Source organism: Schistocerca americana, chromosome 4 (genome assembly GCF_021461395.2).
Source record: "Schistocerca americana isolate TAMUIC-IGC-003095 chromosome 4, iqSchAmer2.1, whole genome shotgun sequence".
In the NCBI taxonomy this organism is placed as follows: Eukaryota; Metazoa; Arthropoda; class Insecta; order Orthoptera; family Acrididae; genus Schistocerca; species Schistocerca americana.
Window position 1 is genome coordinate 103510717 of NC_060122.1, and position 72089 is coordinate 103582805.

Consider the following 72089-nt stretch of genomic DNA (forward strand, 5'->3'; position numbering starts at 1 on the left):
TCTCATTGGTGAGGATATAAGCGCAGTCATGATTGGTGAGGATATAGGCACAGTCATGGCATACATTATGTATTACATCTCTATTTAAAAACAAAAAAAATGCTACCTACTACATTAGCAAAAAAATAAAATAAATAAATAAAATAAAATAAAAACGATGTAACTCTTACAGATTTAATGGATTCTCACATTTGTGAATCTGGATTGACGATTGGCATCAGCTGTTTGTGACAAATGAAAATTTGTGCCAGATTAGGACTTGTACCCAGATTTCCTGCTTATCACAAATGATCACTTTAACCACATCAATTATCAAAGCATGCCTCCATGATGGACCCTAACTTGTATATGTCATTGAGTCCACAACCCTTCTGCTCACACATTCCGTGATCCCTGCACAGGGAGAGAGAAATATTTTATCGTCATTTAAGTCCCTCAAGGTATGGATACTTCATTGGTGGTTACAATGTCTGTGTTTATACAGTGTCTATATGTTCATATTACGATGTCCTTCAGACATCCATGTAGACACTGTTCTGATGGTTAAAACTGTGGTAAATATTACAAAATGAATCAGCAATTTGCAAATCTGGACTGACATCAACTGTTTGAGACAACTGAAAATTTGTGCTGGACCAAGACTGTAACCCAGATTTCCTGCTTATCTAATCTTAAATCTTAAAAATGTAGTCTATTTAGCATTTTAATAACACTGCTGTATTTAGATTGTGAAACTTGTTATGGAATCCTCACTCATTTCCTTATTATTATCACCTGACTCACTCATGTCTGGCATAACTGTTGGGCCATCCTTTTGAAGTCAGTGATCTGATCATCTGATGGCTTACATCTCAGTTTTGAATTACTTGTTCTCCTTTGGACCTCTTCAGGGATTACAACAAGTTCTGGTTTGATGAACATTTGTGTTGGCCCACACATGCTGAGTATTATGTCTGTATGGCTTTCCAAGTGTTTTGACCACTACTGATCTTAAAGCATTTGCTGGTCTTAGAACTTATCTTCTTTTCCAGTTTCCATGACCAACTGTCACCTACTGTGGACTATTTGCAGATTTTGTATCCCTATCTAGTTATACATAGCTTTTTTGCTGCTATCACTTTTTTTCACCTCGTGGCTAACTTGTTGTGGTTTTATAGTCTGTGGACAGAGAATTTTTGTGAATTGTGTTGTGAATTTTGTTTTATTCATCTCATGACATACATCTCGAATCCATATGGTTTGCGTACAGGAGACACGTCAAAAATTTATAATACAGTTACAATGATTTTTACATTAATAAATAATAGCACTACAATAAATAATAACACTACACAGATACTTCTTGGAATATGTAACACATTGTATCCAGATCAAATTTCCAGTTTGTCCTGCATGAATTCATCCACTAAGTAATAACACTTCAGTGTCAGTACCTCACATAGCTTTCTTTTAAGTGGACCTAAATTCATCTGCATCAACTTGTTATCTTTTAATATATTACAAATTTTCATTCCCATGTATTGAGATCCCTGGGCAAATGGTCTGAGGCGGTGGATGGGGAGCATAAAATTTTCTTTGTTTCTAGTATCATGTAAATAGACAAAATGGTTTCCTTCAAGTTATTCATGTCTAGTGTACAAAAATATAATAATCTCATACATGTATACGGATGGCAGAGTTAATACTAAGTTTTCTAAATAATGGTCAACATGTTCATATGATTTGCAGTGCACATGTTTCAAATGATTTTTTTCTGAATTTGTAGTATCCACACTATGTTTATCAAGTTACCCCAAAAACAATACCACACCTAATAATGGATTCAAAGTAGCTTGTATATGCTTTTTTTCGTGAGTCCACGTCAGTTGCAGTTGATAATATTTGCATTGCCAATGCAAAGCTGCTCAGTTTGTTTGCTAGGTATTTAATATGTGCCTGCCAACTCAAATTTTTATCTACATTTAAACCTAAGAATTTGACAGAGTCATCTTCTTTTATATCTTGTGTGTCCATGCCAGTTGCAGTTGATGATATTTGCATTGCAAATGTAAAGCTGCTCAGTTTGTTTGCTAGGTATTTAATGTGTGCCTGCCAGCTCAATTTTTTTTATTTTTTATTTATTTATTTATTTATTCTTTGCCCATGGACTCCAGCTGAAAATCCAGCTGAGAGTATTGGGTGTGTCATACAATAGCCTATTAACATCAAACTTGATTTCAATATATATATAAATGAAACAAATGATTAAACAGAAATAGTCCATAATCATACAAAGGTTTTACATGTTTCACATTATACGTACACACAAATCAAAAAACATACAGAAATTATAATTTTTACAGGTACAGTTCAGTAATGATATATTTAAACACCATCTTAGTATTCACTCAAACTGTATATACATTTCTCTGTGAGATATAGTTTCAAATGATTTTTAAAACATTTTAGATCTGTTTCTTTTTTAATGATTTTGGGGAGTTTATTAAAAAACCTTTTGCCTGCTTCTTCTGGGGCAGTCATAGACAGTTTTAGATTTCTGTTTATCATGTAGTAATTTTCATTTCCTCTTGTACCGTGTTTGTGTACATCTTTATTTAGGAGGTGTTTATCACTTGACCTTACCACCATTATGCTTTGGTATATATACAGTGAATATACTGTCATAATATTATAGTGTACAAAAGCTTGCCTACAGGTCTGTCTTGGTGGTATTTTTGCAATGCATCTCACTGCCCTTTTCTGAATTGTGAATATTCTTTTTAGGTAGCCAGCTTGTGCATTTCCCCATATATGAACTGAATAAGACAAATGTGGGAAGACAAGTCCATAATACATTGATCTGAGGACTTTATCATCCACAGTCTTAGCTGTTTTATGCATGATGAAGATCTGTTTGTTTATCTTTTTACACAGTGCATCTATGTGCTCCCCCCATGCCAAATGTTTGTCTATTATAGTTCCTAGAAAATTTGTACTGGTTACTTCTTTAACAGTCTTTCCATTTATATTAACATTTATATTATAATTTTCACTATTTTTGGTCTGAAATACTACATTCATTGTTTTAGACTGATTCATAAACAGGTTGTTTTGTGGTAAATATTTATTTGCATTTTCAATAGTCAGGAGTGCTTCCTTCTCAAGCTCCTCCTTTGTGTCAGCTGTGCAAATGATTGTTGTGTCATCAGCATACATTATAAGTTTCTGATTTATATAGCTAGGGAAGTCATTTACGTAGAGTATAAATAGTATTGGCCCAAGCACAGATCCTTGCGGCACACCGTGTTTAACTGTTTGTAATTCTGATATGTAGTTTGTTATATTTCTCCCACTAGTATGTCTGATTTCTGTGCATTGTTTCCTATTTGTAATGTATGATTTAAGTATGTCATAGCATTTTCCTGTAATTCCATACTGATATAATTTCATCATTAATTTTGAGTGGTTCACACAATCAAATGCCTTCGATAGGTCCATAAAAATCCCACAAGTCTTTTGCTGCCTGTCAAGTAAATTAAGAATGTGCTCAATTATATCTGTTGATGCTGTTTTTGTTGACTTCCCTTCTCTGAAACCATGTTGTGATGAATGCAGTATACTGTACAATTCTGTTCTTTATTATCATTTCATAGATTTTAGCAAATGTTGAGATCAATGATATTGGCCTGTAATTTCCTAATTCATCCCTGTTCCCTTTCTTAAATATTGGCTTCACTTTACTTACTTTCAGTGAATCTGGAAATATACCTTCTTCTATCGCAGCATTCAGCATGTGTGTCAATGGTTTTAATATACATTGTCCGCCCCCGGTAGCTGAGTGGTCAGCGTGACAGACTGTCAATCCTAAGGGCCCGGGTTCGATTCCCGGCTGGGTCGGAGATTTTCTCCGCTCAGGGGCTGGGTGTTGTGTTGTCCTAATCATCATCATTTCATCCCCATCGACGCGCAGGTCGCCGAAGTGGCGTCAACTCAAAAGACCTGCACCAGGCGAACGGTCTACCCGACAGGAGGCCCTAGCCACACGACATTTCATTTCAATATACATTCTCTGCATTCCTTTATGAGATGTGATGTAGCACCATCCAAGCCAGAAGAGTGTTTAATTTTAAGTTGTTTTATTAGGTTTGACACTTCTGCACCTGTTGTAGGTATGAAAACCATAGCATGATTTGTATGTGGGGGGTTTAACAATTTACTTACTGCATTTGTTTTATTTTGACTTATTAATTCGTCTGCTACAGTAATATAATATCTGTTAAAAGTATTGGCTACTTCTAGAGGGTTTGCGTTGCTTTTCCCACTCATCAGTGGGCAGATGTCCTCTGCCCGGTTTGTTACTTTTCCTCTCTCTATCTACATTTAAACCTAAGAATTTGATTGAGTCAAATTCTTTTATATCTTGGTTTTTGTGTAACAATATTAATCTGCTCACATTTTGACTGTTTGGTTTTGAACTGCATCATATGAGTCTTAGTATGTTTAGATTCAACCCATTTATTTGAAACCAAGTTTTTAAGGTACCGAGAGTACTGATCACAGATTTTGGGATTTCTTCTGAATCCTGATCTTCAGCTAAGATAGAAGTATCATCTTCTAGTGCAGTGGGTAGCAGGGTCCTCGTTTTCCTTGAAAATGCTCACCAACTGGGTGACCCCAACTCTTTATTCCGTGGCATGTTTCAGTAAATGAAGAGTATTAAATATATATGTTGGAGTTGCTATATATTTTGAGGTGTTTGGAGTTCATTAATGGCACTTTATCAGGATCAGGATTAAGTCTTTGCTAAAATGTGCCCCAATAATTTTGTTCCCTCCACACCAGATTCATATTTGTTATTATGCAGTTTAATGCTATTTTTACCAATTTCTGTATAACTCACTTCATTGTTTCATTAAGTTCTTTTGTTGTTTTTGCACAAATCAAAATATAATCCATAAAACACTCTACAACCTTGATTCAATTTAAGTCTTTAGATATCACTTGCTGAAAAACTTCTTGAGCAGAAGCTAAGACAAATGGTAATCTTGTGCAGCTGAATCTTCCCCGTGGTAAACAAAACATTAAATATATAGAAGTTCTTTTTGAATCTCTCATTTGCCAAAATTCTTTTGCATATCTAAACGTCTGTAATATTTTGCTCCTCTTGTCAATGTATGCATTTCTTCCAGTGTTTTCATAAGCTAGTGGCACTGAATAACACTTTTATTAATTTCACTTCGATCTAAGAAAATACAAAGTTTCTCTTTCTTGTATACAATTATCACAAGTGAAACTGCAGGTATAGCTTCTTGTATAGTCTTGCTTACTCCCATTTCAATGATTTTCTCAAGTTCATCTTGTACTCTTTTTATGGGACTAAGTTTCAAACACATTTGTCATCCTAAGTTTACCTGAAAATCAGACTCCACCATAAATACTCCACATTTGGTAGACCATTTACAAATCTGGAGAAGACTATGGTTTCTAAAATGGTTCAAATGGCTCTGAGCACTATGGGACTTAACATGTGAGGTCATCAGTCCCCGAGAACTTAGAAATACGTAAACCTAACTAACCTAAGGACATCACCCACATCCATGCCCAAAGCAGGATTCGAACCTGTGATCATAGAGGTCGCGTGGTTCCAGATTGAAGCACCTAGAACTGCTTGGCCACAGCGGCTGGCAGTGTGGTTTCGCCCAGAACTTCTATTTCACTTGTAGTGCAGGTAAGTAGTCACTGAATCTTATATTGTGGCACCTGCTTTGTTTGCTGTTTTTCTGGTCTTGATACTAGACTGTCCACTTGCATCAAGTTTAGCTATTACATTATTTTTAAAAATTATCGTTTCTCACCAGTGCTTGTCAAAATTACAGTCATTTCACAAAGCATTTATAAAAATTTCAGACTCTTCATTGGAAGACTAAATTTCATCTATGTAACAACAGAAAAAAAACACCACTTGAGACATCCTCGTTGACACTGTAAAAAGTTGTAGCATCTCCAGATTTGCTGCTGGAGGAGGTAGAGCAAATACTACAACACACACACACATACACACACACACACACACACACACACACACACACACACACACACACACACACACACACACACACAATATTAAATCAATTTATTATTTTTTTAACAATACAAAATATTTAACCTGGAAACAATCCATACCTACAGGATTGACAGTCTGCATTTGTTCCTGTCGCTGAACTCTACAGTTATTATCACTTGATACAATCCAGAATGGATATCTCATCTTAGTGCACAGTTGACTAAACTATGATACACAGTTCTGACTAATAGTTCTCTTAGTTTTTCAGTCAGGTCTGATTAACTAAGATGATGATGCCATTGTAGTCAATGGTTACAGAATGGGATGAGGAGCTGTGCACTCCGACATAAGTAATCTTCTGGCAGCAGCAGTGTACGGAGTTTCTTGAGGTGTGTCTATACCAACATCTCTCTTGCATTCCACTGTGAGTCTGTGACTATCCTTGCTCGTGGATACATGGTGATGTACCAACTTTGACACTGGAGCTCATTGTTCAGAAAATACCCATTCCTCCTCCCTAAACCTCCACCTCATTGTCTTGTAGTGCTGTGTCACATAACAGAGGGAGAGGCCTGAATGCAGATGTAGGTGAGGAGACAGGGAGTGTAATGAGATGGCTCATGGCTGCTCCCTGTCCACACCTTGGTATCCACCTTGTGAGTGACTGGGAGCACCAACCAAAAAACTGGCCATAAGGTGCAAGCCCGCATCCAGTGATGCAGACGCTGTGCCTGAGTTCATTGCAAGCAGAACTCAAGGGGTGTCAAGACAGCTGTCTGGGGATGTTCTCTCCACAGAAACCAGCTCAGGCTGCAGGAAAGACGGTGTCAATAGCAGCATGACAGTAATCTCAATTGGAGCCACTCTGGATGAAACCAACCATGATGGGCAGGTAGAGATGACTGCTGTTGTTTACCCCAGTGGCATGCTGTGTCTGTGGGCAAAAAAGCTATGGCAGAATCACTGCCATAAGTGCACCACAGCTGGTTCTGGTGACGCCAATACAGCCCAGGAGAACCTTGAAAGAAGTAAGATGAACAACCCAATACTTGTTTGATGACACCATGCTCCCAGCACTGTTTCTTACCAAATTTTTAAGAAAACTTTGTCATGCAGCTGAAACTGTGGCTGACACAGCAGAAAGAATTGTTTCTGTGATGGTTGCAGCAAATGCAACAGGGTGTGGTGATGGTGAGCATGAAAAAAACTTGTAATGCCTGCACTGATGTGTGGGAGGTACAGAGTTTGTCCATGTAACTTTTAAATTTTTAAATGAACTGTTCAGCTTCACTGTTAGACTGAGTGTGAAATGGAGCAGTAATTACGTGGTGTATGCCACTATCAACAAAAAACTATTGAAAATTGTCTTATATGAATGCGGGTTCATTGTCTAAGTCGAGGACCTCAGGGCTCCAAAAATAGAAGACAAAGCCTAAACAGTACTAGCAGCAGGGGTGGATGTCGTGGGCACTACAAAAAGAAATATACTGTATGCATCTACCACCAATAATCATCACATGTTACAGAACAAACTGACGAAATCAATGTGTATATGTTGCCACAGCCCAGACAGATGTGGCCTCTGATAAAATTGTTATAGCAAAGAGGCTTGATGCCCTGCACACAAATTACAATAAGATATCATTTGCTGAATCTGGGCGTCCAAGCTCTGTCAAGTCGAATGACACTGGGCAGGTTGCTTGGTGCAAACTACACTCTAATGACCTTGATGCAGCAACTCTTCAAACCATCAATGGCAAATGTATTGCAAAACTACTCAACGAGCTGGGTCAGAAGCAGCTGCTCCATCAATACACCAAAAATTGAGGGCAAAATTTTGAAGAAGTTCAAACTTGTAAGTATTGTTCTGACAAGATGATTTCTCATACAAATCAAACACTATGTCAGTACTGACTGGTCAGTGTTCAAATGTTGTGCAGTGCAGCTGTACAAGAACTTGTATTGATAATTAGACAACAACAGAACCCAATGTTCCAATTTTTGTGCCGTCCGCAATGGCATAGGCTTGGAAGAAGTGAACAAAGCTAGTAAAAGCTAATGCTCTGACTATAACTACACTGCACACAGTTGAGAGCTTTCAAGATAAAAACATGTGGAAGCACACAGATCCAATCCTGTAAGAAAATATATCCACAGCTAACACAACAGGTTCAGCTGGAGGAGCAAAATGAGTCACACGCTGATGACTTAACAGTATGCCCTTTAACTGGTGAGATATATTCTGGCATTCTTGGGACCTCAAGATGGGAACACCTTTCTGGCACAACCAGTTCAGTGGAGTAGCAGTTTGTGTTTGCAGTAAACTAGATGAAATGTGAGAGTGTCCCATGATGGCTTTTATCCCCTTGATGTTAAGGGTCACTGGCAAATATTTAATCGTAGGCAAGCAGGAGGATACCCTGTGCATTTACAACGTCCTAAATACTAAAGTGCTTCATGGAAGAAGGAGCACTTTGGCTTGTTACACTTTAAGCCAGCCACAGAAAGCACATTAAACAAACATTCTAAATTTGCCAAATGTTCAGTAGGCATATGATAATGATATCATCCACGTAGTTTGTACGTGAAGGGACTTTAGCCCGTAACTGTTCCATGCAATGCTGAAAAATAGCAGAAGCAGAAGCACTTCCAAATGTTAGTCTATGAAAGTGGAACAGCTTCAGGTGAATGTTGATCACAAAATATTGCTTGCAGTGTTCATCCAGCAGTAACTGTAAATATGCCTGACATAAATCAGTCTTGGAAAAAAATCTACCCTGCCCCCAATCTGTCCATCAATTCCTCCAGTTGTAGGAGAGGAAATGAATCCACAACAGTTTGCCTTCAGTTGTGAGAGAGGAAATGAATCCACGACAGTTTATGGGTTTACTGTGGCTCTGAAATCAACATGCAGACATAAATCTCCTGATAGCTTTTTCAGAATGACTAAGGGGGATCCCCACTGATTTGCAGTAATGGGATGTATCACACCATTGTCTTTTGATTGTTGCAGTTCCTGAGCAACTTACTCAGGCATAGCATGGGAGCACAGTTAAATTGTGGTTGTGTGTTGTCTTTAACGATAATGTGTCCTTAAATATGTTTAATCCTTCCTAATCCTGCTTCAAAAGTTTGCTCTACTTATTACACATGTCAGAAACATTAATATGGTGCACTCCAGCACTGATTTGTAAGGCATTGTCTTGTATGCACAGGTTGAGCAAACCAAACGAGTCTAAACCAAAAATGTTTGCACTGTTACTAGAACATAGTACACAAAATAAATCATAAACAGAAGTAGGCACCTGTAGCTGTGGGCTGCCCATCATTCCATAGGTTTCTTGATTGGTTAGGGAAACAGACACATCTGTGTTTAACTAAAATTTAATTCTCTTTTGAGTCACTCTTAACTGGACAAGAAGTTTATTCTTCTCTGTGAAAAATAGCAGAAGGTTTCCACACAGTGGAAAAATGGTTCAAATGGCTCCGAGCACTATGGGACTTAACTTCTGAGGTCATCAGTCCCCTAGAACTTAGAACTACTTAAACCTAACTAACCTAAGGACATCACACACAGCCATGCCCGAGGCAGGATTTGCAGTGGAAAAGTGAGCCTTCGTTGTGCCAGATAGAGTGATTGTGCTGATACGACACTCGCTTTCTGAAGGCTACACCTTAGCCATGTGCAAGGTCAGTGCCCACCCTCGCTGCTTTGTAAACAAACAATCTGTATATGACCTTGTTTACCACACTTGAAACATTGTGCAGTCATTACAAGGACAAGCATGTCTGTCACGATTTGAAAAACTTTGAAAATACAACTTCCTCATTTTATTCTGCAGTACATCTTATGTACAACATGACTGAAACAGGTTTTGCCTTTACTTTTACTGTTAATCTGAGCCCTATTTTTATTCACTTTAACAGCAAGCTGAGCTGAAGACTGCATGCCTTGCGCACTCTGAACAAGTGAAATAGACAGAGCCTCAAAATCAAATGCAGTTGTGTTTACAGTACTTTGAGACTCTACAATTGGCAAAACTCTTCTCAGATCTGGACCTGGAAATTTTAGGATAGCAGCAGGAATGTGTGTATCTGACACATTTTGTGTGATCATATCACACAACATAACATCACTGTACCTTAGTCAAAGAAGAACCAAGTGGGAAATTGTGCATTCCAGTAAGATTGCTAATAAAGAATATTGCAGAATCAGAACTACCTCGAGGAGCTGTAGTTGCAACAGTGTCAAACCTAGACTGACAATATGTTTTTAGAAGTACCTACCAAGGAGTTAGATAGCTGACAAAGCACCAAACCATTTGAACAAGGGCTCATTTAACACTGGAGGACCAGAAACTAATTTCAGCAGGGCTACTTAGCTACTCTGATGTTTTTGAGAACAGGTTAACCTACCCGCAACCCCTAGTTCAACACTGGATACATACAGGAGGAGCAGCACCCATTGCTCACTGACTGAATGGAATTCTGTATATTCAACAAGCCTTAGTCAAAGAGATGATTAAAGAACAGCTGGAAGCAGGGTTCCTGTAGTAGGGGAACATCACCTACAGGAGAATGGAAGTACAGGTTTTGAGTTGATCACATGAAGCAGAGTGCTGTAACATCACCATACACTCATCCATTGCCAAATCTTGTACATTCCTTGATTATTTTGGTCTATGCAAAATATTCTCTGTTTGTGACGTAACCAGTGGGTACAATCAGCTGATTGCAGATCCAGACAGCAGGGCTAAAACATCAATATTTTGCCTTCAGCTGCATACAAATACAACCCTCTTCCTTTTGGTCTTTGGAATGCACCAGCAGCATTCCAGTGACTGATAGATACTGTCTTCAGAGGATTAACACCCACTCAGTGGCTGGTTTAGCTTGATGATCTTATCATTTTCGGCCAAAAAATGCAAAAAATACTAAAAGACTAAGAGCCATATTTGAGAGACTCTGCTGTGCAAATCTGTTCCTAACCACATCAAAATGTCATTTTTCTGTACCAGAAGTAGAATACTTAGGACACAGGATAACCACAGACAGAGATTAACATTAGTAAAACTCAGAGAAGCTGTGAAGAACTATGTAGATTGTATGAGAAGGAATTGCAGGCATTCTTAGGCAATGTGAATCTCTACTGATGACTCAACTACTGAAAAAAGAAGCAGTTTCCAACAAGAATTGCTGGATTGAGACATAGATATGAATATTAGCTGGATGTCTATCCTCAGAAAACTTATTGTTATGCTTCCTATGGCATGCCCTGGACCAGGCAGTAGACTGTTACTAAGATCAGTAAAATGCTATTTTGAGAAATTTTCAAATATCCTTATCAAGATGTGCAGATATTTCATGCTTGAAAAATAGGCATTGAGATGTGCTGCAATATCTCATTTATGCAAAATCAAGTTGTGCACATTTTATGCATGTTGGAGGATTGTTGTTCCCACCATTTCCTTTTGTTTACATATAGAGTTGCCTACTTTGATTTTAAATTTGTGAATCTTTATACCCTTCTATAATATTTCAGTTGGGCATAAGTTGCACCTTAAACACATTATAATTTAGTGTCTATTCCTTAAGATATGATTTATTGTTAAGTTACACTACAGATTATTCATTTCATTTTCTTGAGTTTTTCTGGATGGCTGATTAATTCTTGCACTCATGCATCTCAGTCTACAACATCTAAGCAGATTACTGTTGAAATCATGTATCTAAGCATTACCCACCCTGTCTTGATGTGGCAATTGAATAACCTTATTTCCTCTTTGTAGTTGCACCTGTAGATCTGTGAAAAATGTTGTGACTCTTGCAGACTCCGTAGCATGACTGGTTTGAGGAAGGGCATTCTGTGCCTATTTAATTCAGGTGTCAAATAGTTACTAGCATTACGTCACATAGTCTCAAGTGTAGATATGTTGGACAGAGGTAGGGAGCACATTCAGTTGTCTGTTAGTATAATTAATATCACTTAATTTCTTGACTTGATAGACTGTAAGCTATTGCAAAATGCCGCCCTTGAGATATTTGATTAGTATCCTTTTTAAAATTTTTAATAAGGCAATATTTTTGTGAATAATGAACCAAATGCTATGCAGATTGTGTATGTTTGTGTGAAAACTAGTGTGCTGGAACTGTTATCAACAATGAACACTTCAGAGGCTCTTATGTAGAGTGAGTTATGAAAAGTAAATGATGTTACCAGTAAACCATTATACAGATAACAATATTGATGCATGAAGAAACAGTCTATACTGAATGAACAAAATGTGGACATATCCCACACTGAACATGTGAAATTCTTACATTTAAGTGCAAATAGACACTACTAATTGGGAACCAAGTTCTGTGAGTATACTGTTGACTGAGAGTTTGTTGATGCCACAAGAGGGCTCTGGAACATGTAAACACGATGTGAGTGCCTGAGTAGGTGTTACCTGAAGTACCTGGTGGACATGTCATTCTGTTGCCGTCATGTGGGGACAGTGGCCATGTTGTGACATCTCGTGTGAGCCGTACAGACTTCACATTGCTGCCAAACTTTGTCTCCATTGTTTCCTCATTCTCATCAGCCTTCTGAAGGAGACAAATGAACATTTTTATCATTTCACGGGGGATACTGCATCTCAAACACACTCCGAATAGTGGAGCATGTGCACCACAGAGGAATTTACAGTGTTATGAACTTGTGGGCACATGAACTTAATAATGATATGATTTCAAAACATTGTGCACACAATGACTGCAAGATACTGGACTCAGCTTCTGGCTGTGTGAATTCTAGTGATTAAATTATGAACTTGAAATGAAGAACTTTAACAAATATGATTGAATATCGCAAGGACACAATTGTGCTGGCTTGAGTTCTATTAATTCTTCTCACACACTTTGTTCCTCTCAATAACTCTGCCCAAAGCAGGTTCTCAATTAGAATTTTGTGCTAATTCCACAAAGAGAAATGTGTTTTCTTTACTCATACCTGTCGTACGATCTGTTTTTGAAACATTTGACGTTCATCTTCTCAAGTCCACCTAGTTTTGGACACTCCTCTCACCCTTGTCCCGCTGTGTGTGGACTGCATCTTCAAAACTGAATATTTGACTGGCTTGACAATCCATCCTGTGTTCTACTGTATCATCCTATGGAACGTAACCAGTGATGTGGGAATGAAAAACATCTCACTCAGAATTTAAGTGGGTTTTCTTTGAGACCATGGGAGAATGCTGAGATATACCTACCCCACTCCTAATCTGAAAGGCAAATCATTCTATAGTGCATATGCTGGAAGAAAATGAAGCTGCATGAACTCTAATGAACATAAATATTGGTTGAGCAAACTGTCACCATCTACTTTGTAAAGCTCAAAGCATTTCACAGTGCAAAATTACTTTTGTAGTACTTTACAAAAAGTCTTGAAACAATTCTGTAAAGAATATATTTATTTTAAATGTTTAACCTACTGCCAGGGCCAATAAAGAATTTTGTAAACTATTGTCACAGATCTTTACTGTCTATGCTTCTAGATTATTAATTATTTATATTGTGTTTGAATATTTCCCTTTAAAAAACACAGTTATCTTCAAGATTCAATAGAGTAGTTGCTCATGGGCTATTTCTGCTTTTCTTTTTACAATACACTAGTGGTAAACATATAATTGAGAGAACTTCTTAACTCAGTGGCAGCATTGTGTTGTCATGAACTAACTGACTGAGAAACACATAGCTATACAGAATAGCTGGCGAGCAGTGAAGTTTGTGCAGCCAGCATTTGAGTAATGTTTCTACAATAAAATAAAAAAAAATAAAAAATGGAACACTATAGTGTCCACTCCTCCATAAACAGATACATGAATTAACTGCATCTAGTAACAAATGGTTCAAATGGCTCTGAGCACCATGGGACTCAACATCTGAGGTCATCAGTCCCCTAGAACTTAGAACTTCTTAAACCTAACTAACCTAAGGACATCATACACATCCATGCCCGAGGCAGGATTCGAACCTGCGACCGTAGCAGTCACACGGTTCCGGACTAAATCGCCTAGAACCGCATGGCCACTGTGGCCAGCTATCTAGTATCAGTCACAGACAATAATCAGTAGGCCAAAAGTAGGGAGATACAGACTCAGTTTTTATTGCTGCCCAATTTCAACTATTTTCAGCACTGATCTAATTTTTCTTGGCAGTGCACAATGAATTCATGTAATGTCTATCTCCTTTTTTAGCTGCTATAAAGTACAGATGTGCCTATATGGTCATCCATGGTTACATGTATTAAATTTGGGCCTGGACAGTGGCTTCTGCATAAAGATTAACATTTTCACTGTGGGAGAGCAATTTTCTGATAAAAAATTAAAAGGCAAATTTCAAAATATGATTCTTTTCATTACAGCCATTATCGAACAACCTTTACTAAACACATTCATATCCAAAGCTCCACTCAAACTAATGATCTAAGATGCCATCAGAAAGGTGAACATAAGTTTCCAAATCAATAGGAACTTCCTCATCCCTAATAAAAGGTGAAACAGAATGACGCATCAGCTTACCACCTTTGGAGGTGAGTAAACATGGTTTGATAACATACAGTTACCAGTCCATTACTTTAGAAGGCCAAGTAACTGTCAATGTTATCTATAAACATGTGTGCAGACTTACAATGTTTTTTTTGTCTTTACTAGCCACAGCTAACATTTTTGGTCTACATGCTGTTATCAACTTCAGTTTACAAAGACAAGATTCAGTAAACATTATACCTAATAGCATTCTGTTCTGTAATTTGCACACTTTATGTAAGGAATACTCTGATTTATATGAATCTAATGTCTGTTGTGAACAAAACACTGAGACACATTTTTAATTAAAGCTAATGCCACCCCTCAACATGACCCATGTCTTTTCTTTAATGACACAGTTGGTGATGAGCATGAGAATCATGAATGAATGTAAGAAGATAGAGAACCAGGAAAGGAGAATTAGAGTATGGAAACTGAAGTACGAAAAGTGAAAGAATACCAGGAGATTACAAGGGAAAAGTTACCAAAAGATGAACTAAAAGTGGAAGAAGAGGAATGAAGACAATTTAAAAGAGCTATGGTAGAAGCTGCAATAGTTGTATGCGGAAGAAGAAGTGGAAGAAAATGGTGGAAGGAGACATCATGATGGAAACATCATGGTGGAATGAAAGAGTGAAGGAGGTAGTGGGAAGAAAGAACAAGGCCTTCAGGCTGTGGTTCTGAGAAAGGACTGAATTTGCAAGAGAGGAGTACAAGGAAAAGGAGAAAGAAGCAAATAAGACAGTAGCTGAGGAGAGAAGAAAGTGAGTGGAATAATGAACAAACATGATGAAGGAAGACAGCAGAAGAACAAAGAAAGACCTGTGTGGAATGGTCAAAGGTAAGAGGAGAGGTTTGAGAGAGGATGCGAAAATGATGGCTAGAAATTGGAATGAGATTAATAACAAAGAAACACTGAAGATAGTGTGGACGGAGCACTTTGAGCATTTCCTAAATTTGGATGACATTAAAGACAGAGAAATATGGTGGAAAACAGCACCAGATAGTGAGGCTTAACTTCCAAACAGACCCAGACTGGGGCTGGAAACTGTTCATGATGATTATGTTGTTGTTGTTGTTGTTGTTGATGATGATGATGATGATCATGATGATGATACACTTGAAGAGGAACTTGATCATTTAGGGGCATCAGGTTTTGTGACAACCATTGAATCTAGACAATGGGTAATGACTATAGTTGTAATTAAAAAATCATAATGGCTCCATGTGTCATCTTGCTGATTTGATACCATCTGAAACATCTCACTGTAACATAGATGATTATCTGATTCCATCATGGCAGTCAGTACACCTTTCTAACAATATCAACACAATAGATTATTGTTGCAAGTGCTCTTCCAATATTTCAAAAATACTTAGAGCAGGTTAAACAGCGGTACCTAAAGCTATGAACTATCTAGATGACATTATATTTGCTGGGTCTAACGAGGTGCAGTTGATTAACATCAGAGTTCATGGACTCAAATGTAAATTAAGTAAGAGAAGTTTTTTCCTAACTGAGGATTCAGTACCTTGTCCATGTACTAAGAAATGATGGTATCAGACCCACATTAAAGTGATTAATGATATCCACGCACCCAAATATTTGAAGGAGCTGCTTTCATTTTCAAGCAAGATAAATTACTACGGCAAATTTACACCAAATGCTGCACCGGTACCATACCCTGTCAATCAGCTTAAAAAGAAAAAAGAAATCAAGTTACAGCAGTCCTCCATTAGTCAGACGGCATTCTTGAAGCTGCCTGGCCACATTTACAGTAAAAAACCTTTAGTCTGGCCAATGGATGCTTTATAATTCAGGATGGATACTGTTCTGTCACTTAAGTCCCCTGGTGGTACTACACAACAACCAATTGCACATGTATCCAAAACACTAACAGCAGCACAAGTAAATTATATCCAAATAGAAAAGGAGGCACAAGATGGGCTAGAAGTTCATGATCATTTCACTTACTAAGGAGGACACTGGTATCATGTGCAAATAGTGTACTGGTAGTGGCACTGATGCTCAACAATGAGTTGTTTATTTTACAGAAGGAACAGGACTGGCCCAAGTACTGCACTACAGGGCACATATCATGTGATATCTTCATAATCAGAGTAGAAAGTTCCAGTATGCCCATAATCGTTTTTTATTGCTACTTTCTGCTTCCTGTTTGTAAGATATTAGCTGAACCAGCTCAAAGGAATGCCTCTGATACCACAGGACTGCAGTTAACAAAATTATGTAGTTTTTGAATTAAAATGCTTTTGGCAAATGAAGGAAGACCTCAACCAGTTTTTGGGTTTTACACCTAGGCACCTAAGATGGAGAATATGTGCTCATACAAAGCACTATTTATGGATTTATTCTTCCTTAAGTCATGCTAAGCATCAGAGAGAATTTGGATCCTTCCCTGAAAATATATTAATCTTTTATAAATTGATCTTTACAGAAACTCCCTGGTGGATCAAATCTGTGTACCATACTGAGACTTTGCCTTTTGTGGGCAAGTGCTCTACCAGTAGAGCCACCCAAGCATGACTCACAACCAACCCTAACAGCTTTACTTCTGTCAGTGCCTCAATGAAGCTATGAGGATGGGTCATGAGTCGCGCCTGTGTAGCTCAGTTGGTAGAGCACTTGCCCATGAAAGGCAACACTCCCGAGTCCAAGTCCTGGTCCAGCACCCAGTCTTAACCCACCATGAAGTTTCATATCAGTGCACACTCTGCTGAATATTTTGTTTGCAAGAATTCTTTATGCCAGTTGTTGCACATGACATCATTTTAGAATCGTTTGATTTAATATGTTTTAGTTTGAGAGGAAAATTATTATGAAACTAGTAAAAAATATATTTAAAAAAGATTTCTTTTTGACTGTACCATCTGCTTCAAAACACTTCACCACAAATTTTCTGCTGCTACAAAATTGTTGCAGTTTGAAGGGAGGGAAGCTGGCAACGATCTCGCGGTCTGTTCATGGTGCTGATACGTGATAGGATAAAACCCTGAGTAATGTCCACTGATATCTGGTGAAGGATCTAAGGTCTCTAATTGTAATATATCACCTCTCCCCTGACTGTGAGATAATTCTTTTCGTTTAGTTTTATAGGAAAAGATAAATTGCTACTTATCATAAAGATGGCACATTAAATTGCAGACAGGCACAATTAAAAGACACTTACACAAAGCTTTTGGCCACAACATTTATCAGCAAAAGAGAAACACACACCATTCATACACACAAGTAAGCATCCCCACCCCCACCCCTCCCTCCCTCTCTCTCTCTCTCTCTCTCTCTCTCTCTCTCTCTCTCTCTCTCTCTCTCTCACACACACACACACACACACACACACACACACACACACACGACTGCCAATTCTGGACCAGAATGCAACTATCATGTGGGATGGCAGCAGAAATCTGGAGGAGTTGGGAAGGGTGGAGGGTTAGTGATGTATATAGATATATGTTAATAACACATATATTTTATGATACAGTACTTCTTTACTAACCAACCAAGGTATACTGTTTAGAACCAACTAATATAGTAAACAATATTTTTCTCCATCATACTTTTTAAAACATACATACAACGGCACAGAAAAGTGTAACAACAATACAGTATACTTCAACATTCATAAATATATCACAGCAGTAGATCTCCATCTGTGATGCTCTGTGGTGCACACTAAAATAGAACTAAAAAGTACAGCTGTCTTACACAATTCTGTTAGAATTTACATCATACATCTAGGAACATCAAAAATAATTTCAGTATTTTAATGCAATTTGAAATACTGAAAAAAATCTATGAAATGGTTTTTTGTGAAACAATAAATACTGCATGTGAACCTCTTACAAGTAATTCTCCTGTTTTTTTCTTTATAAGATCAACCTCTAAGAATGCCATTTTCTTTCCTGCACGAATTGTTCTTGCATCTATTATGACTTCGTCACCTGTTGTTGCTGGCTTGAAGTAACTGAAAATACAGAAATATTGAAAGTGTTGTTCTTTAGTTCAGTAACATTTAATATCTTAGAACAATTTCACCACATTTTTAATCAATAAGTTTATCAAATTTCTTCAGGCAGTTTACATGGGCAAATTTACAAAAAAAAAGTATACAAATAACAATTTTCTTCATAGTACATGTAAGAGAGAAATGAAAGACAGAAGAAGTGAATTAAGATATATTTCATACACATTGTTGAAAATACAATCAGCGTTCATCCAAAAACAGCTTAAAACAAGCATGCATACACTATTCCAAATGAAGATGTGATCATGCAGCATCATCACAGCCACATTAGTGAAAAGATTACACAACTTTATATACAAAATTACTCACACAAATCCGTTGTTGAATGTTGCATGGAACAGTATGCTATCTATAAGTGATTTCAGAGAGACAGATATTTGTAACACCCATAAGACATTGTCCCATGTCCCGTCACAGTCTGTGTGATGCCAAGTTTGGCACATGAGGAGGTGTGACATAAAGTGTCAATCTGATAGAATGTGCCAGTTTGACTCATCAGTATTCAGGAGTTTTATAAGCAGCATGTGAAAGAGTTCAAACAAGGCAGCATGACCAGGAATACAGGCAACAATGAAATGAAGGAACCAGTGGATAGCATAATACACAGCAAAGAATGTGTACTGAAGAACACAATGAGACCAAGGTGTGGGGTGACTGCCTCATTTGCACTGAGAAATAGACCAGATGCCTTTATCGGCAGTGCTCACTCAACACTATAGCTCAGGAATGGATGAAGACTAGTTTGCATTCAAGGTTCAAAGCCAACTGCAACAAGCTGGACTCATGACATTCCTGCCATTACAATGGTTTCCATTGCACAGAAGCTATAAATACTTCAGGCTACATGGAACACATGAATGCTATTGCTGGTTTAATTTTCAGGATGATTTTTCTTCAAATGGATCAAGCGTGGAATAATATGCTGCAGAACAGGCAGAGATGAGAGTGATCCAAGTAACATTTTTTCATTCAGAATATTTATAATGGCAGTCACATACTCAACTTTGTCTGAATTGTTAGTAGTATTTTGACTATGGAAGTCAACAGAATAGTATGCACATCACCAACCAGGCCCAGACAAAAATCACTCCCCAGAGACAGGTCATTCTGCATTATTGGAAACTGACTCATCTGCTGATATTGTGCTCTCAGATGTCAACAAGTAAATCTGGAACTTCCTAACATGTTTTCACTTTGTCTGACAGGCCACTCTTTAGTCATTGAACTTCTCAGTTACTTAAGAAAACACACATTCTCTGAGTTTGGATTCATTTGGACCATTCTTACTGAGTGTTTCAGTTTTCAAAAAGTTAGCACACAAGTACCAAACCTAGTATTCTTTGCAATATTACTGTCACCAAAGACCATTCAGCTTGAAGGACATCAGCTTTGTTCACACTGTACAATGTCACAACTATGTCCAAGTGTTCTGGCAGGTACCAAGTGTCAATCAAAGAAATTCACAGACTTAACTGAAGAAATCTGAACTGCTCCAGTTACAACTATATGTAGATAGTGTCGGAAGTCCCATGCGGCTTTTCGCGGATGATGCTGTAGTGTACAGAGAAGTTGCAGCATTAGAAAATTGCAGCGAAATGCAGGAAGATCTACAGTGGATAGGCACTTGGTGCAGGGAGTGGCAACTGACCCTTAACATAGACAAATGTAATGTATTGTGAATACATAGAAAGAAGGATCCTTTATTGTATGATTATATGATAGCGGAACATACACTGGTAGCAGTTACTTCTGTAAAATATCTTGGAGTATGCGTGCGGAACGATTTGAAGTGGAATGATCATATAAAATTAATTGTTGGTAAGGCAGGTGCCAGGTTGAGATTCATTGGGAGAGTCCTTAGAAAATGTAGTCCATCAACAAAGGAGGTGGCTTACAAAACACTCGTTCGACCTATACTTGAGTATTGCTCATCAGTGTGGGATCTGTACCAGATCGGGTTGGCAGAGGAGATAGAGAAGATCCAAAGAAAAGCGGCGCGTTTCGTCACAGGGTTATTTGGTAACCGTGATAGCGTTACGGAGATGTTTAATGAACTCAAGTGGCAGACTCTGCAAGAGAGGCGCTCTGCATCGCGGTGTAGCTTGCTCGCCAGGTTTCGAGAGGGTGCGTTTCTGGATGAGGTATCGAATATATTGCTTCCCCCTACTTATACCTCCCGAGGAGATCACAAATGTAAAATTAGAGAGATTAGAGCGCACACGGAGGCTTTCAGACAGTCGTTCTTCCCGCGAACCATACGCGACTGGAACAGGAAAGGGAGGTAATGACAGTGGCACGTAAAGTGCCCTCCACCACACACCGTTGGGTGGCTTGCGGAGTTTAAATGTAGATGTAGATGTATACTCTGCAAACCACCATGAGGTACATGGATGAAGTTACATCCCATTGTACCAATTATTAGGGTTTCTTCCCATCCCATTCACATATGGAGCACTGATGAAGGATTGTTTGAATGCCTCTGTGTGTGCTGTAATTATTCTAATCGTATCCTCATGATCCCTCTGTGAGCAATATGCAGGGGATTGTAGTACATTCCTAGAGTCATTATTTAAAGCTTATTCTTGAAACTCTGTTAACAGACTTTCTCGGAATAGTTCACGTCTATCTTCAAGAGTCTTCCAGTTCAGTTCCTCCAATATCTCTGGGACACTCTCCCATGTGTCCAACAAACCTGTGACCATTTGTGTTGCCATTCTCTGCATACATTCAATATCCCCTCTTAGTCCTATTTGCTATGAGTCCCGCACACTTGAGCAATATTCTAGAACTGATTGTGTGAATGATTTGTAAACAGTCTCATTTGTAGACTTATTGCACTTCTCCAGTATTCTACCAGTAACCAAAGTCTGCCAGCTGCTTTACCCACGACTGAGCATATGTGGTAATTCCACTTCATATCTCACTGAGTGTTCCACCCAGGTATTTGTATGAGTTGGATGATTACAATAGTGACTCATTGATATTATAGTCATATGATACATTTTTTCATTTTGTGAATGCACAATTTCACATTTATGAAAATTTAAAGCAAGTTTCCAATTTTTGCCCCACTTTGAAATCTTCTCAAGATCTGACTGAATATTTATGCACCTTCTTTCAGGTAGTACTTTGTTATAGATAACTGCATCACCTGCAAAAAGTCTGAGTTTGCTATTAATATTGCCTGTACAACATGAATGCAAAGAACGCAACACATTTCCCTGAGGCACACCTGAAGTTACTTCTGCATCTTACGATGAATCTCCATCGAAGATAACATGCTGCATCCTCCTACCAAAACGTCCTCAATCCAGTCACAAATTTCTCTTGACACCCATATGATCATATTTTTGACAAGTGTAGGTGTGGTACTGAGTCAAATGCTTTTTGGAAATCAAGAAATACTATAGCTCCCTGATTGCCTTGATCCAAAGCTTTCAGTATGTCATGTGAGAAAAGTGTGAGTTGGGTTTCACATGGTCGATGTTTTTGGAATCAATGTTGATTGACATTGAGGAGGTAATTCTGTTCAAGATGCCTCATTATGTTTGCACTCAGAATATGTTCCAAGATTCTACAAAAATGGATGTCAAGGACATTGGACAACAGTTTTGTGGACCACTTCTACTACCCTTCTTGTAGACAGGTGCAACCTGTGCTTTTTTCCAAGAACTGGGCACAGTTTTTTGTTTGAGGGATCTACAACAGATTATAGTTAGAAGAGAGGCTAACTGAGCCACAAATTCAGTATAGAATCTGACATGGATTCCATCAGGCCCTTTGTTCAATTTTGATGATTTCAGCTGTTTCTCCATGTCACTGACACTAATACTTATTTCATTCACATTTCAAGTGCTCTGAGAATTAAATTGTGGCAATTCTCGTGGATTTTCCTTTGTAAAGGAATATTTGAAAATGGAGTTAAGCATTTCTGCTTTTGCTTTGCTACCCTCAATTTCAGTTCCTGTCTAATTCATCAGGGATGGGATACTAACTCTGGTGGCACTAACAGCCTTTACATACAACAAGAATTTCTTCGGGATTTTGTGAAATGTATTTGACAATATTCTGCTATGGTAATCATCGAAGGCATCACGTATTGCTCTCTTGACAGCCAAACGTGTTTCACTTAGCATCTCTTTATCTATAGCCCTATGTTTTCTTTTACACCTGTTATGCAGTAATCTCTGTTTCTTTAGAAGTTTCTTTACAGTGACTGTATACTATGGAGGGTCCCTCCCATTATGAACTGTTCCACTGAGTACATCTCTATCCAGCGTATGGTCAACTATTCTTTCAAACTTGAGCCAAAGTTTCTCTACATGCTCCTGCCCTGTGATAAAAGTTTCAAGTTCCTTATTGAGATATGACACTACTGATTTTTTATCTAGTTTACTGAACATGTATATTTTTGTGTTTGGTTTAGCTGTCCTTTTTACATGGTAATCTTGTTGCCACAACCATTTCATGGTCACTGATACCAGTTTTGATGTGGACATCCTCAGAGATGTGAGGTCTATTTGTTGCCATTAGATCCAATCTATTTCTGTCATAAGTTTGGTTCCTAACTATCTATTGTAGATAGTTTTCAGAGAAGGTATTTAGTACTATTTCACAGCATGTCTTATCATGCCCCCCACTAAGAAAACTGCAAATTTTGCCAATTAATTGTTGGATGATTAAAGTCTTCACTGACAATTACAGTATAATTGAGGAACTTACATACAAGTGAACTGAGGCTTGCTCTAAGTTTTCAGTTATATCAGGAGATGATTTTGGCAGGCAATAGAAAGATGCTATTATCATTTTACGCCCACCCTTGATACTGAGTCCTTGTCAAATAATCTCACATGCAGCTTCAATTCCTATCTCAGTGGATTTGAGTTCCTTGTCTAGTGCAACAAATACACCACCTCCATTTCCCATTTGCCTATCTTTTCAATATACATGCAAAATTTGCCCAAAAGTCTCACTGCTATCAATTTCAGGTTTCAATCAGCTTTCTGTACCTAATATTATGTGAGCTTCACTACTTTTCATGAGTGCTTCAAACTCTGGCACTTTGCTGCAAATGCTTCAGCAGTTAACCATCAGGATTTTAATACTCTCACCTCTGGGAGGCATTTCTTTTGATACTTCAGTGTTTTCTTGCGAGGGGGGACCCAACAGTTCTCAACCCTATGGTGCAACTCCATGAGGTCGCAGTCAAGTTTGTCACAGAACCTTTGAGGTCTCTCTCTGGTTCAGTCCTTCCACTCAACTCAACTCAAAACCAAAGAGCCATAATCAGTCTTGCAGAGAATGCTGAAAATTGTGAGCTTCATTAAAACTCTTTGCACAAGGCTGGTCGTCTCAACATTCTCTGCCAATCACTGGAATGAACCAAGTATGACTCGGAGTCCTGATGACAGACATCATTTCTTCCAATGTCCATCACAATCTGAAATTTGGCCATGGCTGCCAAAATAGCATCTTCAACATGTTGAGAATGAGGTCCCCAGGCATACACACTGAGTGCACCTGGTATACTTTCCTGTCCCTTGCTGCCATTTCCATAAGGGGGACCATCATTCGCCATACATTTGAACTGCCAATGATTAATAGACTCTTACCCTTTTGCACTTCCCCCCTCTTGACACTGGATAAAGCAGGTTTCCCCCATCACAGGTGAAGTGAGGCCCACTGCCTCAGTTTCAGTTTCACTTAAAGATAGCAGCTCAAACTTGTTGGTTAGGGGGATTGATACAACACCTTGAGTCCTCCCTGGTCCCCATCTACCCTGTACAGGATGCCTAGATCTACCATTGACATGCCACTCATAGTCAAATGGATGAGTAATGACAGATCCTGTACTCTCTGCAGGGGAGACAGGATCCACAGGAGAGAGTAGTGCTTGAAGTACCTTTGGTACAGGTATCACTGGTACACCACTCTCAGGAGCTCTTCTAACACACTGATTTGCAGCAGCTGCCAGTTGTTTGAGAGTGAAGATGATGAGGTCCCATACTCCGAGCAGCGTAGTGAACAATGCGGGAGACCTGCACTGCAGACTAGGCAAGGTCCTAGCGGAGGTGGTTTGCCATTGCCTTCCTCTGACCATAATAGGGATGAATGATGATGATGAAGACGACACAACAACACCCAGTCATCTCGAGGCAGGGAAAATTCCTGACCCCGCCGGGAATTGAACCCGGGACCCCGTATACGGGAAACGAGAACACAAGACCATGAGCTGCCGACTGTTTGACAGCAGTCAGGGTGATTTGCAGCTACTTACAAATGTCAACCAACTCATCCCATGTCTGATAACACTATTCCTCGTGGAGCTGCATTTTGGATGGTTCATTGTATTACAGGGCAGTGAACAAATGACTATACGTTAAGGCTGCTGATTATCTTTCAATCTGTTGAGATAAAAATTTGCTAATTCCCTATAAGAATTGAGACAAATACACAAAATGAGATTCCTATTGAGGTGACATAAAAGCTTATGGTAAAAATTACTAGTTTCCTAAAATGTTTTGAGATTAATGACAGTTGTTAGCAAACTCGGAAATGGAGTTAATTTGTGATAAACGTGGATAATATATAGAGCTACTCCTCTTTAAGGGAAAATTAGAAGTAACACAGTATGTTTGTTAGAATATTTGCTACAGTAAATAAAGCACACCTCTCCGGGGGAACACCACTTGTCCCTGCGGGTGGAGAGGCTTGCATATCTGCGTGAAGCTGAGGGCTATGCCGAAGGTAGAGGACCTACTGCCGGGAAGGCCTCAGCTGATGGATCAGGCTAAGAGTGTCCCACAACATCCCATCTTCCCTATCCACTCCTAGTCCTTAACCAATTTCCTTTCCCAACCCAGGGTGTGATGCGATCCGTGCCGAGGGGTGTGTTGTACATGGCAAGATGTGTCACAAACGGAACTTCAGGGATACCGGGCAACACCCCTGAGAGATTAGCCTTACACCGTGTGGGGTATTCGTGGCGTGGACCGTGTGGATCCCCAAATCTCGTGGGACCAATACGGACACAACTAAAGAAAATAAATTGAAACAAACTGAGGGGCAAACTGAGACCTCAGACACCCAAACATTGGGGTCAGGACCGACGGAAGGCATTCCCACTACCAAATCAGGGTCTAGACCTGAGCCAGAAGTGGGTACTGTAACCAAGAAGTTGAACCAGATCAATATGAAAGTCTTGTCTGGGGTGCAGAGGAGGAAACTAGCTCCTTTGGAGGTGAGGAGAATGGTAGAAGCTAGCCATCAGCAAGGCACCTAGAGTGTGGCAGCAAGGACACCAACAGTAGAGGTGAGCACCTTCTTGACTTTCTTTTAGCTAAGAACTTGGAGGTCCTGAATAGGGGCCATGAGCCTACATTCAGGAATAGCAGAAGGGAAGAAGTAATTGACATAACCTTTGGTTCCATGATGATGATGATGATGGGTAGCTATGTCAAACAATGGCACATGATGTTACAGCCATCCTCATCGGATCACATGTATGTTAAAGTCAAGCTTGAAATGGGAATCAGACAGACCATGACCTTCATGAATCCCAGGAGAACACATGGGAAACATATAGGAGGGACCTTGCTTAGGCTTATCGGAAATTAAAACCTCGATAATGAATCCAGTAGAGTTTGAGGAAGTAGCAGAGGCTGTTACCTCTGCCATAGTGACCTCATGTCAGGACGACTGTAAAAATCATCAAGAAGTGCACAAGTAGGAGTGTGCCTTGTTGGAATAATAACTTGGAAATGCAAAGGAAATAGATACAAAGACTGTTTAACCTTGCAAGACATAAAGGACAATAGGCTAAACACCGTGAGGTCCTTGTCAACTACAACCTTGCAATTAGGCAAGCAATGGAGGCACTCTGGAAGGCACTCTGTGAAGAAGTGGAGAGTATAGCTGCTCATGCCAGACTCCACAGAATCCTGACCAGAATACCAACCAATCCAGAAGGTACACTGAGAAAGAAGGATGGGGAATATACAAACACAGCACATGCTCCTCAAAACTCACTTTCCTCAATATGCTCTGTCAGACAACACAGACCAGAATGTGATCCCGGAGAGACAATGGTTCTCAGGCACTCAGAGAGAGGACTGGAAATCAGTCAAGGAGTGTGTGAACTTCAATAAAATCCAATGGGCAGTGGGAACATTCCAACCGTTCAAGTCATCTGGCCCAGATGGAATGTTTCCAGCTCTCCTGCAACAGGCAGGAGAGAGTCTCATAAGAGTCCTATGCAGGTTATTCAGGGTTAGCCTAACAGTAGGAATCATTCTCAATGCTTGGAGGACAGTGAAGGTTGTCTTCATTCCAAGCCAGGGAGAACTGATCATACCAAGGCCAAGAATATGAGACCAATCAGTCTGTCCTCCTTCATTCTCACAACATTGGAAAAACTGGTTAATGTATATGTTGGGGAGACGAGACTAATTAGAGCCCCTCTACATTCAAACCAATATGCATATCAACCAGGCAAATCATGTGAGACAGCTCTCCATCAACTCGTTGGGAGGGTGGAGAAAGCACTTTTCCAAGAAATAAGCCTCTGCATCTTCCTGGATATCAAGGGGGCCTTCAGTAACATCACCTACGATTCCATGGTACGGGCAGCGGAGGTGCATGACCTAGGGACCACTATATGTAGGTGGACCGGGGCCATGCTTAATGGAAGGAAGGTAGAGGCTAACATGATGAATGAAAAGATGGTAATTAACACCACTAGAGGTTGCCCACAAGGAGGAGTTCTGCCCCTTTTATTGTGGAATCTAGTGATGAATGAATTCATTGAGGAACTAAATTCCAGACAATGCTTCTGCCAAGGATATTCAGATGACCTTTTCATAGTAATACTTGGTAAATTTACTGACACAGTTGGAAATATGGCACAAGGAGGATTGGACATTGGGCAAGACTGCAGCACTAAACAGGATCTAAGGGTTAATCCCAAGAAGACTGTTGTGTTGACATTCATGAAGAGGTATATCTGACTCTCAAGTTGGAATCTAAAGGTCTTCAATGGAACTCTAACTGTGAAGAGGATAGTGAAACATCTAGGGTAACCTTAGATGAGAAACTAACATGGACCCCTCACATTAAGAGCATCTGCTCCAAGGTAAAAAGTACTCTAGTGAGTACAAAAGGGCTTGTGATAAAAACTGGGGCCTAAGCCCCAGAGGTATGCACTGGATATACACCACGGTAGTTAGACCTAGGATTTCCTGCGGGGCCGTAGTGTGGTGCAAGAAGGTAGAACAGCAGGTTGCAGCCAAGGAGCTTGCTAAGATGCAGAGACTGGCCTGCTTAGCCATAACAGGCAGAATTAGCAGCACACCAACAGCTGAGATGGAAGTCATGCTGGACATGCCTCCACTACACCTTAGGCAGCAGCTGGGGCATACAGATTTAAAACTGGTAAAAACTGGATCTCATTAGGATATCCTGAATCAAACACTAAGATAGTGAGTGAGGTAAATATAGGAATGGCTGGGGAAATGCCGGCTGACTACATAAAAACTCCCAACTGCTTCAACAAGCCTTACAATATAATAATTGGAAGCAGGGAGCACTGGGGAAAAAACAGTTCGACACCATATGGGGGACATTGTTTGGTTCACTGATGGGTCGAAATCAAACCAAGGCATTGGGGCAGGGTTGTATGGGGTTTAGCCAAGACTGGAGGATATCATCTCTCTACGAAAACTGGCCTTGGTATTCCAAGCAGAAATTACTGCAATCAGGGAATGTGTGGAGGAGAATATGCGTAGGTGCTACAAGGACTGTAGCATCTACATATATTCAGACAGCTAGGCAACCCTGAAATCACTAGCAGCACCTCCAACGAGATCTAAGGTTGTTGCAGAAGGCCACAGGGCTCTGGTGGAGCTAGGGGGAAGCAATAGGGTAAACCTACTGTGGGTCTCTGGCCACTCAGGAATCTGTGGCAATGAACAAGCCAACAGATTGGCCAGGATGGGAGCAATGACTCCATTTATTGGACTGGAACCTGTCCTGACAATCACCAAGGCTATGATCAAACTAGAACTATGGAACTGGCTTAGGAAACAGCATGTAGAATATTGGACCAAGGTCCATAAAGAAAAACATGGTAAGGTAATGATGCCCAAACCATTTTTTAAAAGAAGCTCTGTAGTCGTGGGATTGAACAGGAAAGAAATCAAACTCAAGACTGGACTGATGACTGGCCATGGGAATTTCAAAAAACACCTACACACAATGGGTATAACGGAAAAAGACCCTAAATGTAGGAGCTGTAATGAGGATGAAGAAACTGGATCACATTTAATCTTCAAATGCATGGCACTGGACAGCAAAAGATACAGAATCTTCGGGACAACCAGACCTGAAGAAATTGTGTCTAACAAAAAACTGGCAAAGGGACTCCTTGAACTATTTAAGGGCATTGGTTGGCTTTACTAGATATACAGGGAGCAATACCGCACAATAAACTTGGTTTCGGTGTGGGCAGTGGCGGGTTAGACCTAAGCTGTTTTAGTTTCCCTTTCAAAATCAAATGAAATCAAGTAAATCACAGACACCGATTTACTACAAATTGCTCATAGACTGTGCAAAGGATATTGGCAGCTTCCATAACACACGTTTATTTGTGTTGATATACAGTCAAATACAAGGGACTGTATTCTTTGGCAGAACTGTGAACCACAAATGTTTTGTAAGTGTCAGAACATTCTCAAATATAACCTATTTCTCACATAATTATACAATGACATTAGAGGTCCATTGTTTTAAATGAGGATGGGCCTACTGTTCTCAAAAATTTTAGAAGAGTACAAATAAGTTAATGCCTGCAATTGATGATTACAGTGCAACTTTACTGCGGCACTCACGAATGTTCAATATTTCAAAAGATATTGTGATGCAAATGGGTATTGATACCATCAGTGAAAGGTTATGCGGAAGCAACATGTACAGTAAAACATGCGAATCTAGAACTTCAAATTGGCACACAAACCTTCTACATGCATCTCACAGAGAAAAATTCCAAATTTGGCTTGTATATATAAATAAAAATGCATACTGCGTGAATTTTTCACTTAGCTGTTTCTGTGCACAATTCTACACTGGTGTGCTGAAGAAGACGGCAGCGCGAGTTTATCTTGGTCAAAATCCCTAAAATGTGCAGCACCAATAAAGCACATCTTCTGCCTGTTGCACCTAACAATGAATGTGCATAACACGATAGTGCAATACCATCAGTTCAGTTGGACCGCCAACCTGCACATTGAGATCACAAGATGTTCACAACTTGGGTCCAGGTCTTCATGGTGTCTGCACCACACTTGAACCTTTCCATTGGCTCTTACCAACTGAAATCAGGACTCATCTGAACAGGCCACAGTTTTCCAGTCATGTAGTACCCAAATGATGTGGTGGTGAACCCAGGAGAGGTGCCACAGGCAATGTCGTGCTGCTAGCAAAGGCACCACATGTTGTCTGCTGTCATAGCCCATTAATCTCAAATCTTGCTGTAGTGTCCTAATGGATGAGTTTGTCTTATATCCAAAATTCATTTCTGGGGTTATTTCAGACAACTCTATGCAAGCAACCCTGCTCTCAATCATTAAGTGAAGGGCATCAGCCTCTGCGATGTCTGTGGTTAGAGGTAATGCCCGAAATCTAGTATTTTCGGTACTCTCTTGACACTGTATATCTCAGAATATTGACTTCCCTAATGATTTCTGAAATGGAATGTCCCATGCATCTAGCTTCAACTACCATTCTGCTTTCAAAGTCTATTAATTCCCATTGTGCAGACATAATCACATCGGAAATCTTTTCACACAAATCACCTGAGTACAAATGACTGCTCTTTTATATGGGTGTATCAGAAATATTTGTCAAACTCTCATAGTGGATTCCCGACATGAAAATAAGAAAATGTCCTTTATTTCTGTGTTACTAATAAAAGAAGTTTTATAAATTTCTCGAGTCAAAAAATCGTAACAAATGTTCAAAGCTTCCTCCATTTACTTTTACATTTGTACGCAGTTGTTGGATAATGGACTGTTGCACCTTTCCAAACACTCACAAACATGGTTCCAGAAGCTTACATGCTATATTCATGAAACTTCTCTGCATTAGGAACAGGACTGAAATGTGCTTGAGCCCCATCATGCATAAATCATATGTTTTCCCTTATTTGTAGGGGCTTGTCCTGTAGTATGTCTGGGAAAATGTTCTGAATAACATCCCTGTAGACAGCAGTTGTAAGATGTGCTGAGCTAACATATGGACCTACCATACTGTCATTTATAATTCCTTTCCTTATTTTATTCTTAACCCACAGATTGTAGAGCAGTCACGATAGGATGCAAAATTTGGGCTGCCCACTATTCAACAAACTACCTCTGTCCATCAGGAATAAAATCAACATTTTTAAGAACACTGTAAAGAAATACAAATAAAACACACTTTTTATTCTATTTATGAGTACCTGAAGGCAAACTTCCATTGGCTTCATGACCTGATCCTCTCTGCCAAAAAATAAAATCTTAATAAAACAATGTTCTGGATATATACTATGCAGACAGAAGTCTACTACACATACAATTTACTTTTATATTTGTATCTTGTTCTAAGCAAAATTATTCTAGTTACCCTATATCTTGTACATCAAAACAGACTTTAGTAACGGAACCAATATAGGTGCAGTAACAATTGCACACTTGAGTCATCACTTTTTGTGGTAGGGCTCTTCAAAATTACACATCAAGAAATGCTTGATACAAAGACAATGAGCATCCATCTGTTTCCTTGCTGGCTGTCCTGACAACCAAGAATTGTGCCCAGAAAAAGGCACTGGTCTGTGCACGGAGTTCCTTTCCAGTTCACTACTTTAACAAAAAAACAGAAGTTCATCATTAATCCTCTCCCAAAAGATAATTCTGAATCTGGAAACAGGCCTTAGCTTACTATCACAGTATTAAATCTGATATATTATTCTTCTATGTAGTTTTATTCCTTTACTGTTAAAAGAAGACATTTTAGCTGATTTGGAAAAGGGCTGTGGAGGTGATAGCAATCTGAAACAACCCACAGGACATTGAGTTCATATTGTCAATTAACAGAGCACCATCAAACGAAAGGCAGATACCTGGTGCTGAGGCTCAGTAGGGCACACACCTTTCCCTGCAATGAAGGTTCATTATATCTCTGATTGGATATACATGCAGAAAGATGAATATATTCCTATTCAGATTTGTCTTAGCAAATATTGTGTACATTTTTGGTACTGATTACAAATGTTAATCTCAAAGTTACAAATAAACAACTTTAATATCAGTTTTAAACATTTGGTGATTCTCTTGATTCTCATAAAAAAGGATCTTTTACAAGTTACAGTTTGGTTGACTAAGTCGTCACAGACACTGTATGCTTGTGTCAAATGTGCTATATCTGAATACTGGCTGCAGCACTTGAACTACCGTTTGACCCCTCAAACAAATTCACAGATGAGAATTGGCTGTCTAACTTACGACTACAGGCCTGCCTGATATTGTTTAGGCCTTCTGTCTCATCATCTCTAATTAACTATTAAAATCTAAAGTCATTTGAACATGCTTACTTTATCAAAGTGTTGGTCTTCCTCTTTCATTTTTACCCCCTTCTTTTTTTGAGTATTAAAGCTCATTTCTCTCCCATTTAATTTAGCATCTCTTCATTAGTTATCCAATCTACCCATGTGTTCTTCACCAATCTTTGTAATACCACATTTCAGAAGCTTCTATTGTGCTGTTATCAACTTTTTATCACCCATGTCTTAATTTATGAGTTTCCACCTTAAACTTTCTAATTTCTTCCATAGTCCTTTTCTTCCTCTTCTACCCTCTGCCTTCTGCCTCTCTCTTTCTCTCTGTTTCTTTGGGTGCATTCCGAAATTTATTTTAATATGTGAATGTGTGTTAGCACTGTTCAGTTAATCCCATCATATGCACTGTCTTTTGTTTCCTCTTTTAATTTTTGCAGTGAATATTTCAAACTTACCTCACATTTATATTCACAGAAACAGCTTTAGGTCCATTTTCATGTGTCTGAAGAGCAAACATCGACATCTGGTCAACCAATGTTGCTATGAATCCACCATGCATAGTTCCTAGTGGATTCTGATGTTCCTCTGCAATGGTAAGTTCTCCTCGACATTTCCCCTCTCCAGCAGATACAATTCTAACCTATATTTAACATTGAACATTTCATACACACAGAAAGAGAGAAAATATAGTTTATTTAACCAAAAGTACTCAGAAACATCATTTAGATAGCAACTAATAGGATTTTTTTCTGCTAAGCATGGCTGTTAGTAGTTGAAACATTTTTACATATTTTTACTGCACCTCATTCCCCACTGCGTCAAGTTTCTCCATCTGTTATCACTGTGAGCTAAAAAAAATAAAATAAATAAAATAAAAATGGAGGGGGGGGGGGGGAGGGAGGGAGGGAGAGAGAGAGAGAGAGAGAGAGAGAGAGAGAGAGAGAGAGAGAAGAAGAAGAAGAAGAAGATGATGATGATGAACTGAATAGTAATTCTAAAGAGTGAATATTACAGAGTTAACCAGACTGTATTTTTATGACTAGTTATTTCATGTGCCAAATGATTTGCACCCTTGTGTTTTGGAAAATCACAAGAAACTACTTTTTGATACTGTGATTTCATAAGCAATATATTTTCCATGGCTTTGGTAGAGCTGCCATTTGTAATCTGTTTAACAAATGTTTAAATTTAGAATATTTATCTTCAAATCCAAACTATACAAAATCCAAGAACATCAATATATTCAAAAAATTTGAGCCACAGTATCATCAGAACAATTTTTAGAAACGTGACATGGTACAAAAAATGGGCTGTATCTTGAAATTGGATCTTAATTAATTAATAACTTTTGAATTAAAAAATTTCAAGATAAGCTAATTACCAGCTCCGAATCAGGAATAATTGATCTTCGAAACTGGCTATGTCATTCATTCTCAACTGCATAGTAATGAATTTATGATACTTTTAAATCAAATTTCCTGAACTAATCAACTTTAACCCTCCATCCATGGGACAAGTTTGGGCACAACGACTACAGGAGCAGTCCAATTTAAAAAGAGAACTTTAAATTTTTGCCTTAGGTGTTTTTTTTTTCCAACCCACCTACTGGAAGCTACTGTGTCTATCTGGAATGGGAAGACAGTCACTTGCGTTTGTGCGAGCTACACTTGTAGTCTGCATGACTAACGGCGGGTAAAGACAAATCAACTGCATCACGAAGTTCAAGACTGAAGAAGTTGTGACTGTAATAATAATAAAAATAATAATAATAATAATGATACTAATAATAATATGAAATTCTTTACAAAATGGAAGAGCTGACAAATACATGTAAACTTATGGTGCAATCATGGTTTTGTAGTTTTGATAACAACACAATGAGGAGTGTCTGTAGCATGTTACTGGTTGTATTAAACATGCTACATTGCAGTAGATATTGTTGCAAAATACAACCCAACTACTGAAGTACTGTTGTAATGAAGGTGTGTGTTTGTAGTTCTATTAGTCATGCAGCTATATGTTATGTGCTTCTCCTCTGACGCTTCTACTTAAAAGTTTACATGGATTTTCTGACAGAGACAAATATTTATTAGCCAACATGGTCATTCAATGTTGGTACTGCGACACAACTGGAGGCAGGAGAAAACTACAGTTACATTTCCTGAGGACATGCAGCTCTGCTGTAGAGTTTAATGATGATGGTGCCCTTCTATGTAAAGTATTCCAGCAGCAAAATAGCTATCCAGATTTACAGGTGGGAACTATGCAACAAAAAACAAATCTAGTATTCTACATACTGATGCATGGAATGTTAGCCTGCTCAATTGTGTAAATCTGTTAGATAACTTGAATAGAGAAACTGTCAGGTTGAAGATTAGATTAGATTAGTACTTGTTCCATAGATCATGAATACGACACTTCATATATATATATATATATATATATATATATATATATATATATATATATAAAAAAACAAAGATGAGGTGACTTACCGAACAAAAGTGCTGGCAGGTCGATAGACACACAAACAAACACAAACATACACACAAAATTCATTTTGTGTGTATGTTTGTGTTTGTTTGTGTGTCTATCGACCTGCCAGCGCTTTTGTTCGGTAAGTCACCTCATCTTTGTTTTTATATATAATTTTTCCCATGTGGAATGTTTCCTTCCATTATATATATATATATATATATATATATATATATATATATATATATATATATGGGGTTGGGGAAATTACCCACTTACTATATCCAAAAATTCATCTAATGAGTAGGAGTTGCCATTAAGAAATTCTTTTAATTTCCTTTTAAATGCTATATGGCTATATGTCACACTTTTGATGCTATTAGGTAAGTGACCAAAGACATTTGTGGGAGCATAATTTACCCCCTTCTGAGCCAAAGTTAGATTTAACCTTGAGTAGTGAAGATCATTATTTCTCCTAGTGTTGTAGCCATGTACACTGCTATTACTTTTGAATTCGTTTGGATTGTTAATAACAAATTTCATAAGTGAATATATACAGGGTGATCAAAAAGTCAGTATAAATTTGAAAACTTAATAAACCACGGAATAATGTAGATAGACATTTGAAAATTGACATACATGCTTGGAATGACATGGGGCTTTAATAGAGCAAAAAAAAAACAAAGTTCACAAAATGTCCGGCAGATGGCGTGTGAAACATCTCTTGCGCCCGTCGTTTGACGATGAATGTGTGCTTAGCCACCACTTTCGTCATGCTTGGCTTCCCAGGTTTCCAGACCTCAGTCCGTGTGATTATAGGCTTTGGGGTTACCTGAAGTCGCAAGTGTATCGTGATCGACTGACATCTCTAGGGATGCTGAAAGACAACATCCAATACCAATGCCTCACCATTACTCCGGACAGGCTTTACAGTGCTGTTCATAACATTATTTCTCGACTACAGCAATTGTTGAGGAATGATGGTGGGCATATTGAGCATTTCCTGTAAAGAACATCATCTTTGCTTTGTCTTACTTTATTATGCTAATTATTGCTATTATGATCAGATGAAGTGCCCTCTGTCAGACATTTTTTGAACTTTTGTATATTTTTGGTTCCAATAAAACCCCATGTCATTCCAAGCATGTGTGTCAATTTGTACCTCTCTATCTACATTATCCCATTATTTATTCAGTTTTCAAATTTATACTGACCTTTTGATCACCCGGTATATTGTGAGGCTACAGTGAAGATCTCTAGCTCTTTAAATAAGTGTCTGCAGGATGATCTTGGATGAGCTCCAGCAATTATTCTGATTACACTCTTTTGTCCAATGAACACACTTTTACTCAATGATGAGTTACCCCAGAATATGATGCCATACGAAAGCAGAGAATGAAAATAGGCATGGTAAGCTAATTTACTGAGGTATAGCGCCAAAATTGCAATGGCCCTAGTAGCATAAGTAGCTGAACTCAAACATTTCAGCAGATTTTCAGTGTGTTTTTTCCAGTTCAACCCCTCACCAATGCATACACCTAGAAATTTTGAATATTCTACTTTAGCTACGGATTTATGATCAAAGTCTATATTTATTAATGGTGTCATTCAATCTACTGTGTGAAACTGTATAAACTGTGTTTTGTCAAAGTTTAATGAGAGCCCATTTGCAGAGAAAATGATTTTCTGAAAAACATCGTTTACAATTTCAATTCTTGTCTGTTGGGTGTGATAGCTACACTTGTATCATCGGCAAAAAGTACCAGCTTTGCATCTACGTGAATATAGAATGGCAAGTCATTAATATATATTAAGAACAACAGAGGACCCAAGACTGAACCTTGTGGCAGCCCATTCTTGATTGTTCCCCAGTTTGAGAAATCAACAGCTTTTTGCATATTATGTGAACTACCTATTTCAACTTCCTGCACTCTTCCAGTTAGGTATGATTTAAACCATTTGAGCGCTGTCCCATTCATACCACAGTACTTGACCTTATCTACAAGTATTCCATGATTTACACAATCAAAAGTCCTTGAGAGATCACTAAAAATCACAACAGGTGACTTCCGATTACTCAGAGCAGTTAATATTTCATTAGTGAAAGTATGTATAGCATTTTCTGTTGAAAAACCTTTTTGGAAACCAAACTGACATTTTGTTAAAACTTTATTTTTACAAAGGTGTGAAGCTACTCTACAATACATTTCTTTTTCACGAATTTTGGATAAGGCAGTCAGAAGAGAGATTGGGCGATAGTTGTTGACATAAGACGTATCCCTTTTTTTATGCAGTGGTTTAACAATGGCATACTTCAGTCTATCTGGGAAAATACCCTGCTTCAGAGAGCTATTACATATGTGGCTAAGAATCCCACTTATCTCTTGGGAACAAGCTTTTATTATCCTGCTGGAAATGCCATCAATTCCAAGTGAGCTTTTATTCTTGAAAGAGTTTATAATCTTCCTAATTTCAGGAGAGGTGGATGGAATTTCAATTGTATCAAATTGTGTGGGTAAGGCCTCTTCCATTAACTGCCTTGCTTCTTCTAATGAACATTTAGATCCTATTTTCTCTACAACATTTAAAAAATGATTATTCAAAATGTTTTCGACTTCCGGCTTGTTGTTTGTCAAGTTTCCACTCGTTTTGATGGTAATGCTGTCATCCTGTACTCTTGGTTGCCCTGTTTCCCATGTAATAATATTCCAAACTGTTTGGATTTTGGTATCAGAGGTATTAATCTCAGACATGATGCACATGCTTCTGGACTTTTTAATAACCTTTCTTAATGTAGCACAGTAGTTTTTATAATATTTGGCTGTTTCTGGGTCATTACTCTTTCTTGTTGTTAGATACAGTTCCCTTTTGTGGTTACAAGATATTTTTATTCCTTTAGTAAGCCAAGGTTTTTTGCATGGTTTCTTAAATTAGATTTAACTACTTTCTTGGGGAAACACTTTTCAAATTCTCTTACAAGTGTACCATGAAATAAGTTACATTTTAAATTAGCATCAGGTTCCTTGTACACCTCATCCCAGTCTAACTGCTGAAGATTTTTCCCTGAAATTTTTAATTGTTGAGACATTAATTGAACGCACAACTTTGGAGGGTAGTTTTGAATTACTGAATGGAGCTATGTTATATACTGTAACTAGCTGTGATTTGTCAAAAGGATTTGATTGTGTGAGACACAACATACTTTTAACTAAATTAGAATTCTATGGTGTCATGGGCAGTGCTGCAAAATGGTTCAAGTCATACCTCGCTAACAGGAAACAAAGGGTGTCAGTGCAAGGGACTAGTGAATTAAGTCATCAGTCATCATCAGAATGGGAAGAAATTACATGTGGTGTCCCACAAGGATCTTAGGGCCATTGCTTTTTCTTGTGTACATTAATGATCTCTCATCAGTTACACTGCCAGAAGCAGAGTTCATTTTGTTTGCAGATGACACAAGTATTGCAATAAAAAGTATGTCAAATGTAGTTCTAGAAAGATCTGCTAATGATATTTTTATGGATATTAATAAATGGTTTAAAGCCAACTCATTGACATTATACTTCGAAAAGACTCACTATATGCAATTCAGAATCTGTAAGAGGTTTCTACCCAGCATATGCATAAAGTATCAAGAAGAGTAGATAGAAGAGGTTGACAGGCTTAAATTCCTGGGATTACAACTTGATAATAAATACAGTTGGGAGGAGCACACCACAGAACTGCAGGAACGCCTTAACAAATCTGTATTTGCAATTCGAGTGTTAGCAGACATAGGCAACAAAAAATGAAAAAGCTTGCATACTTTGCCTACTTTCATTCCATAATGTCATATGGTATAATATTTTGGGGTAACTCTTCAAGTCAAACAAAAGTTTTCAGAGTCCAAAAGCATGTAATACGTGTTATTTGTGGAGTAAATTCACGGACGTCCTGTAGAAACCTCTTCAAAGAACTGGGTATACTAACTACTGCCTCTCAGTATATTTACTCCTTAATGAAATTTGTCCTAAATAATATATCTCTTTTTCCAACAAACAGCTCAGTTCATACATACAATACCAGGAACAAAAATGATCTGCACAAGGACTTAAAAGCACTTACTTTAGTTCAAAAAGGGGTCCACTACTCAGGAACACTCATCTTCAATAATTTGCCAGCAAACATAAAAAATTTAGTAACAAATAAAGATCAGTTTAAAAGGAGCCTGAAAGACTCCTTCTACTCCATTGATGAATTTTTTAAAAGAAACAAATGATGTATTGTCTATACTCACACTATTAGTATTGTTATTTCAGCTTAAAAAAATGATGTGTTGTATATACTCATACTATTAGTATCGTTATTTCAGCTTAAAAAAAAATTGGCATGTTCCACATCCATGAGGATCTCCTCAGCACTGATCTATGGAATGAAAAACTAATCTAATCTAGGTGAGCACCATGATCAGGAAGGTCATTCTCAACAGGAAGAGAATTTATGTTTTTAAACTTATCTTGGTCTATAAAAGTGTTATATATCAATGTGCTGCTTCCTTTACTATCCAAGTGGAAAAATTAATGACGGATGTCAAATTGAAAGAACCAAGCAAGACTTCCAGGTCATTATTCCTATTACACTCTTTCAGTGAATCAAATAATAATTTGCTTTCCCCTATCTGACAGATAGCACAACAAGGCATCCAAATTTTCCAGGAATAAATGAAAGTTTCCTGAAGGGGACCTATATACTGTTACAATTATAAAAGAGCCCTCCTTCAGTTTAAGTTGACCGGCACATGCTTCTATATGTTGCTCTAGACAAAACTTTTTGTATCTAAGCTTTTTACACAGTGATAACTTTTGACATATTTGGCAACTCCTCCTCACCTTTATCTCTCTACTCATATGTGCAGCTAGTTTATAACCTTTTCCATATCAGACACAATGTGATGCTCAGACAGGCGTAGTATATCTATTACATTATCAGATTCAATGTCATCTAAACAAACCAGTAGCTCATCTACTTTATTCTTCAATCCCGGAATATTTTGGTGAAAAATGGTAACGTTATTTTTACTTTACTTTTGTGAGAATCTACTTTTTTCTTTAATCCACCAATATTTTGGTTAAATATGGTAACATTAGATATAGTGGGAATTAGTAGATTGTGGTGGTAAGAAGACCAAGAGTTGTGATCAGTTGAATACAGGGTTATCAACACAAAATGAAATACGGTAATGCAGGAGTAGGTGTAATAATGAATAAGAAGAAAAGGAATAAGGAAGAATTACAGTGAACGGCATAGCAAATGGATTATCATAGCCAAAATAAACACAATCTATGATTCATCACAACAGAACACACATGTATGCCTATTAGCCACACATATGATGAATAGACTGAAACATGAAATTATTCAATATGATAAGGGAGATATTAATTCAATTGAGATGGAGGACTATAATTTAATAGTAGGAAAAGGAAGAGAAGGGGTAACAGCATGGAAATATGGATTGGGAAAAGAAATGAAGGGGGAAGGGAACTGATAGAATTTTGTACAAAGAACAATTTAATGATTGCTACCGGTTGAAAATCAGAAACAGTACACATGGAAGAGACCTAGTGACAAGTAGTGCTTCAGAGGGATTATACGATGGTAGGACAGAGACTTGAAAAGTAGATTTTAAAATGAAAAGTTTTTTAGGAGTAGATGTGGACTCTGACCACAATTTATGATGTGGGACATGCAGATTAATGCTGAAAAATGCAGAAAGCTAGGAAATTAAGGAGACTGGACTTGGATAGCTTGAAACAACCAGAAGTTGAGAGTTTCAGGTGGAGCATTAGGCAATGATTGACTGAAATGGGTCAAAGAAAAACAGCAGAGAATGAATGGGTACCTTTGAGAAATGAAATAGTGAAGGCAGGAGGGGAGCAACTAGGAAAAAAGACAAGGCCCTTAGAAACCCTGGGATAACTGACTGTTTTTGGAATCAGTACTTTTCTCAGATTCTGCACAAATATAGATCTGCCACTATTTCCTCAAACTGTATTTGTAGCTGAAAGAAGGAAGACTGTAACTTAATTCCCATAGACATCAGTGTCTTAGGAGAGACTGCAAAATCTTAATCAGCTGAGAATAGTGTCGATAATAAGTCATGGCCCTGTTGAAGGAACCTCCTCAACATTCACCTGAAGTGATTTAGGGAAACTATGAGAAACCTGCACCAGAGTGGCTGGATAGGAACAAGAATACCATACATGAGTCCAATGCCTTATCCTCCATCTGTTCATTGTCCAACCATTTGTTATCATGTGTTATAAGGTTCTGTAACCTTATCATAGAAGTGTATTATTTTTGAGTAACAGAATTCCTGAACAATTACTTTAACTTCTTCTTTGATATTTAATAGCTTACCCCTGTGACCTTGTTGAGGTGGTGTGGCCTGTATGCTTCAGAGACAGACAGCTGTATTGTAGATGAAACTACAATGAAGGGTATCTGTGGAGAGGCAAGAGCTACATGTGGTTCCAAAAATGGATGAGTAGCATTTCTGGTAGTTGCAGGGGCAACAATCTGGATGATTGACAGATATGGTCTTGAAAAGTTAGCCAATATGGACTTGCTAAGTTGGTGCTACAGTCAGCTGAAAGCAAGGAGAAACTGGTAGACTGTTATTTCTCCCGAGAGCATATGGCTCTACTGTACGGCTTAGTTATGATAGTATCCTCTTGGGTAAAATATTCTAGAGGTAAAATAACCTCTATTGAGTGTTCCAGGCACGAACTACTCAGGAAGACATCTTCAGGAAAAACAAAACTAGCATTCTATGGGTTGGAATGTGGAATGCTAGATCCCTTAATCATGTAGGAAATGTATAGGTTGACATTAGTAGCCCTATAATGGAAATTAGTGAAGTATGATGGTAGGAAGAACAAGACTGCTGGTCAAGTGAGTACAAGGTTATAAATACATCAAAATGGGTAATGGAGAAGTAGGTCTAATAGTGGATAAGAAAATAGGAAAGTGGGTAAGCTGCTATGAACAGAATGTAGAATGCATTATAGTAACCAAGACAGACATGATGTCAATGCCCACCAAGTAGAAGTTTATATGCCTACCAGCTACATGATGAAGAGATTGAAAGACTGTGAAGTAAAATACAAGAAATTATTCTGGTAGTGAAGGGAGACGAAAATTTGCTTATGGTGAGGACTAGAATTCAAAAGTATGAAAAGGAAGAGAATGAAAAATAGTAGGAGAATTGGTTTAAGAATTACGAAAGGAGCTTGTATACATGGAAGAGACCTGGAGATATGAGAAGGTTTCAGCTACATTACATGACAGTAAGACAGATTTTTAATTGCAAAATATTTCCAGGAGGTAGATGTTGACTTTGACCATAATTTACTGGTTGTTAACAGCAGAACAAAACTCAAGAATTTGGAGAAAAGTGGGAAATTCAGGATGGGGCTTAGATAAACTGAAACAACAGAACTTGTTGAGAGTTTCATAGGGTGCATTAAGCAATGATTGACTGACACAGGGGAAAGGAATACAACAGAAGACAAATGCGTAGCTTTGAGAGATGAAATATAGAAAGCAGTAGAGGATCAAATAGACAAAAAACAAGCCCTTGGACAACACAGGAGATACTAAATTTAGCTGATGAAAGGAGAAAATAAAAATGCAGCAAATTAAGCAGGCGAGAGCAAATGCAAATTTGAAAAAAACTGAGATTGACAAAAAGTGGAAAATGCTTAAGCAGTAACTCTTAGAGGGCAAACTCAAGAATGTAGAAGCATGTATGATCAGGGGAAAGATAGGTGCTGCCTATAGGAAAATTTATTTGTATTTATTCATTCATCCAAAAAATCTTTCCAGATTGTGCCACATAGAACAAACACAAAACAAAATGTAACATAACACAGCACTGTTAAAATACAGTATTATTTCAGTAGATACACAAATTTTAGAATTATCCACAAAAGAGCTTGCACTACTTGCAGTAGCCGCACTGTCTTGTTTCAAGTCTTTTGTATCTCAAATGCTCTCAAAATGCTGCTACTGAGTAGAAGCATTGATCTAATAAAAACGCCATTAGAGTTTTACGAAAGAGTGGAATGATGATATGATTTTTACCTTATGTGGAATACTCTTGTAAATTTGTATACCACTGTTTATTGTGCAAGTTTTCTAGGCTGAGGTACTCACTGACTGGTCATGAAGATTTTCCTTTTGTCTTGTATCATGTTCAGCACTATTAAAATTTTCCTTTATATCTTTTAAATTATTTCTAACATACTTACAGATTTCTAGTACGTAATACAAGCAAGGGGAAGGATTGACGACTTTTGAAAGAGGGGCTTGCAAGAATGTTTGTCGAGCATATTGCATTACTCTTATAATTCTTTTCTGGGTTAAGAAAATGAGTGAACTAGGTAGCGTATTACCCCAGAATATAAATCCACACAGTGGGATGCTATGGAACTGAGCAAAGTAGGCAATCTGAACAGTGCTAAAACTTCTTTGGTAGAGACTAACCACAGACTATAACATATTTGATTTAGTGACCAATTTATTTTGTTCATATACGTATGCCATCTGAAGTTATTTTGCAGCCACATGCCTAAAAACTTTCATTCCAGAGAAGATGTAATTTTGTTGGAATTTATTGTCACACTGGTTGTTGCATGGTTCACCTTTTAAACAGAAATTTAGAAATGTTTTTTTGGTGTTTATCAGTAGTTTATTCCCTTCAAACCACCTGTTTTGATGTGCTGTAGTTTTATTTACAACTACTTGTAGCTAACTTGTGGTGTTTCCTGTAATAAGGACGCTTGCGTCATTTGGAGAAAAATAAAATAAAATAAAATTGCCAGAGCACTTTGTTTCTGTCGAATGTTTGCAGGGCATTGTGTATAAATCATAGATGGCACTAGTTGTTGATTTATTTTTCTAAAATCCATGCTGAGTATCAGTGGGAATTTTGTTTCTCTAAAAAAATTTCATTAACGTATTATATGTTACTTTTTCTATGATTTTACTAAAGGCTGATAATAAGGCAATTGGTGTACAGTTTTCTATATTTGATTTGTCTCATTTCTTATGAATAGGGACCACTTTAGCATTCTTTAAACAGTCTGCAATGTGCCTGTCAGAAATGATGAATTGACTGTATCTGCAAGGGGCAGCAGAATGTTGTAATACATTGCTTTATGATGCAGTCAGGAACACTATCAGTTCCTGATGACACTTTCTTAAGAGTTGATGCAACACGGATGGTTTCATCTGGAGTTGATCCACAAATATAGATTGAAGAGGAACGTGGCCGCACTTCGTTTTTCTGTTTCTTTCTACCATTTGTATTGTCACTGACTGTTAAATTATTTGTGATATCTGCATAGTAACACCTGAAAAGATGAGTGGTATGTTGGGGATCAGTTACACTCTTGTTCTCATGCGGCAGAGCGATAATTTTCATTTTAGGAGACACTTTATTTGCTTTCTTCATTATGTTCCAAACTGATTGGCTTTTATTTGCTGACACTGTTATGGACTTACCATTGGCCCTTTGTTGCCTGGCACATCACTCTTTCATAGATTTGAAAGTATTTTTTAATGTTGTTGTTCAGAAGTGGGAGTATGTTGTTTTTTTCCTGTATCTGAGTAATTCTCTTATGTCACACTTGAGATTTTTGATACCTGTTGTTAACCATCTCTTTGCTTTTGGAGCTGTGCTTCTTATTACTTGCATTTTGAGAGGGAATGGAATTTCAAAGTATTTACTGAAGACGCTAGAAGATTTCTTGAACTTTTTGCTGGTGTCATCTGTTCGTAAAACTTCTTCCCACCTTTCTCCTGATAATAGAGAGTTGAATGTTTCTTTTTGTAGTTGTGTGTGGGCAGCAAGTAGCTTTGGAGGGTGCCAACTTGAACTTCATGATCACTAAGCTTGTACTTATACATTCTGCAGTACAGTTTGTATTCACAAATATCTGATCTAGGGCAGAGCAGTACTTTTTGTGATTCATGCTGGGGTTGTTATAGTCTGTTTTAAGTTGAAAGTATCAGTGAGGCTGAGCAGTAGCTCTTTTCCTTTGCTGGTTCCAAGAAGATCAGTGTGAAGTCCCCATACAGCACTGCTGATTTCTTGTCTAGATGGAGCCTGTTTAATATATATTCAAGCTACAACTGTATTTTCCCCATGCTGATTTCTTGTCTAGATGGAGCCTGTTTAATATATATTCAAGCTACAACTGTATTTTCCCCATTGACTTCAATGAGTGCCAGCTCAAAGTCCCTTTCTGCATTATATTTTCGACCTTGCTTGACGAAAATTACAGTACCTCCATTTTTCTGTAAAAGTGTTCTTTGGGTAACAGAGAATCAGCTGTATCAATATTAAAAGCTCAGCTGGCAAGCCAGTAGTGGGCCTACTAAGCAAAGAAGGGAAGGCTGAAATGTGGAAGGAACATATAGATGGTTAATACAAGGGAAATGAACTTGAAGACATAATAGAAAGGAAAGAGGATGAGGATGAAGATGAAACGGGAGTTATGAAACTGCAAGAGTAATTTGGCTGAACACTGAAAGACCTAATTGGAAACAAGGCCCCTAGAGTCAATGACATTCGCTCAGAATTATTGAGATCCTTGGGAGAGCCAGTCATGACAAAATTACTTCACCTGGTGTGCAAGATACATGAGATGGATAAAATATCCTCAAGACTTTAGGAAAAATGTAATAATTCCACTTCCAAAGAAGACAGGCACTGACAGATATGAACATTACCAAACTAACAGTTTAATAAGTCATGGCTGCAAAACGTTGACAAAAACTATTTGCAGAAGAACAGAAAAACATACAGTAGCCAAATCAGGGGAGGTCACTTTGGGTTCCAAAAAAACGTAAGAACATGCAAGGCAATATTGACCCTATGATTTAACTTAGAAGATATACTGAAGATATATAAATATATTTGTAGATTTAGAGAAAGCTTTTGAAATCTTGACTGGAATGCGCTCTTTGAAATTCTGAAGGTACTAGAGTGAAACTTGTACAGAAACCAGAGAGCAGTTATAAGAGTCGAAGGCAAAGAGAGGGAGGTAGCAATTGACAAGGGAGTGAATCAAGGTTGTAGCATATCCTTAATGTTATTCAATTTGGGGACTGAGCAAGCAGTAATGAAAATAAAGGAGAAATTTTAAAAGGCAAGAAATGAAAATTTTGATGTTTTCCAACAACATTCAAAATTCTGTCAGAGGCAGTAAAGGACTGGAAGGACAATGAAACAGAATGGAAAATGTCTTGAAGAGAGGTTATGCAATCAGCATCAATAAGAGGAAAACAATGGTAATTAAGTGAAGTCAAATTAAATGAGACACTGTAATGGATATTAGAACAGGAAATGAGACACTGAAAGCAGTAGATGAGTTTCACTATTTGGACAACAGAATAACTGATGATGCTGACAGAAATGGAGAAGATACAAATGCAGACAGACTAAGCGAGAAAATTATTTCTGAAAAAGAGAAATTTGTTAACACCAAGCATATATTTAAGTATTAGGAGGCTTTTCTGCATGTATTCCTTCAACAGAAGTGAAACATGATGATAAACAGTTCAGACACAAATAAACTAGAAGCTTTTGAAATGTGGTGCTACACAAGAATGTTGAAGATTATATAGGTAGATTGAAAAACTAATGAGGTGGTACTGAATCGAATTTGGCTGGGAAGAGAGGAGGAGGAGGAGAAGGAGGAGGAGGGGAATAAATAATGGCATTACATGACTAAAGGAAAGGATCAGTTGATAGGACACATCCTGAAGCATCAATGGTAACTGTAGAAGTAGACCAAGGCCTGAATATAGTAAGCAGGTTTGTAGGTTACAACAGTTATGTGCAGATAAAAAGGCTGGCATAGGACAGACCAGCAGAGAGAGCTACATCAAACCATTCTTTTGACTGAGGATCACAACAAAAACTACTCACCTGTGTGCAACATCTTCAGTTGCAGAAAAATGAGGCACTTATGTACAAAGGGTGGGATGCAGTAGCCAACGATGATGGGATAGCAAACGATCAGATTGCTGCAAATCAGAAGATTCAATGAGAGCTGGTGCAGCATGGAATGTCCCTTTCAAACAGAAATGGAACTCTGCAAACAGTAGACCAAGAGGGAAGACCTTCAGAATGTTTAAAACGAAAATGAGTGGCACTGCAGACACTTCCTGTAATAAGAAAAAAATGAGAAAACCGTAGTAAAAATCTTCCATGATAATGTTCAACCCTCACATAACAAAATAAATAAGTTAAATGTGTTAGCAACATGTTCTTGTGAGATGTTTTCACAGTATGCCTTTCAGCACACTTTCTCTCACCAGGATCAATCAAATCAATCTCCCTGCAAAAATTTACTCTCGCTAAGTTCTGATCCTGTATATGAGTTAGCCACATACTATAGAAAAATTCTACACAGTCCAGACATATTAATATTCGATGTCAGAGAGCGATAATCACTCACAGATGGCAGATAGCACCACTATCAATGGAGGATATATAAAGCATGTCAGAGGATGTGGAAAACAGTGCAGTCATTGTCATAAAGCAGAAACGAAACAATTTGTCTTACATCCCAAAGATGGTCATTGGCTTTTGGGCCAACGACGGAAGAAGTTCCAAAATGGCTAAGTTTGTAAACTGTTTGCATGTCGCCGTGCTTAATGCGGTATCACATATCGATACCGTGCCACTGGCATCTACAGTGCACACCCACTGAGCCATGCTTCCAATGAGCACTCCCTGTCGCCACGATATAGGATGGCCAGCGCAAGCCTCGAGGCCCCACTCGCACTAGGAACCACTTCGCTAGAAGATGCCATGCAGGCCTGGCCTAGTCGCGATTCTGACATCGTTGTTTATGCTGTAACTCAGAGAGCCTCTTCCTTCTTGACATTGAATTAGCTGTGCTATGATTCTAGCTGCATTATTTGTTATGAGTCTTTGTTCACTCAGAGAAATACATGTAAATCTTCTGTTTACTTTGTTAACTTGTTTGTTAATCATCTCTGCACCTGTCCAGTTTTCCTCCGACAGCAGTTGCTTCACCACTCTGTAGCCTACCTCTTCTTACTGTCGGAACAGTTAAAGTATACCGTGCATGGCAAAATAGTGCTATCCACAACTGGCACTGAAGTAGTTGTGGTTAACCAAATGACAGTTCCAGCAATGTGTATGGATGGACCAACATGCAACTGTTGAATAACTGACTGCCCAGATTAACCAAGACTGCTAACAGTGTCCTTTCAATAATAGATCAGGGGACGGTGTTGCATATGGGCCTCTGCAGAAGGCACTTGGTTCATGCACCCATGGAGACTGCTGTTGATTGGTGATACAGATGAATCATGGTTTAGGTACCATTGGACAGACAGAAGTTGGCAATTACAGCACGAAATGGCTGAAAGCAAACAACCTGCAACTATCGTTGGAAGGGTCCAGGCCAGAGCAGGGAGCAGTTGGCAATGTCACTGGAGCCGACGTGGCTGCATATCCTTGTCGGTACCTTCCAGAACCTCAGTGACACTTTTCCCGCACATCTCACAGTGGTCCACGCTGCAAAAGGTGGTTATTCAGGCTTTTGATAGGTGGTCAGTTAATGTGATTGGACAGTGTAGAAGTCAACAGGATAACTAAAAAATCAACTTATTTTGTGATGACAAGGATTTCAAGATAACAGCAGTCAAAGACTCATACATAAACTTAATAGTTTCTCCTGAAGGAAATTTTGAAACACACTTCAGGAAAAAAAGGAAGTGTTCATTGACAAAGAGAGTGCAATGAATTATAAGATAATAATCTGTGGTGATAGAAACATGAGGCGTAATCACTGAAAATAAACACAAGTGCATATTATTTGATTTAATAAAAAGCATATAACTCAGAAACAACACTAAATGTCTGGTCTAATTGTTGCCACTTTTGCTAATATATTTCTGTTGTGACTGGGCTTATGAACTATCTGTTCCTAGCAATTTTAAGAGAATTTATTTTCTTTCACCAAGATATGCCCCACAACTCTCACAGGTGTTCTGTTTGGGTTATAGCCAGCTTTTGCACATAGTGTTATATGAATTCCACTGCTTTTTAGAAGAAGTTTATACTTCGCTATTTGGCTAAGTATGCTTTGGGAGCTGATCACTGTTAACACTATAAATTTTAATAGTCTGGTCTATTTATCTATGACAGGCATTTCTATGAATGTTAAACTATTATCTTGGAATCTCCTGCATTGATCATTATCTGGACTGGTTAGTGAGTTTGGTACAGTTTATAGCAGTTTAACAAATGCTATTATTAATGTCCAGAGTATCTAATCACTGCCTCACTTTGTTGCTGTATGTACATTGACTTGTTCCACATCCCTGGTTTTCTTTCATGGGATTTACAGAACATGTTAATGATGAAAAACTCAAACTTCTGAAGTTAGTGCTCCAATGATAGCTTGCCCTCCCTCCCCCATTTCCTCATATTTAAGCTTCTCAGTCATGCTGTCATGTTCTAATCCAATACCTAAGAAGTTAAGCTACTATCTCAGAGAAAGTAGTAGGTATAGTGTTTAGAAGAAAAATATGTAATTGAAAACCAACATCTTATTTGTATAAGGATTTGCTTAAATTGATATTCCATAATTACTCTTTCTAAAACACTAAGTTATTATTTGTCACCTTCTTTTATTTTTATCAGTAAGAATTCCAGATGCTTAATTTGTTATACTTGCAAAATACAAATCTACTGATATTAAGTTTAGAACAGGCAGCATCATACTTCTAAAGAATGTTATTGGACTAACGACGTGCAAGGAAGTCACTATTACTGCAGTCCGTAAACGTGTTTATGTTCTTGTTATCATAGTGCAATGAGCTAACTCATCATTTTGTGGAGTCTATTCATTCACCATTTCTTACGGCTCAGTTTCGACACACACACACACACACGAACGCACGCACAGGGAGCTTCTGTGTTTATGGCTGGGTGGGGGAGATTAGACAGTTACAAAAAAAAAAAAAAAAAAAAAAAAAAAAAAAAAAAAAAAAAAAAAATGAAACAAAGATGGAGAGCTGCCTAGTACGCAACACCATGACATTTATTATTTCTTGATCCGTTTAGTGCGATCTGTGTTTTCAGCAGTTTCTCTACATCATGCCACATAAATGCTAATTTCTTACGAATGCCCAAGACTTGTTAATATGGAGTAACACAATCCTCATGTAAACATTCGATCACTCGTCAGTGCTATTATTACAAGTATTAGCAAACCATTATTACTCAAACTCAAAACGCCGCCCGAACAGGCCTCGGAAGGTCCAACGGTACCGACCGACCACCTAGTCATCCTCAGACAACAGGCGTCACTGAATGCGGACATGGAGAGCATCAAATCGCTCTCCCGCCGCTTCTCAGCTTTCGTGACCTGTATCAAACTTTATAACTAAAATTTTGTTGTTGAGACCGTAAAAGTTATACAGACTTTGATAATACTGCTGTTATATGGCAATGACAGTCTGTTGATAATGTTTCGAGTTAATTAAATTAGAACTGCCTGTCAATGCAGGAATTTACATTTTCTTCAAATGTCATTAAAAATGTTGTTTCCTAACTCACTCGCTGAAATCCGAGACATCGTATATAGTTTCTGGGACTAATTTTAGTTTTGTTATTATAATCTAACATATAAATTTTAAAGCGTCTAAGAACAATTTTGGAGTGTCTATATTCCAAGCGCATTTTCAATTATGAAATAAGGATTCCGAATGAGTTCAAATTTTGGTTTGCAACAGCAGAATTGTCCTACTTCTAATAAACAAATGGCGATCACGTATTGATGTATAGCCTCTGGTGCCCAAAGAATCGCGTAAAACTTCGAACATCACTGCCAAAACAACCTTCGACTTTGTACGGAGCGAAAAATGGAACCATACATACGAGGTTGACAGTCTTAAAAGTCCTGGGATTACAACTTGATAATAAATTCAGTTGGAAGGAGCACACCACAGAACTGCAGAAAGGCCTTAACAAATCTGTATTTGCAATTCGAGTGTTAGCAGACATAGGCAACATAAAAATGAAAAAGCTTGCATATTTTCATTCCATATGTCATATGGGATAATATTTTGGGGGTAAATCTTGAAGTCAAACAAAAGTTTTTCAAGGTCCAAAAGCAAGTAATACGTATTATTTGTGGAGTAAATTCGCGGACCTCCTGCAGAAACCTCTTCAAAGAACTGGGTATACTAACTACTGCCTCTCAGTATATTTACTTCTTAATGAAATTTGTCGTAAATAATATATATCTCTTTTTCCAACAAACAACTCAGTTCATACATACAATACCAGGAACAAAAATGATCTGCACAAGGACTACTTTAGTTCAAAAAGGGGTCCACTACTCAGGAACACTCATCTTCAATAATTTGCCAGCAAACATAAAAAATTTAGTTACAAATAAAGATCAGTTTAAAAGGAGCCTGAAAGACTTACTCCTGGCCAACTCCTCCTACTCCATTGGCGAAATTTTTAGTAAAAACAAATGATGTATTTATTCATACTATTAGTATTGTTATTTCAGCTTAAAAAAATCGACATGTTCCACATCCACGAGGATCTCCTCAGCACGGATCTATGGAACGAAAAACTAATCTAATCTGGGTGAAGCCGTGGGTTTTACGACGACACGATAAAAGCATTCAACAAAACTTGTTACGTGAGCTTACAGTGGAAGACGTCAAGTCGTACATCAATTACTTAAGAATGGATGAGCATACATTTCTGTATGTGCTCAATGAAGTGTATCCTCATATCACAAAGCACAATATTCACTTAAGAACTGCTACATCTTCAGAAGACAGGCTCACTATAACACTCCGATTCCTTGCTACAGGAGAGGGTTATGTTATGTTATGTTATGTTAGGTTAGGTTAGGTCAGGTTAGGTCTCCAATCTTCTTAAACTATTTTTTATTCAGGGTGCCTCACGTTGTAAAGCGCCTCATAAGCTTCAGACATCTCTATTAATTCTGTAGTTGTCGGCACACACCAATTGTATTTACCGGCAATGGTTATAAAAACACTACAGACGACAGAACGCTGCAGCGATGCTAGCGCTCCGCGTGGTAACATATCGCATTGCAAAGAACAGAAGACAAGCGATTTCTTTGATCAAATATACGGCCTCGGCCTAGATTTGATCAAATATGGGACGACATTTGTCAAAGATCCCTATTACACTATCAAAAATCTTTGACAAAGATATTGGACAAAGAAATTTGATAGTGTAATACCGGCCGAACGTGCACTATCTCACTTGTTTACGCGAAACTGTACATTGCAAACTGTGCACTACCATCTCCCAATCCATCAGAAATTTTTGGCAAAGGGCCTATGCCATGGCAGGTCAGCAATATACCGCAGTCCGCACTGGTCACATGACCTTGTAGAAGATAGAAGATACATTCAGCTGTACCATGTTTGCAACGACAGGATTCAATTAGTTGCCCACAAATTTCCTACAAACCGAGGATTACCAACACGTTACTGCAATTAATTACCCTGACGTTACCTTTCGTAAATTTCTGATAAATCCTCTGTCTTCTGCACAGATTTTAGCGAATGCAGCGATGTAACTTGCGCCTTGACGAGCCATATTTTCTATCGAAGAACTAAGTATATGTTTACTAAAAATGCCCTATTGCAACTCACTGTCTAGTGTCTACGCAAGAGGCCTTGTGCTGTAGCAGATAAGTATGAAGGTCGACAGGCAAAGGTTCGAATTTACGTGCGAAGTGGTTACTCGGTGCAGAGTCCTTTTTGCTTAAATGTACGTTAAACTGTCGAAAAAAAAAAATACATTTATCTGATAAATTCATTGGCCACCAGATTCAACTGCTCTTTTCAAGTGACCAAATAACCGTGGCTGATTTACTTGTAGAAGAATAGTGTTTAAACGCTGTCATAGTTCCTGTTACAGTTAGTGTGAATCAACTGCTATCGGCTAACGTCGCTAGAGAATGCCATAGTGACAGAAGCTACGTATACAGTTAGTGTGATGTAAACTGTATGTGGAAGACGTGCGTGCAGTGTCTGGGGGGTGAAAGGAAGCTTGAATGGTTCCTAGGGATAACAAACAAAGTTGCAATTAATATAAAGTACGTGTATCATTTAGTTTTTGGTGTGTTAGTACTTTCATATCATTCATGCGTACAGGCTATATTTGCTTGCACAAGGTAGCAGCAGTTATACATTTTTTCTACTACTTCATAATTAAGTTACATAGATCTGAAGTGAGGAGATCTGCAAAGACGTATAATATGCCATTAAATAAGGATACAGAATACAACTTTATTTTTAAAAAATAGTAAGAAATACAGTACACAGATCTTTAATGAAATGCTGTCATGCACGTGTATTAAATCAAAAAAATCCTAAACATTGTTTCATTTAAGAGACAGGCCTAGTAACAAATTTATTACAAAATGTATGAAGCTACAAGCCATTGAGGTGAATATGATAATTCTTACACTACTCAAGCAACACTTCATCAAAGGGAAAATAATTTTATTATATTTATTTGCATTTGCTGTAACACATTGTTTGATATTATTAATAATATCCACCACGTAATTCGTTAACTGAGTAGAAATAGCTGTCCACAATTAAATCCTTTAGGCACCTCTTAAGCTGAATTTAGTTAATCTGGCAAGTTATTGATAATGTGTGTCCATCTGTTATGGATGCCCTTCTTGACCAAAGTTAGTGACTTTAAATCTTTAAAAAGATTACTCATACTTCTTATATTGATTTCATGAACTTAACTGTTGGTTTGAGAAACAGATATATTATTTACGCCAAATTTCATTAAGGAATAAAAACACTGGGAAGCAGTAGTTACTATCCCCAGTTCCTTGAACAGGCCTCTGCAGGACATTCTTGATTTCACACCACAAATAATTTTTATTACACATGGCCTGGTGAGTTACCTCAGAAAATATGGGATTATGGAATTAAAGTTAGTGAAGTATGCTAGCATTTTTATTTTTAAATCAGCTCTGACAACATCCACATCCCAAATAAAGATTTATTTGGGTGCTTCAGAAATTCTTAGGTATGTTGCTTACAACTGAATGTAATTGTAAAACCAAGGATGTGTTGGTATCAAATATTAGACATTTAGTGGAATTACATCTTTGACAAGTTTATAGTTGCATATTGTGTCGTTTCAAAGTTTAATGACAAAAAATGGGGTATGAGCAAGTTATTAATGTCTGAAACTTTCATTTACTGATCTCTCTAAAATTATAGGGACATAATTTGCTACTTACAGGTATTACAGTGTTTGTTATCATCTGCAAATGAAATAAACTTGTCATCTGGTAATGCCACTGATGAATATACACACATCAAAATTTGAAGATCCTTAGATGGGAACCTTGTGGGACACCATATGTAATTAGTTCCCAGTTAGATGATGATTGATAACTAATACAGGCCTCTTTCTTATTGATGTCCCTTATTTTTGTCAGAGAGATACGTTTGTCCTAGAGGAAGATGTTGGGAGCCATTAAGTATTGTGGAGGAATCACTCACTGTAAAGACATTCCTGCTTTTGAGGCGAGCTGTAAATGTCCATTGAAGCAAATCCACTGCATTTGTAGACAGTATGGTTTGTGGTGATATCTTGCTGAAAGCATAGTGATGCTGTGCATACCACTACTTTCTCAGAAACAGTTTTTAATTAAGACTGTAGGGGGTACAATCACACCACTAAGGGAAATTTTGAAGCTTCTCGATTGAAAATAGGCCATGCCACTTATCCATAAGTTGTGAACAGTCTTTTCATCTCATTGACATTCAATAGTTCTTGGCAACTGTGCATTCAGCTGATATCATCTTGTGGTGTGAATGTTTGTACAATTGCATTTTGTGTGGATGATAGTGCAGGTTGGTGTTCAGAAATTTCCTCGCAGTTCAACTGATGAGACCTTGTTCTGCAATGAAAGTGCAGGTTGGTGTTCAGAAATTTCCTCACAGCTCAACTGATGAGACCATGTTCTACAATGAATCATCGACCCACTTACCAGAGGCTAATTCCTATGGATCCATGCACAGAATCAACATTTCCTGGTTTTGGCTTCCTTATAGAGCCATGAGAGCAATGGCTTTGAAATTTCACACCAGACAGCTGATAGTGCTCACACAAGGAACAGAAATTTATAGTGGTAAGTGAAATTACCATCAGTAAGCACAGTGTGGACCAGTGAAGGAAATATATTGTTGAGGTCATCAGTACAAAAATAGGTTTAATGCATCATGCTAGTCTATCCTGTGCAACTGTCTTAATAAGTATCGCAACCTGCAGCCACTTAAAACTGCTTATTATAGTCAACTTTTGGTCTACCTTTACAACTTTTACTCTTCACACTTTCCTCCATTACCAAAATGGTGATTCCTTGATCCGTCTGGATGTGTCATATCAACCATTCCCTTATTTCAGTCAAGACGTGCAATAACTTCTTTATCCACCTATTCGATTCAGCACTCATTAGGGTCGAGGCCCCAGTTATGGCCACATTAAGGGCAATTCGAGATACACCACATTTTTAGTATAGGAAGAAAGTATACAAATTACTTAAAAAAATCGTATCTATTGCTTCAAAGTCTACACATTACAACCATGTAGAAACAAATATTCTAAGTTATTTAACAAAAGCAGAAAAAAATTTTGAAAAATAAATGGCGCATTTCCCCAGTTTTGGCCATGTTAACCCTACCTATGGCCAGTTGTTTCCCCACTTATGGCCACTTCATATTATAATAAAACTATGGCTAAAATAATTGTCAATCCATGTGCCAGAAAGTAATTTGTGCTTTATACAAGTATATAAGACAACAGACAACAAACATACATCAAATAGGTAAAAGGTACAGAAACTGAATGAACAGAAAAAAAAATTCGTTAGGCAAAGAATTGTCCCAGTAATTACTTAAATCAATTTCCACACAAGTTTATTTCTCACGAGTATCAATGGAACCAGGGAACTTTGTTTTTAATGAACGTCCTTCTTGCATCAAGACTGGATCTGGCAGTTTCCCTAAAATATCTTCACCCGTTATAGTCGAAACATCATTTTCAATGTATTCGAAACAAGTTTTCTGAACATTAGAACTTTTTAGGCACTGAATTTCATATTCAGAGTCAGAAACCACTTTCAAAATTACAGATACATACTTAAAAATTGCAGGTCTTGTTCTTCTATTTCCTGTTAAACTAAATTTTACCAAAATAAAGTCCCCTACTTTCAAATTCTCACTCGAAGATAGTTTCACATTTTCTGGTATTTCATCTTCATCTCCTTCTACATAGTCATCGAAACTGCTTCCATTGTCCGTCCATTCTCGTTCCTCGGAAGACCTTGTTGGCCTATCACTTAACTCTTGTCTGTTTCTTGTTTACCCCCTTTTTACGTGAGATAATGCCAAGTGCTGCTCTTTGGACTTTAATTCCTTCATAGCTTCTCTCTTCCTTTTTTCCTGCTCCTTCTCCAGCTTCTCTTTTTCCTTCAGTTCATGATATTCCACCCACTTGTCACTAGTCACAACAGTGGGTGTATGTTCATTCTTTCTCTTTGTGCCTCGTTGTTTAGGTTCTGGCCAAGTGATAACACTTTCAAAAACTGTTGCTAATGATTTTGGTGGTGTCACTTGGATACACACTCTAGATGGACTATGGTTGGATATTGGAGTACCTGAATTAAGTGAAATACTGTTGGGGGTTGTTGATATATCTGCAGGAATAAGACTGTTGGTGGGTGTTGAAGAAATATCTGAATTGCGTGTTGAAAATATGTCAATATTATCAACATTTTGATTAAGTCTGTCTGCGTTTTGTGAAACATTCTCTGTTTGATTATCTTCAGAGGGAGGCGCTATGCTATCTGTCAGAATGTCATCAGTGTTACCACTAGCACCATGCATTTCAACCTCATCAGCTATTTTTCTCCAGAACTTGAAAAGTAATAATGCTTCTTGATTTCCTTCCCACTCATGATTGCTTCTCTTGGTTGCTCTGAACTCATCTAGAAGGACAGGATCAATTTGCTTTTTATGTATGAGAAATGTCTCGGAAGTTCCTCATTTGTCTGAACTGTGGTTGAGGCTGGTATACTACGAACAACTATCTTGCTGTAATCTACATTGTTCACATTAAATGGAAACAGACCAGTGGCCCTGAAACCAGCACTAATATTTGCCACCATTTTAGGTTCTGTAATAATTTGTGACAGAACAGAAGGTACATCAGATTTTGAAATTTCAGTGCCATTATTTTCAAAATGCCATTTCTGAACAATCTTCTTCCACATTTTTTTCATAGGTCCAAAGACAGCTACATCTAATGGTTGCAAGATGTGTGTAGAATTGGGATGGAGAGCAACTAGAATGATCTGATTTTCCCTACAATATCTGCTCAAATGAAGTGTCAAATGAGAGCAGTGCCCATCTAAAAATATTACTACAGGCCGGGGAATTTCAGCTTCTTTCAAGAACGGATCAAATTCATTTGTTATATACTCAAAAAAACTTTCACCTGTCATCCACCTATTTTCTGTTTTTCCAATGCCCCAGTTTGGAGGAGCTGCTTTCACCAATGATGCTGGAATCCTTGCATATTTGAATAGTGTTAAGGGAGGAGCAACTTTTCCAGCAGCATTCACTGCAAACAATGTAGTAACGTTATCTCTGTCAGAGTTACACGACTCTTCATAAACATGATGGCCACAAGGACCTATGATTAATTCCCCTTTAGGAGCCAGAAAAAAAGAAGTTTCATCCATATTAAAAATTCTATTTGGGTCATTTAACACATCCATATCATTTAAAGTGATGGATACTTCTGAAACCAGTTTCTTATTTTCTCTTCTGTAACAGAACCTCTAGACCTATTGACATATTCTGCATGTTTTTGTGACAGAACCTTGTGCCTCTTAAGAAATCCATAATACCACTTTTTTCCAGGTTGATTGTTAGTAAATGTAGCCTTACAACTTTCCATATCTGCATTCTCAATAAGTTTGTGCACAGATGCACAGAGATTTTCTTTAGTAACTGGAAATCCCATGCTAGAACAGTCCAAAACCCAGTCCACCAATTTTTTTTCAATTTGTTCTCCTAAGACAGAAAGTGGACCACAGTGCCCTGTAGATTCTTTTGGAGATACACCAGAAATTTTGTTTCTTAATGTTGTCCTTGGAACTTTGTACAACTTGTTTGCAGTAGCAACCTTCATTCCCTCATCAATAGCCTTTAGAGCATCTTTAACATTGCTGGGAGAATACTGAAACTTCTTATTCTTTGGTTGACTCATTTTTCCTATAAATAATGCACAAAGATTTAGTTAAAGAATGTTGCATATTTGAATAGTGCCTATTGCATATTTTGTATCTTACAAGCATAGGTAAATTAATATGATATGCCAAGACAATACTAACAATGAGGTATACATTGATTTAAAAATACCAAAAATATTTTAATAAGCCTATTTAAATAAAATTAGCCTAGTGTAATGTAGGACAGAACACTAATATTGATGTTTTTTGTATCAGTTTTTAGAAGTGGCCAAAACAGGATACATGTATGTCTCCACTTATGGCCACATAAATGGCCATAACACGGAACCAGGGATAAATATGGATTTGTTAATGGCCACATACTTTTGATAACATGTTTTTAGGCTGAGCGATATAAAACTTTAAAGAAATGAAAATATAATGTCTTATCTTACCTCTGAACAGATTAAGTTTCTTCTGATGTTTTATTTAAACATGTAAAATACAAAAAAACAGATCATGTGTTGCTTAAAGAAAACTTCTGCAAAACCCAGCTTCTGCAACACTGATCATTTTGCAAAATGGTGTCTCCAATCAAAAACAGACAAAAGAATGATTATGTAGACAAATGAAGAGAGCCTTTCACAAAGTTTATAATAATCTATAGTAGAACTGGCTGGTATTCCAGAGAAGCTTAAAAATTAACCTTTGACATCAAGGTGGCCATAAGTGGGTAGTGGCCAAAACTAGAGCCTTCACCCTAGTTATTTGATCTACCCACCTAATCTTCAGCATTCTCCTGTAGTCATTAGTTTGTATCCGTTTTGAGAATGCTGTTATCCTGCAACTGTATATTCAATTAACCCCTAACTACTATAGACCGTCTCTCAGACTGCTACTAATTTTTGTGTCTAGATATTTCTCACACCCCTGCAAAGCCAAATTTCCTATTGGCTGTTAAGCTACACGTGCCAGCATTGTTGCTGCTCTCTGTTTCGTAATTATTAGCCTTGAGAGGTCTCACAGACGTACCATAGTGTTTGCGTGCCACGTTTTTGTTTGCATGCTACTGTTTTTCCATGGCAGGGAGAGCTGGGCCTTCTATACAACAAGTGTTATATGAGGCAGATGTGGATGTTCAAGATCTCCCCATTGGGATGAAGACTTTGATGACAGCGATAATGACCCTGATTTTGAGGTATTTAGTGATCACGACACTAATTCAGAGCCGGCCGGGGTGGCCGAGCGGTTCTAGGCGCTACAGTCTGGAACCGCGCGACCGCTACGGTCGCAGGTTCGAATCCTGCCTCGGGCATGGATGTGTGTGATGTCCTTAGGTTAGTTAGGTTTAAGTAGTTCTAAGTTCTAGGGGACTGATGACCTCAGCAGTTAAGTCCCTTAGTGCTCAGAGCCAACCACTAATTCAGAGCAGGAAACTGAAAGTGATGAAGATGTGACAGCTGATGACGATTGAGCGTACTTCTTCAGTAAGAATAGATGTATTCGATGGAGAAAAAATCAGCCACCAGCTAACATAAGAACAAGGCAACACAACATTGTCTTGCTGCTTCCTGGACTGCGACAGATGGTGGAAAGTCTTGGAGAAAACCCTACTGTTTTGGAGGTATGGAAACTGTTCTTTACATCAGACATTCTAGACGAAATCATTCGATGGACAAATCTGAATATATCTAAGCTTAGAGCACAGTATGCTAACAATTGCTTATCTTATCTACAAGATGTTTATGTCATTGAATTGAAGGCTGTAATTGGTCTATTAGTGTATTCAGCTATTTTCAAGTCAGGGAACAAGTCTGTTTACAGCTTGTTTGCAATTGGTGAACAGGCAGAGATGTTTTCAGATGCACTGTTAGCAAAGAAAGATTACTGTTTTTTCTTGTCTGCATTATGATTTGACAATCCAAATGATTGGGTGGAAAGAAAGAAAATAGACAAATCAGCAGCAGTTTCACAAATCTTTTTGTGTTTCATCATTGCTACTCTGTAGGTGCAACAGTGTTTGTCGATGAAATGCTTGTTCCTTTTCGTGGAAGATGTGGGTTTAGAATGTACATGACATTCCAAAGAAACCGGCAAAGTATGCCCTGAAAGTTCAGTGTTTGACTGACGCTCGTACAAATTACTTGTACAATGCATATATTTATTCTGGAAAAGGCAGCAATGGTCACACCCTTCCCAGCCATGAGAAAGCCCACAGTGTTCCCACACAGGCTGTGGGAAACCCATTGAAAACACAAGGAGAAATGTTACAGGTGACAACTGGTACTCATCAGTAGAACTAGTCTATGAACTTTCAAAACTAGGTCTCACATACATTGGTACGCTGAAAAAGAACAAAAAGGACATCCCACAGAACTTCTTACCTAATAAGAAACGTGGTGTGCAGACATCTGTTTACGGTTTTACAGAAGACATGACTCTGGTTTCCTTTGTGCCCAAGATGTACAAAGCTGCAATACTGATCTCGTCTATGCACCATTCAGTAAACAATGATCCTGAATCAGGAAAACCTAAGATCATCCTGTTTTATAACACAACAAAAGGTGGTGTGGACTGTCTCAACCAAAGGTGTGCAGCTTATTCGTCAAGTCGCTGGGCAAGACGATGGCCTTTGGCCATTTTCTTCACATTAGTGGATGTTGCATGTGGTGTAAATTGTTATGTGGTACATCAAGCTTAGCCAAAGGCAGAGGTAATGTCGAGATTGAGCTTCATGAAGACTCTAGCAAGAGACCTAGTTGGACCTCATATGAAGCATAGAATTTCTATTAGACGCTTGCCACGAGAGTTGTGTGACACCATCAGAAGAATACTTCACTTACAAGATGAGCCTCAGACACCGAAAGAAGAATTCGAAAATTGAAAAACGTGTTCCTTTTTCCATCCTTGTCTGAAGAGGAAAACAAGATATCCATGTCAACAGTGTGGTGTTCCAATTTGTTTGGAGTGTTCCAGGAAGATTTGCGTGAAGTGTTTGCAGGTGGATATTGACTAAAGTACGATTCAGGGCACATGAGAACACATATTTAGTTTTTACTTGTAATTTTAGAAGTAAAATGTAGCAAAGTTTCTCCATTCATAGACTTATGGACTGAAATATTTGCTCAACATTGCAAAGATGAGTCATAAACTGAAAGTTGACTTTGCACACAATGTATCGTAAGTGAAGTTGTAATTTTCCACCTAGTTATATTGCCAATTATTTATATAATCCCTCTGATGAAAATCTGTGTGTGAGTAGAGAGCTAACTATTTGCTATTATTTTCGTAACTCATAAAATAAAAATATACTCCAAATTTCGCTTTGTTTTAATTGTCGAAGTGTTTAAAATATTGCATTGTTTAAAAAAAATCAAATTTCTACAAAGACCACCTCTAAGAAGTGTAATGAATGACAGGAAGTCAAGACACTATGTATGTTCAGCAAAATTCTGGTTTCATATATAAAATGTGGTCTGTGAGACCCCTCCATAGTAATTGTGTTCCTGTGAATGACCATAGTAGTTAAGGGTTAATGATAGGCCACTTCATTTGCTACTGTGTACTTTACTAAAGCCTGAAACCGATTGTGGACTTTAATAAAGTGCACATTAGCAATAGGTTATTTTCCAATCATAAAAAGTGGTTCTGATTGATTATGACATTTAAATAGCATTTACGGTCAATATTCTGACAAAGTATGTTTTATTGTATGTAATTAAAGCTTAAAATTAATTAATTATTAAGATCTGGTCACATGATTGAAAATGCTCTGTTATTGGCTGATGCTCTGGTGATGTCACAGACTAGGAGTACAATGAAGCTATACTTGTGTTATAGGAGCATTAGCCGAAGTTACTAGGTTTTTACGTACTTTCCTGCAAGAAGGTCAGCTATTTAGTGATGGAAAATGCAATTGCAGCTTTTAAGTAACAATAGAAAGCAATTTTGTCAATGCTGATAGTGGAAGTCTTGCAAAAGTTGACATGTTTATGCTCCATCCATTTAGAGTGGAGATATGTATAACGATGGACATTCTTTTCCCTGCTCCCTGCAACATCATTAAACTTGCTCAAAAATAAGGAAGTGTAGAACTTCTGCAAATGGGTCCATATGTTGTCAACTATCAGTATGAGCTATGACCCAAAGCAGAATAAAATTATTCTTGGCAAAACTTAGTGCTTATTTCCTCTGTAGAAGACACTCAGTAGAGTTAGTGCACAAAACAGGCATTTGGTGGCACAATGGATAGCACTTCCAACTGCAGATAGAGAGACCACATGTTTGAAACCTGGAAGGGACATATAATTTTAAGTTTTACACTAAATTCGAAAATAGCATTAGCAAGATCTGATTCTAGCAGTTGCTTTAATTGTTGGATGTATTGTACGTAGCTTCACATTAGTCTTAGTCAGAGAAATAGACACCAGAGGATAAATGCATTTACTTTGTGAACAAGCAATTCACTTTTTTTTGGAAAGCATTGCTAGTGAAGATATCACCATCCGCAGACAGTCCAATGGAGTGTTGGATGATGAGGTGATACGGAGAGATATAAAGCACTTACAACATGCATGTGACACTAACGTAAGGGCTGTGATGTTTGTGAGTGTAAACTAATGTTAGTGTCTGAATCAGACTTACTTCATCTTTATGTACGATGATGAAAGTGCAGAAGTTTAAACAATAAGTATCCAAACTGGACAGTACAAAGATAAAAACATTGTTTCTAATAAGGTAAAAATGTGTGGTCACATTAACTAGAAAAGACCTCCTTGGAACATGACCTGTGTGAACAGTAGTTGTAACTGTAAGCATGTAAACAGCAAGGAAGACAAAATATTGTTTTTGATCGGTGTCGTGAAGTTTTGTAATTGTGATTTGGTTTTCACACGAGAGGACTGTCAAGTCGTTTAACAAATAATTTAAAATGTTCATTCGGGTTAGATTTGAACCACCAATCTATGGACATCATCTTATAAAATTCAACAGTCTAACGCACTTAAAACTTAGCTACCAAATAATTGAGTGTAGTGTGGTAAAACAACAATTTTCATTAGGTGTGTAATTTAATTGAATGACGCTAGCCTTCGGCGTAACAGTGGGAGAGCATATCTTGGAGGTAAGTTAATGTTAACTTCACACTACAAAACATTTTTATTCAAGTTAGTGAACTTGTTCATCGATGTTTTGGCAGTATTCCGGTACAGTGCAACCAGGTTTTACACATCACCTCATTCTCTGGAACAGGAGTTTTATAGATGTATTTGTACAGTATGGTACTATGCACCATTTTTAACCCATTTTCCGAAACATAAATTACCAAACAAGACATCACTGTGAATTTGCATTATGACAATAGGAGCAGTGAGCTAGCCAGTGACATCACAGGCATCACACGACTCAAATGGGGCATTTTAGTGGGCTTTCAAATTATTTTAATTTCATTTCCATTTTTATGAAGGAATACTACAATTCAAGAGGGAAAAAAAGATGTCAGGAGTGTAAAATGACATAATTAATCATTTAAGATAGTTTCTAGAAAACAGCCAAATACCCTGTTAGGGTAGCCTATCACTTATTCTTATGTAGCACCGTACTTCTTCTTGTCTGTTTAGTGCTCACACATTTCACTCCCTTGTAAGGTTACATTTCAAATACTTTCAGAAAAAACTACTTTTTTTTCCAGAAATGGTTTTCTTGCTACTGCCAGTCTGCAGTTGTTATCTTTTGTACTTCTGTCACTATCACTTATTTCGCTATCCAAGCAGTAAAACTCATACTACTTTTAGTGTCTCATTTCTGAATCTAATTCCCTCAGCTCTGACTGACTTAGGCTGAATTTCAATACCTTTGTTTTACTTTTGCTGTTTTTTCCCTATAACATTTGTTCAAGACAATATCCTGTCCATTAAAGTGCTCTGACAATTCCTTTTCTGTCTCTGACACAATTATAGTGTCATCAGGAAACCTCAAAATTTAAATTTCTTCCCCTTCCAAATTACTCATTTGTGTTCTCTACTACTTGCTCAGTGTGCAGATTGAATAACATCGGGGATGAGCCTGTCTCACTCCCTTCTCAATTACTGCTACTTTTTCATGTCCTTTGACTGTTATAACTGCAGTCTGGTTTTTGTACAAGTTGTAGGTAACCTTTCACTCCCTGTATTTGATCACTGCTACCTTCAGAATTTCAAAGAGTGCATTCCAGTCAAGATCTGTGAAAGTTTTTTCTAAATCTACATAAGCTAATTCATACATTTGCCTTTTTTCAACTTATCCTCCGACATAAGTCATACAGTCGGAATTGCCTTACGTTGTTCTTCAGATCTCCAGAATCCAAGCCGATCTTCTCGAGCTCAATTTGTATAATTTATTAAACTTATGGTTTGGTAATATTTACACCTGTCAGCACGTACCTTCTTTAGAATTATTACTTTCTGAAGTCTGAGGGTATTTCATCTCTGTCATATACATTGACAAATAAAAACATTATGATCACTGCTTAATAGTGTGTTGGTTCACCTTTGAACCACAACACAGTGATTCTGCATGTCATGGTTTTGACAAGTGCTTGGTAAGTTTACAGACGGGTGTAGCACCATATGTCCATGCATGTGTCTTACAGTTGCTGTAAATTACAGGGTGGGAGTTTGTGTACATGGTGCAGGTGCCCAATAGTGTGCCAGGTGAATTCCATTACATTCATATCAGGAAAACTTGACTGCCAAGACAGTGTGAGTTCACTGTCTGCACGTAAACCACTTCGGCACAATTCTGACCTTGTGGCACAGACAGATATCCTGCTGGAAGATATGAACACTGTCATGGAGAACATCAAACATGAAGGAATGCAGGTGGTTCACAGTAATATTCATGTAGTCCACAGTTGTCATGGTACCTCTGATTACAACAAAAGATCCCATGAAAACCCAGGTAAATGTCCACCACAGAGTAATACTGCCCCAGCTGGCCTGACTGCATTTGTGGTGCACTGCATATTTGAGTAGTTGTTCACCTGAATGACAGCATTTCCAGAAATGACTATTGATGTGATGTGAAAAGAAACTTGATTCTTCTAACCAGGCAACATATTTCCACTGATCCACAGTACAATCTTAATTATCCCATTTTCACTGATATTGTAACTAACCATGCCATTGGGTCATCTGCTGTCGATTCCAGTGTGCCACAATGTATGCTGAATGATGTCTTCCGAAAAACCTGTGCCCACACCAACATTGTAATCTGCAATGGATGTGGCACATAGCACTGCCTGTACTACTTTTTAGAGCAGGCAAACCTCCAACCTCCATATTCTGTGATGAGACATGGATGTCCAAAGCCTCATCACCTATTCATGGTTTCATCATACTTTTTCCACTTGCCATAGATGCTCACAACAGTATCACTCTTTTTGTAAGATGCTCATTCCCAGGTGTTGAGCCACCACAATCTGCCCACTCTCAAAGTCGCTTATGTTAATTTCCACCATTTTCAACATGTATCATCACCAGAATGATTCCCTATTTATCTCTGCTGTCCTTATAAGTCTTTCTTACCACATCACGTGCCCACACCACCACTAGGTGGCATTCAGACGTGGGATGGGCAACGATCATAATATTTCGGCTCATTATTGTACCTTTTACAGAATCTGTTTCGGTTATCTCATGCAGAAAAGAAATCTATAAGTAGAATGTGAATTTTTCTTTCTCAAATGTATGTACCAGCTGGGCTCCTGTCAGCAAAAGCTATTAAGGCATCATGTAATGATTAGCTGACAAATTATCAGAATATTTATCTGGAAATCAGAAAGGCCACTACAAAAAGATTTTCCAGTTGTCTTTGACATGTAGTTCCTGAATCTGTGGCTGTCTCCTTATTTGATGATGATCCAACAACAATGAAGGCAAATATGGTGCAAGTTATGCCACAAGCAGATGAACCTGAACTACAGACAGAAGGGGAAAAAAATCTACTGAAAAGGTAAAAATTGCAAAAAGATATTTTTCTTCCTTCACAAATGTCAAGGTCTCATCTTTTGTAACTCTTGATATCAAAACATTCATTAGGAGACTTTTCTATCAGCACTGACTGCCTTGGCAAAGACACTTAGGAAGTAAATGCACTGGGAACTAAGTGGGAGTAAGACTTTCTACTTTAAGACATTCTACTTCATAGAAGAGACCTCCTCAAGCTGCAGGTCTATCTACTTAAGGCGGTATTCTTACAGCTTTCTCATTTTGCTGATTAAGTACTTATGCTTTTAATAACTCTCAAGATAGATACTACACAGATTGTTCCAGATGGCAATATGGAATGAAGAATGATTAAATAAGCCAGCACCTTTGTCATCAAGTCAGCACACTGACCACTACCTCCAAAAGCAAAACACACTGAACTTAGCTTCATGAAAATTTTATGTGTGTGTTGGATCCATTGTAGCATCTTGTACAGCTACTCCAATAAATTTTATGCTTAGTGTTTCGTTAAGGGTACAACCATTGATGTCCATTTTTTGGTTCCAATAGGATATATTTGTTCGTCTGAGATGGCATAATGTGCTGCAAAGGTAAAGACTTTCAGTGTCAGTTCTGAACCAGTTGCAGACATGATCAGTGAAATTTGTGGCTTTGCCTGGTGTAGTTGATCTTAATATGTTTGAACAGCTGTGGCCATTAATACTTTCACAAATCTTCCTGTTTCACTGTCTTTACAAGATATTTTCTTGAAGTTAAGAACAGAAGTACACTCTGTATTGTTCTTATTGAACTTCATTTTTTATGTATTTTCCATTTTGAGTTTATAAAAGTAATTGTAAACTGTGAACATATTCATAACATGGATAAAGAAAATCTACTTACTGCACAGCTGCAGGTATAAATGTGTAGAAATATTTTGAAATAAGGAGTGGTTTTTTCTGATAGATGAGAGGAATAGGTTGGAGGAAGAGAGACTGGTAACAGGAAAAGTCGCCCAGAGCATCTAGTCAAGGGAGAATTATCTAACAAGAGGAGACGAGATGAAAATAATTCTGAAAATTGATGCTGGAACTAAATGTGAATAGCACAATTCTCCATTCATTCATGGCCCAGCATCAATGTTACTGACTAATACAGGGCTAATATAAAGGAGTCATTCATTTTCAAAGCTCTACATTTTCCAAATATGACTGATGCATGAAAGAACCATAAACTCATCAACTTTGCATTTTCCACTTTAAAGATGTTTTTACACATCCAAGCGGAAGTCAACTTCATTCCATAACGTACATAGCGACATCCTGTCAATGGTTGTCGAAGCAGCATTAACTTTCTTTGAGCTGTTCCAGTGTTCTTGACAATGGGGGAACATAAACCTGGTCCATAATATACCCCCCAAAGGAACAAGTTACAAGGTCAGCACTGCCTACTGCAGCAATGTGGAAGTTTGTCATTTAGGTAATGACGAACATCTGTGCTCCAGTGAGCAGGTGCCCCATCTTATTGGAAGATAAAATTCTTGGAATTGACAGTCAGTTGTGGAAACAACCACAACCACATATATCATGGTATTCTCACAGAAGAAAAATGGCACATACAGCTTCATCTGTGCCACTGTACTGGAAGCATTAACTCTCTCACAGAAAATTTGTTGAGTGCAAAATTGAAAACTGAGTGTATGAGTTTATTCATGCATCAGTCATATTTGTACATGTAATATTTTGGAAAATATACAACTTCAAAAATGAATGAATCATTTATAGCAACCCTCTATGTTATACACATACTGCTATGAGCAAGAAAAACACTCTCAAATGCTTGGCGTACAGACCAGCTGCTCTGAGCCTCAAACGCATAATTCAACCAGAAACTGCAATTTATCAGGCAGCTGTAAGCTCTGCAGACTTGTATTTGTCAGTGGATTTTGTAGTGGTGCAGTGCAGACCAAATGTGGCACAACTGGTGAAATGGTTGCCCATTGTTAACATTGTAGTGTCTTACAATGAAAATTGTAAATGTGTGAAAAATGCCGTCATAGAGTTGATAAGGTGTATTGTTGTGGGATGGTGCATGCAGAAAAGGAGGAGTCAAGGTAGCATTGAACAACAGAAATTTATTTCTTTAAGAAAGCAACAAGAAAACTTGTATTCTCCATGAAAGGAGTATAAGAGGTCATCCCGATCTGTGAGAAGAATTGTTACTCTATCAATACAGTTCCAGGAAGGAACGAGAGAAGCCACACAGTCTCACCATAGGTACACTGTCGTGGGCATGGTCAGAATCGGCCGTGGTCACAATCGGCAGTTCACTGTCATTGTGTTGGTCCTGTTGCGCTGTTTGGAGACTTGTCATTTTACTCAGATTTACTGTTGGGTTCAGACTCAGTGTCAGACTGGGATTCAGAATGCCGGAGAGCTGCAGGTGGTGGTCCTAAAAGGTTGCCTGGCATTCGTATGCTGGGAAGTGGGTGATGTCACATGGCTTCGCAGATGCGAGATAGTGCCTGCCGTGTCCTGTGATCGTTATCGCCCTAGTTACCACAGCAGATGTTGCATTGTAGTGGAGCTGCATCAGCTGAAGATACCTGGCAGAGTGGCAACCTACAGGCCAATGATGTATATGGTGTGTGCCAGGTCATCAGGTACCAACCATACAATGCACTCCTCTTCCCTGCGGAGGGAGATGGCAAAACCATCTCAATGCATAAACAGTGGCTGTGGCAGAGGCGATAGCCAAGGACATGGCAGCTGAAGTAACACCTTGTGGTGTATCCAGACCAGCTGAGTCTGCAGTATTTATCTGACTGCATTTGAGGTATCAGTTATTTCAACCGGAAAACTATGTTCCAATGTCTCCAACTCATTAACTTGCAAACTCTATGAGAAACTGTAATCTGTTCCAACAAAAGTGCAAATGCAATTGAAGTTTCAAGAATCTAATGCATTGTGTCTCAGTATCTTGTAAACTTGGTCCTGCTCAAGGCAGGGGAAACTATGGTCATTTATCTTAAGAGTTTCTTAACTCAGTTTTCCTCCTTTTTGCTAATAATGCTTAATGTTTCAATACAAGTGTATTACAGCTATACCAGTCATTAACATTATTCACTTTTTGTGCCTTCTTTCTTTTTGATTACCAATCAGCAATAACCGTTGGACACTGTAGAACGGCAGTACACCCGTGGATATTTTGATTATCAAATATGGAGAAACTCAAGAATCACATCTTTATTATTGTTCCATTTAGCCTCTTCCTGAAGTTTTCATTATCAGTCCATTGTATAAGCATATTATAGAAGTCATTATAAAAGTTTGCTATTCAAATTGTTCCTAATTATTTTACACAATTAAAAAAGTGAGTCTACAATGTTGGCAAGTATGGTCCTCTGGAATGTTCAATTTGAATTACAAAAGCATGTGGACTTGACTAAAAAAGCAGCTCTACATTATTCATACCCATGTTTTAGTGGTATTACATAATTAAATTAGAATTTCCACCTTTTTATCACCAACTGACCAAGATTAGTGCAACCTATGGGGAGGGTGGAAACCTTGATTAAAGAGTCTAGCCCCCTGTGAACTCTCATATACCATCAAAACAATCATTGGCAGGAACTCTTCAAAACTCAGTAGTGAAAGAATTAGATGAAAACCTGCAGGTTGCCAACAGCTGGTGTGTGTCATACAAACCAAAGTCACATCATGGGATGTCATGGACTTCTGCATAAGTGACCAGTGCTGAAAATGAAAGAATGCACATGCTGCTCAGCAGTGAAACGAAAAATCAGAAAGCTCTGAGGTACAGCAGGTCTCGCGAATTGTTTCCTACAATACCTCACCCAATAACCAGGAAGTGGTGGTGGCCAGTGTATGTAGTCATTTAGTAATTGCTGGACCTACAAATTTAGGAAGTATTGTATGAAGTTACATATGTGAAGCCATTAAAGGTTTTACAAAAGTGAGGAACAATGCCTTAGAGAAATTTCACGCTGTTGTAGGGGAGCTACTTATGGCTCAAAAGTGCACTACTGGATGATAATTGCCAATATTTCTAATACTGGTGGGAACAGAATTCAGGTAGAATTCAAATTACCTGCAAGTGATTAACATTTTAGTTTATGCATGTGTATGGTACAACGGCAGTCTCCCTATGCATATACACTGCTGGCCACCGTAAATGCAACACCCTGAAGGAAGCATCCGAATCAAGTGAAATTTACACCATGGGTTTGCAGTGATGAGATATGCAACTGATTAGAATTTCAGCGCAGACGCACATCACGCGCGTCTGTGGCGCCACCTCATAGCGCCATTTAAGGCTTGGCGATTTCGACGAGTGTACGTTCGGCACGTGTGTTTACCTTGTGGTTGTTTCACAAGACGATCAGTTATGCCTCGTAGACAACAGCGAACATCTTTTGATCAAGTATCCGAGTTTGACAGAGGAAGGATAGTGGCTTACCGAGATTGTGGATTATCATACAGAAAAATCGCTAGTCGTGTTGGACGAAACCAAACAACTGCAATGCGGATATGTGACCGTTGGATGCAGGAGGGTACGACGGACCGACGTGGTCGATCGCATTCACCTCGGTGCACCACTGCACGTGCTGATAGGCAAATTGTGCGCATGGCAGTGACGGATCGCTCAGTGACATCCCGAACCATAGCACAGCACATTGCGTCTGTAACGCATCATCCAGTGTCTGCGCGTACCATTCGACGCCGTTTACAGCAGAGTGGTCTGTCTGCAAGACGTCCATTGCTTCGTCTACCATTGACGCAGAACCACAGTCGTCTCCATCGCCAATGGTGTGGTGACAGATGGATGTGGACGGCAGAATGGAATGACGTTGTCTTTACTGACGAGGCACGCTTCTGTCTGCAGCACCACGATGGTCGGATTCGAGTGTGGAGACACCATGGAGAGAGGATGCTGGACAGCTGCATTATGCACCGCCACACTGGTCTTGCACCGGGTATTATGGTATGGGGCGGTATTGGATATTACTCTCGCACGCCTCTAGTACGCATTGCCGGTACTTTAAATAGCCGGCGCTACATATCCGAGGTGCTGGAGCCAGTTGTCCTTCCTTACCTTCAGGGCTCGGCCACAGCCATATTTCAACAGGATAATGCGCGACCACACGTGGCACGCATTGTCCAAAGGTTCTTCGTCAATAACCAGATTGAATTGCTTCCCTGGCCAGCTCGCTCTCCGGATTTTTCGCTGATAGAAAACATGTGGTCCATGGTTGCTCAACGAGTGACCCAGATTACATCCCCAGCTGCCACACCAGATGATCTTTGGCAACATGTGGAAGCTGCTTGGGCTGCTGTACCCCAGGAACACATCTAACGTCTCTTTGACCCAATGCCGAGACGTGTGGCAGCGGTGATCTCCAACAATGGCGGCTACTCTGGCTACTGATTCCGGCAGGAACCACATGTCACAGACGTCTGTAAACGTAATCATTTGATACTTGGTCAACATGTTATCTACAAAATAAATCTTGTTGTGCTACCTCTTGTCTTTCTTGGTGTTGCATTTACGGTGGCCAGCAGTGTAGTTCATAGTCAAGGGGCAGTTTGAAAATCAACAAAAATACACCTGTTGATAAAATTAAGTGCTACAGTATTCACTCTGCCTGTTGCTGGTGCCAAGGGCTTATCAACAATGTTGGGCAAGATAGCAAAATTTATGTAATTTTTTCCTTCATATATGCTTGCTGGCATTCAGTTCAAAGAATTACTAAAATGAGTTCAGGAAAATGAAATGAAAATTTGTGTAATTTATCTTCCAACATGCTTGCTGACATTCCATTCAAATAATTTCAAAAATGAGTCCAGAAAAATAAAAAGATCATATGGCAGTGATACCTGGGCCTCGACACCTGGAGAAGTTCGGCCACTGAGCTGCAAGCCTTTTCAGATGATGCCACATTGGGTGACATGCATGTTGTTGATGATGATGATGAGGAGGAGGAGGAGGAGGAGGAGGACAACACAACATCCAATTTCCAAGT

At 38.3% G+C, this 72089-nt stretch overlaps 1 protein-coding gene across 4 annotated transcripts; it reads right to left on the reverse strand.

Moving 5' to 3' along the window:
* Positions 1-18103: 18103 nt before the first annotated feature.
* LOC124612954 (acyl-coenzyme A thioesterase 13-like) lies at positions 18104-52491 on the reverse strand. 4 transcript variants are annotated; one of them, XM_047141474.1, is made up of 4 exons: positions 52322-52491; positions 32700-32884; positions 31150-31189; positions 18104-18599 (listed from the first exon to the last, which is right to left on the reverse strand). In XM_047141474.1, the coding sequence occupies exons 1-4, from the start codon at positions 52403-52405 to the stop codon at positions 18573-18575; spliced, it is 336 nt and encodes a 111-aa protein (XP_046997430.1). In that variant the 5' UTR covers positions 52406-52491; the 3' UTR covers positions 18104-18572. The 4 variants fall into 4 exon arrangements, 3 of the variants coding, with proteins under 3 accessions (XP_046997430.1, XP_046997428.1, XP_046997429.1); XR_006979585.1 differs by lacking the exons at positions 31150-31189; positions 52322-52491 and adding an exon at positions 50033-50170; XM_047141472.1 differs by lacking the exon at positions 31150-31189.
* Between the last annotated feature and the right edge of the window lie 19598 nt (positions 52492-72089).

Excerpts from the sequence above, each read along its gene's own strand:
- LOC124612954 (XM_047141472.1), bottom strand. The coding sequence starts at position 52,405 with ATGGCTCGTCAAGGCGCAAGTTACATCGCTGCATTCGCTAAAATCTGT. Across the intron at positions 32,885-52,321 it reads TTATCAGAAATTTACGAAAG|GTTAGAATTGTATCTGCTGG; the intron begins GTAACGTCAGGG and ends TGTTAAATATAG. Across the intron at positions 18,600-32,699 it reads TCTGTGAATATAAATGTGAG|TTACTTCAAGCCAGCAACAA; the intron begins GTAAGTTTGAAA and ends CTGTATTTTCAG.